The sequence below is a fragment of the Sander vitreus genome, chromosome 12 (assembly GCF_031162955.1).
Source record: "Sander vitreus isolate 19-12246 chromosome 12, sanVit1, whole genome shotgun sequence".
Taxonomy (NCBI): Eukaryota; Metazoa; Chordata; class Actinopteri; order Perciformes; family Percidae; genus Sander; species Sander vitreus.
The window spans coordinates 3,190,099-3,262,187 of NC_135866.1; the positions used below are offsets into that span (position 1 = coordinate 3,190,099).

At 41.0% G+C, this 72,089-nt stretch overlaps 3 protein-coding genes across 3 annotated transcripts; 2 read left to right on the top strand and 1 right to left on the bottom strand.

Moving 5' to 3' along the window:
- The first annotated feature begins 15,661 nt into the window (after positions 1 to 15,661).
- LOC144526640 (phospholipid phosphatase-related protein type 5-like) lies at positions 15,662 to 45,033 on the top strand. Its single transcript, XM_078264240.1, has 4 exons — positions 15,662 to 15,865; positions 32,085 to 32,217; positions 44,498 to 44,748; positions 44,827 to 45,033. The coding sequence occupies exons 1-4, from the start codon at positions 15,662 to 15,664 to the stop codon at positions 45,031 to 45,033; spliced, it is 795 nt and encodes a 264-aa protein (XP_078120366.1).
- Positions 45,034 to 47,904: 2,871 nt separating this feature from the next.
- LOC144526189 (uncharacterized) lies at positions 47,905 to 55,479 on the bottom strand. Its single transcript, XM_078263458.1, has 2 exons — positions 55,068 to 55,479; positions 47,905 to 51,569 (listed from the first exon to the last, which is right to left on the bottom strand). Exons 1-2 carry the CDS (start codon positions 55,159 to 55,161, stop codon positions 50,539 to 50,541), a joined length of 1,125 nt encoding a protein of 374 aa, XP_078119584.1. The 5' UTR covers positions 55,162 to 55,479; the 3' UTR covers positions 47,905 to 50,538.
- Positions 55,480 to 55,876: 397 nt separating this feature from the next.
- On the top strand, positions 55,877 to 61,161 carry LOC144526190 (uncharacterized). Its single transcript, XM_078263459.1, has 2 exons — positions 55,877 to 56,399; positions 60,353 to 61,161. The coding sequence occupies exons 1-2, from the start codon at positions 56,207 to 56,209 to the stop codon at positions 60,562 to 60,564; spliced, it is 405 nt and encodes a 134-aa protein (XP_078119585.1). The 5' UTR covers positions 55,877 to 56,206; the 3' UTR covers positions 60,565 to 61,161.
- The last annotated feature ends 10,928 nt before the right edge of the window (positions 61,162 to 72,089 follow it).

Here is a 72,089-nt window from a genome sequence, read left to right on the forward strand (position 1 = left end):
GAATTTGCTGTAGCCTAGCATGGATGTTGAAATTCGCCCGGGCTAGAGGAATATTCAAGCTTCTGTAGCCTAAATGGTATTTGTGTACACTCCTCAACTCCCTCATTACCTCTCCTTCACCTCGTCACTAGCTGATGTGTGGTGAGTGTGTGTTCATCCAGGTGGGAGCTACACATTGGTTGTGATGTGCCACCCCCCTCGTCTTGAGCACCTCAAACTTCTTATTGATGGGAGACTATATAAATGTCATATTATTTGTTATTCCACATCCATTTTTTCAATCATGTTTAATTATACCAGGTGGAAATGGGCGGAGAAAAATGTCCGCAATCCTCTTGGCGGCTGAGGGCTACACTGGTGCTATGCTCCGGAAAGTTTCAGGTGGTGGGAAATGTACTCTTTACATAGTGCCTCTTCAGGATGAGTTGGACCTCTCGCCACTCCCAGCAAACACTCCAGTTTGCCCAAGGCCAGCTGCAAGCACTGTTTTGCAGAGATGCCTCTCCAAATGTTGGCTCTACATGACCGTAAATGTGCTAGCCACACCAGCCCAGACTTGGAGGTGAAATTTAAAATTAATTTTTCTAGAATTTGGGATATTACATTTCTAAAATTAACTGTGTATGAATGTCTTAAACTTGAAATGTGCTTTAATCTTATAGATGATCTCTGATGATGACGACGACGATGTCCAATTTCCTCAAGTTTTGCAAACTCCAGTGCCAGTGCAGATGACTGAAGAGGACCACTGCCCTCAGCAGGTGGAGTAACTGTTACATATCTAACCATTTTTGAGAAGTTGTCTCCTACGTAGGAGATGTTAACGCCTTGTATTTATTCCTTTTGTTTGTACTGAACTGTCCTGTGATTGTCAGAGTTGCAAGACAGAATTTCTTCACAGCGATAAATACAGTGTCTCTCTGGCCATCCAGGAAGAGGATGTCCGGTGTCCTATATGTGGCATATTCTTCCCCGTCCTGCTTATCGAGGAACATGCTAGCCATTGTGGCCAAAGGTAATGGTTACCTATTTCTTCAAGCTCTGTCTTCTTCTGCGGGGAGAGGGGTGGGGGGTGGGGTGTCTTGCTGTGTGTACTCAGGATGTTGTATGTATTGCTTTAATTATTTTTGTTGAATGATATGGGGAGAGCTGATATGGACTGGATTTGTACATTAATGCCTTTATTCTTATAGAACTGAGGACACAACCTCACCTGAGAGGGAACTCCATACTGAGACGGATGATATCTCACGGTAAGTCCGAGTTTTTATTCATGTAGCTTTTAAGGGACTGTTCACACCAAAATGAAAATGCACCCATTATCTAGACACCCTTGTGCGAATGGAGCTGCTACTGTTGCGGTTGGGTTATTCAGATGTGGTATTTTTCACAGTGAGGAAGATGTGATCATGTGGCTCAAATCAAAAGTGGATACCAGCAAGACCTTTGAGCTCTGTGTGTCTCGAGATAATATGCTCGAAAGAGGTCTGAAGTTATGGAAGCGCAACAAAAAGGCTACACTGTATTAACTCCCACGTTCTCTTTTATAGGATTGCGGATGAAATCTTTGCTACAAGCATTGCCCAAAGTGGACCTGCACCACGTTTCCTCCAGCGGTGGTGCTACGACTTTCTAGTATCTGGCAAGCTCTCATTGGATCACGTCAATGGCGATTCTGGGGGGATGCCTGGGGTGGCCGGGGCCACCCCTGAAAGCTCATTGGCCACCCCTGTGGCCACCCCAGATCTGATAGGTAGTTTGTTAAGTTCGTCAACACAGGAAACAAGAGAAATGCTGTCAATCAATGATGACAGCTGATCAACTGATTTAGGGACAGTTTTACATTTTTAACTAACAGTAATGGTCGTACTGAGGCTGTGAGAGCTGATTTCTGCTCAGCGGACGTTTGGCCATGCAGGTCAGGTGACCCATGAGATGAGCACGCTGCACCTGCTGCTGCTGCTGCTGCTGCTGCTGGTCCGTGAAACAGGAGGACGGTCACAGTTACAACAGCAACAATACAACAACGAGGTATAGTAATTTAATGTTTAGTTATATCGTAGTTCCTTCTGAATGTGTAGGAAAACTTTATCTAGCACTAAGTAGCAGCTAAAAGTCGAACTACACTGAACTAGCTAGCTTAGCAGCCTGCAAACCAAGTTAAGCATTGAACGTTAGCATTTAGTTTTTTTAATTGTTATTTGGATACCGCCATGAAATATGAAACACTATTTTCTGGACTTAAGACTGAGGGTGTTTTTTGCAGATGTGTGTGTTCAATAGAGCTAATGTTATATTTTTGGCCAACCAGTGTGTGAAATATAGTGTGACAGTCTAGATTTAAGTAGCTACAAACACAAGAACAAGCTGTGACTTATTTATTTGCTCTGTGATTTAAGGGCTGTTAAAGACTTTTTTCTCTTGGAGATAAAGGACTTTTTGTTTTATCAATTAGCTCATCTTCACAGTTCACATATTTTTAGATGTTTAAATAGGCAGAGGCAGAGCAAATTGTATTCAAATGCCACAAATGCTTGAGATGCAATATGTGTTAATTGTGTTATTAAAAGTGAGTGGTAAGAGTGGTAGTTATGTAAAAATAAACCGCTACTGGCGGTGAAGAAATGAGTGGAACCCAGGGGCATGGGCACGAAAGCGACAGTGAAAGTGAACTTGCATCATCATCCAAAGCTGAGGAAATTGTTGACAAAAAAGGTAACAGTCAATATAAACGTCAATTATATGGAAGTGGTCTGGATATCTCAAAAGTGACGTAGCGCAGATTAACATGGTCTGCAAAATATGCCGTCGGTCGGTGTCGACCAAGACGGGAAACACAGCCAATCTTTTCTGTCAGTTGAAAAGGTACCATCCCAGCGAACACAGCGAGAGTTTGAAAATGCGGGCCCATGTTAACGTTAGTCTGCCCACAAATTTTGTCCAACATCCTAGTGGTTCTTCTGCTGTTAGCAGCACTAGCGGGGCTGAAAAACAACAATCAATCGTGTCGTCTTTTGCGACCATTGCCCCATATGAAAAGTGAATGTGATAGTAGTCACAGCTTTTAGTTTTATTTACATTATTTGCATTTACATTACTAACTTGTACTGTTTTTTAAGGCAGATAAAGCATGTTTGCAAAGTTAAATGTTTACATTTAGATGTTATTCAATATATTCTTTTATCACACAATATATTCTAAACCAAGCCATGTTTGCACAGTTCAATGTTACATTATGTTATTCTATTTTTTATGTTAATAAACTATATTCTAAAGTTTAACTAATGAACCCTCTGGTTTCTTCAGGCATCAGTCATTATCAGGATACTCTTCAACCTGGCAGCATTATCAAATTATATATCATGATAAATATCGATATTGATCAATATGGAAAAAATTATCGTGATCATATTTTTTGCCATATCGCCCAGCCCTACTACCAATCACCAAAACAGGAGAATTCATCTGAGGCCTGTGCTACGAAGCAAGATTTGGCGTTAACGAGCTAACTTCAGGTTCAACCCAGGGTTTTCTGTATCACGAAGGTGGATCACTTGTTACCGGGTTCAATCGCCGTAGTAACTTATGCTGAACGCCTAACCTGGTCGGGAGCAGGTTAAGTTGGAGATTAGAGATCAACCAGTGTAAAAGCGCCGCCCACTGACTCATTCATTCTTGATCATAATGGCGTCGTTCTTAGAAGATCCTGTGGAGCTTGGTGTGCGGATAGTGAGAGGTGCGCTCAGAAGAGCCAGAACATTTAGAGACCGACAAAACCCTTTGTCATTTCTTGATTTTGTATATTCTGTATATTTCTGTTCACTGTGGTGTAGACTTATCCTGTTTTGTGTATTCTGGTTTGTGTATACTTCTGTTCCTTGTTGTTTGTATTATGTTCTGTTTCCTGTTTTATTTTGATAGTCTAGTTTTCTGTCTTGTCATGTCTAGTTTTGCTTCCTGTGTTTTCCCGCCTGTGTGATTGTCTAATGTGCTCCACCTGTTCCCGCAGCCCTGGTGTCACCTGTCCTGTGTTAGTAGTTTATTTAGCCCCTGTGTGTCCTTTGTCTCTTGTCAGATCGTTTTTTGTCCGTTTGTGTTTCCTCCCTGTCTGTTGTCAGCGTGTCTAAGCCTGGTGCCTTTGCTTTGATTCTTCCCTGCGTTGTTTTTGTAAGTTTTTTTTTCTGTGAGTTTTTTCCCTGAGTTTTTCCAGTCTCTGTGCTGCCGCTTTTTGTTCATCAATAAATCCTAAAGCTCAACCCTTTTCGTGCCTGCCTGCCTGCCTCTCCCTGCATTTGGGTCCTTTAATCCCTGGAAACCATCACAAATATCAATTTTCATCTTCAGGGCTCTTCAGTGGATTGCTGGTAGGGGACCGAAGGTACGCCTGCCAGCCCTTTCTCATGACCCCCTATCCTGACCCGAACACAAGGGCCACAGAATGCTTTTAATGTGGCACTCAGCAGAACAAGGGTCAGGATCGAAATGACCTTTGGCATAATCGAAGCATGCGTCAACTGCCTGTGTGGCCTTCGAGTGGCCCCAGACCGGGAATGTCAAATTGTGACAGCCTGTGTCGTGCTCCACAATGTGGCCACAATAAGAAAGGAGCGAGCCCCACCTGTCAGCCAGCAACCGCCAGATGTGGTAGACCCCCTCACCCTTGACTACCTTACTGGCAGGGCCGTGAGAGAGGCTATTACACAGCAGTTTTTTGTTTAAGTCCATGTTTGCGATTGGACATACGGCGTGATCACCGCCCCTTTTATGTGAACGCGCGCGTCTCTAGATTGGAAAACCCTGGGTTGACTGAACTAGTTGATAACACCGTCGTGACACAGGTTATGCAGGACCGCGGTTGTTAGGTTTGGTGAAGCCGGGTAACTGAAAGAAATCCAGGGCATGTTGAACTTGAGTCGTAGTACAGGCCTCTGATGTAAGATTTTGTCTAATGGGCTTGTTTTTTTGTAATTAAGGTTTGTTTGGTTTATGTTACAACTGTTTATGTACAATTTTCACAAGTTACATTATGAAGAAGCACCTTAACCCTTAAGTTATATTTGATCTTTAGGTCTTGTCTTGTGACCACATTATGGCCTATGTGAAAGCATTTTGTAGCAGAATGAGCAAAAGCAATAACTAGCTACCTTTATTGCACTTTGTTACTATTATTAGAATCCTCTATTGTTCATGAGAGTTTGAAGGTTTACATAACATTACTTTATAGTATATACTCTGGAGATTTGTTTGGTTTATGTTTCAACTGTTTATGTATATTATAAGTTAATTTATGAAGAAGCATCTTAACCATTTATGATTCTAGAAGTCTAACTTAGTTTGATTTAAATAAACTTCTTAATGTATGCTGAATCAAAGCCAATGTTTCAATTCATACCTTCATCAGGAATACTGTCTGGGTTGAAAACCACTTTTTGCACATTTTCATTCATCACAAGGCATCCTATAGACTGACATTATTCAGTCATCAGGCCATCATCTGTGTTACCTGTATTGTTACTATGTTTGCTTTTATATCTAAGCGAAATAATAACAAACTAAGCATGTAAAGAACAAATATTTGTTTTTTTCCTTACAAGCTTAGTTTATCTTTTGCTTACAGATACACTTTTTAATAAGGTCCTATCTTTGAGCATTTTGGTTTGTTCTGTTGCCTGGATTGCTGTGTTTTTATGTAACCATAAGATGTCGCCTCAATTAGTAAAGCAAAGATAGGTAACAATACAGGTGACACAGATGATGAGCTGATGACTGATAAATGTTATTCTATAGGATGAGTTAAGAGCAGTTGAAAAACGAGACAAGGACTTTAATCGACTACAAGGAAATTGTTAGGGGCTTGTTCTGACGCAGAACGCAGAGATTTCACACACAGACAACGAAAGCAGTTTGTAAAGGTTTTAATGAACAAAGTAGTACTCAGAGAAACAGTGTGGGTTTTGTCTGAGCGGGGAATCTCCTGGCTGGTCCGAGTTAGTGATGGCCAAATGAAGCTTGGTGCAGCATTTTCTTTATTTTCTGAGCCCACTAGATGGCGCACTCGGTTCAACAAAGGGTTGAGAATACACTGAACTGCAATGCCTTAGGCCTTTCTCTTAAAACCAAGAGATACTTGAGGACTGTGATAGGTGGAAAAGGAATAAAAAAATGACTTTTTGAGTCATTGAGCTTTGTGTCCCATCTTGGCCACCCCAGTAACAACGTCCTGGATACGCCACTGGCTGCTCCTCACGGCAATGCCGATCCCTCTCTTGCTTTATGTCCGATAGTAACCACCTGTTTTTCTTCTCAAACGCCTTTCTGAGACGAAATTCCTTTGACAACACATCCACTACATCAGATATGGCTGAAGTCATTTTGGCGTAGAGCTCTTCGCGAGAGACCCTCTCATCCTTGACAACATACTGCAGAAAAAAGCAAAATAATTACATTAAACTACATGAAAAAGATTTTTAGACAGTTGACATTAAAACAAGGAACAATATCAGTAAATACAATTATAATTCCTGATCTTAAAATACATGTCCTTTAATTTCATTCCTTTTACTGTAATCATAAGTCTGGATATTTAAATATTTTATTGTCAGGATTATTTTTTATATTTACCAACCCCCACACAGACAAGGACACACACACACACACACAGACAGACAGACACACACATGAAGCTCAGAGCAAATTCTTTCAGGAAGACTTCTAATTACTGCAATCACCACTATCTCTCCCTAAATCTATTCAGCTGTTCACTCTTCAGTAAACCAATCGTAATTGGCCACGAAATTCATGATCCAATCACAGCATGACATCCTGCTTTAAATGTCTCTCTCCTTGCTATCAGCTGTCTTCCCAGGCAAACGTGCAACCCTCCTCCTCCCCTTCCACCTCCGGGCGTCGTCAACCAACGCAACCTGAGTCCCTTTCCGGCAGAGAGGTCCTTCGTTCGGCCTCCGGGTTCCCTCTCCGCCATCACCAGTGTCTAGGCTCCATCGGGGGGGTGATATATGTCTGTTTCTCTACCCCTTTAAATATTTTTAATGATGGAGTCTAATCCCCGAAGACTCTGTACATTTCATGTACATTTCATATTATGCTTATCTACAATAAATATTTGCATATCTGCAACGAAGTCTCTCCAGGGGCCTGTTGCACAAAAGTAGAATGAAGAAATCCAGGATAACTGAAAAAGCGCAGCTTGACTTAGTGTGGTCCGCTCATCGCGGCTTAATCGGTTGCACGTTTGCCGAGCCAGGATGAGAAGGTGAAGCTGTGTCAGCCAGGTGTAGATAGCTGGGATAAGTGCACGTTCACGGCTTTCTTAAATAGACCACGGTATCCATCACAGATTTACTGATGCAGAAATGGAGAAGACGCGTGCGGCATATGTTTAACCCGCTGAGCAGCAGCTGTTAATGGGAAAATGACGAGGAGGTGAAACATATAATATGCAAAAAGGGAAATACGGCTGTCGTTATCAGACAGAGAGAAAAAGTCCAACAGACAAAACAATGCGTAAGGATTTAAAAAGATCTACTTAGGGCCTACTAGTCACTCCACATTTTTACAAAGTTTTAATTGCTTTTAATATGCTTGTTTTGTGTTGTTTTATTGCTGTATCTGTTTTTATGTGCTAAATGTGCTGGTTTTACTGTAAAGTGTCTGAGTAGCCTGTAAAGCACTATATAAATAAAAACTTTTATTATTTAGCCTACTTTGCCTTAAAAGTGAGCAGAGGGAATTAATGTTCCTTGGGCAATTTACCCTAAAGACTAGGCTTAACTTCAAACCCTTATTCATAATGAGAGAATATGTTTTACAACCATATCCACAAATCTCTATAAGCTATAATTCTAAATATCTTTCTACAATTAATGTTCATACAGAACAAACATGACTGGACAAAAACTAGAAAAAGAAGTAAGTGACTTCAATACACACTGTAAGCATATCTGTAAAACAATATAGCCTATTATTCAGGGTTTTTCTCCCAGATGCGTGACGGCACCAAAATAAAAAGATTAAGAAGCTTTGTGGCATTCAAACACATTCTCACTCCCATCTCGAAAAATACAGACGTTTGGTCAGGTGCCATTGTCGTCGTTATTGACGCTAAAAGTCTCCTTTAGAGTCCGCTGCACGGTGTGGGAGGATCCCCCCGCCTCCCCCCGCCTCTCCATGTTGCACGGGGCATATTCACGGGGAGAGCAGCGGAGGAAAAGCCCCTTTCCTCCGCACTGTCCCACTTTATCTCCGGTGCATGTGCAACCATTTCTTACCATCCAAACAACTGCAATAGTAGGATTTAAATCAAACTTGTGACCGCAATAGTGATGAGTAATGCATGTTAATAAAAATAAAGCAGAACACATTCAGAAGACAACGGAATAACTGTTAAACACGTTTATTTCGGATCAGAGCGGCAGCTGATTTAACACATTAGACTCAGGATTAATCTTAGCCCGGCGGCTGTTAGCCCGGCGGCTGTTAGCCCGGCGGCTGTTAGCCCGGCCCGCTCTGGGGCAGGCTAGCTGCAAAGAATAAATCTCCATGGTTACTTGGCTGGGTTTAATTCAACCTGCTTTTGTGCAACCAAGTCAAAGCTAAATTCATCCAGGATAACTTGAATATCCCGGCTTAATCCCTTATCCTGGTTTTGTGCAACAGGCCCCTGATTGAAATACAAACACACACAAAAAAAACATACACAGACTGCCAGAATTATTTTCTGTTAATGAAATTCAACATTAAAAGGACTGCAGAAACAAATCCATTTGCAACACATTACTGTCATGAAATATTACACTGCATTGAAGCAAACTAATGCCTCAACAAAATGTTTGTGTAGAACAACTGACAAAACATATCAGGAACACACGTTTACACTTACTACACATAAATTCAGTACATATCAGCACTGAAAAATAACTGTTAGAAACTAGTAAACAAAAGTATATGTTACCTTTAATTGAATATTTTAATTTCCTTTGTGTGATATGACCCAATATTTAATTTCACTTATCAAGAAACAAATTAAACAACACAAACACATTACTTACTGCACACAGCTGAAGTGCTTGCCGTACAGCTTCCACCCTTCCGTCATCTACTTGAGCTATTTTCATAGGAGAAGCCATCTAAGGAAAACAATAAATTACATTATATACAACATTCACACTAATACTTAGCCATACTTAGTTATACACCAATATTTTTAACAAAAAATGGGCTTCTAGAATCATATAAATAAATTAACATTAAAAACCACATGTTCTTTAACATCTGCAATTTATTATTTTATTACATTATTAAAAATGAAAAAACACTAAGCCATAGACAATATTTTTTAACACCACATAACAAAACAAAAAAAATGCACAATTAAAAACAATACCTACTATTTAAGGTAAAATCACTGTATACTAAACACTTCAATACAAAAGGCACATTAAGAGGTAGGATTACAATTAAAAGACCCATTATACCCAAGATATATTAAGACCCAAGATAACAATGTGTGGGGAAAAAGTTTGAGTCCAAAACATAAACACCTATTTGCAAACAACATTATATATACTTGGTACAATGTTATTAACTAATTATACTTATAATCAGTTAACTTTATCTGGCCGCATCATTTTATAGCGTTCCCTTCTTAAATTGTCCTCATTGCACTCTTACTTTGTGCATTATATTACCTGTTTAATACAGCTTAATTTACTCCAATGAAAACTTAAATCAACCATGGAGACCACGTGTAGCCCACAACAGGTAAAGCTTCAAACATGGCGCGCATTCAACAAACTCAAAACATAGCGATATTTACTTGACACTGCCTATACAAATAGAAAAAAAATCTCTAAGAAGGAAAAACACTGCTTAAATATAATTTATTACAAAGTAAAACACTTTGTAAGCACAAACACAGGAATAAAGACAAAAAATGGTACCGTGTTAATGGTGTGATGTAGCTGTCTTTACAACGGTGAAGAAAGGAATGGCCACCACATAACGTCAAATGACGTAACAATCATGAGATAACTGCTACAAATTATCAAAAGCACAAATACTTTAAGTCAATTACACGCACTGATCTAACTATTGCAAACATCTAACAATATGTGCCAAATCTCACAACATGACTTTTTACCAGAAAACAGCATTTTAAAATACACCAACACACACACACACACATACACACAGCAAAGATGTGGTGCAACATGCTTCGGAGGTAAATACCTGACTGGGAAAGATACCAATATATGCTCGAATTACTGTAAGTATGCTACTATAAAACTTCTAAATAAATATGTAGATAATCAATAACCACTCAAATCTAAGGGGCATATTAAACGATATAATTCTACCTAATCCCTCTGGTCAGTTCACTCTCGTCCACCGCGCTGTTTACCAAAACACAACTCTACTCTAAATAAAGATTTTTAACAAAAAACAAAACAAACTGTCGGTTTATATCACAACTATTTATCTTAGTTTAACACAAATCATGAAATATACACAAATTCTTGCAACGTAACTGCTGTAAACTAACAATCCTCTCCGAGGCTTCATCCACCAATGTTTTACGTGTAGCCCGAATATATTTTGAACAGTTAACTGACAAATATGAAAAGAACAATAACCTATGAAGCCTATAACGTGCCTGATTGCCTGGCCATTCATACCGGACGCTTAGCCTATTTCTCTGCGCCGGCCACAAAACGATCCCTCTCTCTCTCTCTCTCTCTCTCTCTCTCTCTCTCTCTCTCTCTCTCGTCTCTCTCTCTCTCTCTGTCTCTCTCTCTCTCTCTCTCTGTCTCTCTCTCTCTCTCTCTGTCTCTCTCTCTTCTCTCTCTCTCTCTCTGTGTGCAGTCCAGATAGATAGATAGAGAATGTATTTAAAGCATTTAACAAGCTTGTAATAACATAAACATAACAAAAATTAAAAACATACATTAGATTATAAAGATATTTTATTTAAAACAAACAAATAAATTAAATCCTATAATAAAGCCTCTACCTAACAAAACATATGTATATAAAATACAGGAAGAAACAATTATTTTTTGGCTTTAAATCATTCAGTACAAATAATTAGTTGCACTATTACAAACATATCACCAGATATGGACTATAACAGCTTTAGTTACAATATTTACATTGAGTACTTTTAATTAAAATACTTATACTAATTTTTCAAATAATACTTACATACTTTAAATGAAGAAACAATTTCAATAAGAGACTTGTACAGTAACAGAATATTATTGCAGTGTAGTATTAGTACTACAATAAAAAATGACTTACTATATTTTGATAATACTTTTGTACTATTACTTAATGAAGGTGGTGAATGCATGTTTTTTCTACTTTTACTGCAATACATGATCTGAGTAAGTTTTCCACCTCTGTAATTCACCAACAACAGTCGTGCATGAATACCTGCAGCAGTGTTTCAGCGTTTTGCAGCTCTGCTACAGTAACAGATAACCTTTAACATAACCTGCCGGTCACATGGTCTCTAAACAGTCCGCTCACAGTGAAGTCCTGCACGGATCAACAGATGTTAGAGTCCAGCGGCTGCTCGTTTGTTATGAGACGCACACCGAGCAGATTAATGCGCTCACAGATCCAATCTTTGCAGATAATAAGCCATTAGCCTGTTAGCTTCAGCTTTGTCTGCGGCCAGCCAGGCTCGACACACACCGACACATTCCGAACATCCTCTGTTCAGTTTAACCCCTAACCCCCCGGTACCGGTCAGAGAGGCGTGTTTACTTTGTGTCTTGGTCCTCCGGTGCGTCCAGGAACGGGCTCCGGTCAGTTTTTAATTAGCCTACATTAGTAAGAGTTAATTTTGTTACAGTATGAACTTAATCTTAGGAAAGGCTAAAAAAAATACAAGACCTTTATAACGAAATCCAAAACTGAGACACCTACTGCACGTCAACCGTCAACGAGTGAACTCAAAGCAGTCACCTGATTACGCATAGTTTAAAGTGACAAATCGTATCACCGTATTTTGATGTCAAAATGCGTATCTAATACGAAAAATACGTACAGGTGGGCAGGTCTGCAAATGTTACAAACTAAAGGTACATAATAATGTTAATGGGATATTTGCAATGGGAATGTACCACGGACCTTGCAGCTCACACTTCTCAATATTTACTGATGTTTGCCTCCTACTGTTACGTTTTGGTTTTTGCATTCGCGTTCTCCCCTGGTTTTCTACAATAAACAAACTTCGTAACCCACCTGACAAAGTTTCTACAACCTTCAGAGTGGACAAATGCAACTCTTTTCTTTCACTTTTTCCAATTCAAAATCAACACCATTCATAGGCGCTGGTACCGTGGGTGCTCCGGAGCTCGAGCACCCATGGAAAATACTGAGCACCCACGTGTGCCAGACTGCCAGTAGGCTACATTCATTTACAATTAAACATTGCAGTTGGTGCTAAGTGGAGAGTCTGTCATAGTGTGATTGGTTATGTCGGTGGCATTGATTCTTAACTTCCCACGAAGCTGATCGCGGTTACGTGTCAGTTGTACTTTTCATCTCCAATCATATCTGTATCTGTGAGAAGTGGCGCTATCCTGAGTTGAAAGCCTACTTTACGGCTTTATTATCGAGTTAATAGTCGTGTGTGTTCGTGTCGGCCGCTGTTCATTTCCTAAGGTTCTGAAATGCAAACAATTTTCGACTACTTTTTTTATTTTTTTAAAGGGCGTGCGCCTGTGGGCACCCACGGAGGAAAACATAAATCAACGCCTATGACACCATTTACAACCTGACCACCTCCCCTGCTCCTTCAACCACCACACCTGCCTCCCCCCCTCCACCCTCTCAGTCACTCTCTCATTTCTCTCTGCTGTCCCCTGTGGTCAGGGAGGTTAAGAAGTTTGTTTATTGTAGAGAATTGTTAAAGGTAGTCTGTATATGCATGGAGATGAACTGTTAACCGCTACATTTGCAACGGCAATGTACCGCAGACGTAGCGGCTCACACCTCTCGATATTTACTGACGTTTGCCTCCCCACCGCCAGGTTTTGGGTTCCACTTACGCGCGCTCCCCGGGGCATCGGGGGCGACTGGCATGGCTTGGGCCCCGTCATAACTGCTTGCAGTTCTAGTTATTATTATTATGTGTTTGAACAGCAATATGAGGTGCTTGGGCTGCTCAAAAACGCACTAAAATTAGTACATGTCAGAACGGGGGAAAATTGTGATCTGATATGGCCTTGGGTATGACAAATTGGCTCGATAGCGCCCCCTAACAGTTAGAGCCCCATCCTTTAACTTTCACATAGAGGCATGAACGTTGGTATCCAGACATACAAAAAAGCCTCTTGGAGCCATGCCCTAAACCCAACAGGAAGTCAGCCATTTTAAATTGAAAATTAAATTTTTTGGACGGTTTTGGCCATTTTCAGGGGTCAAACTACTCCTACAGATTTAACCTAGTGATGGCCTGAAATGAAGCTTCGTGAACCATTTTCTCTTTTTTCTGAGCCCACTAGATGGGGCTCTCTCTTCAACAAAGGGTTGAAAACACACTGAATTGCCATTTCTTTAACCTTTTTCTTTGAACAAAGAGCCCCATCTAGTGAGCTCAGAAAATAAACAAAATGGTTCACGAAGCTTAATTTGACCATCACTAATTTAACCCAACTGAATTCAAAATTGGGTAAATACAATCTAAAGACCTTCGCAAAGCTAAATTGTGAAGCTTTTTATTTTTTATCATATGGTGTAGGTGTGGCAAGGCAGCAAATGTTGATGTTCCCTCGCCAAACAGGAACTGATTTGTAACTAGCCTGTACATTATCCAATCTGCCCCAAACTGCTCAGGCTTTTATAAAGGCCCTGGCCTGAAGACATGTACATATCAATATTGAGTTATAATCATAGTGCCCCCTACTGGCAACAGGAAGTTACAGTAGTTACACTTTGATGTCCTCTATCTAATGGGTTTATCAGATCCACCTCAAAGGTGTTCAGAAATGAATTTGAATTTCCCCTTGGGGATCAATAAAGTATCTATCTATCTATCTAGAAAAGCCTTAAGACCTTGATGATGTTTCAATTTGAACATTGTGATTTTTTTTTTTGAATGATGTTCATCATGAAAGTTGTTGTAACTCCAATGTACATTGTTTGTTCTGCCCCAAATCATTTATGCAGGATGGCAGTCTTAGGCTTAGGTGTGGGAATTGGCTCAATATCGTCCCCCTACAAAATATCAAAGAAGTAGCCCCTGTAGTTCGTCTCACCTAGATGTATGAAATTTGGTAGGCATATTAATTTTGGCATTTTCCAAAATGCTATACACCCTGTATCAAAACTTGTTCAGAACTAGTTTTTTTTAATATGACAGCTGGGTCCATGGATTCACAAAATCACTCAGTAGTGGCAGGTGCGTCAGACATAAACACCTTTTTATACTGTAACATTACACACACTCACATTACATTACATGTGAAAATAATCATATATTCTCTGTACCTAATTTCTTAATTTACATCATATGGCTGTTGTCACTGTCAGAGTCTATATGTCAAATGCTACCTCTTATTCAATACATATGTATTCATTATATTCATCATGTCCAGACTTACAAAAAAGCCTCTTGAAACCATACGCTAAACCCAACAGGACATCAGCTATATTAAAATGAATGTGCAAATTATGGATGATTTTGACCATATGCAGGCTACTTTAAAATACTGCTCCTACAGATGTAACCTGATCGACTTTAAAATTGGTCAGTACAATCTGTGATGCATTGCACTTCTGGGACGCTTTGTTTACATTAATTTTTAACCAACAGCACACAGCGACAAACAGGGAATCCTGTAATGAATCTGTAACAAGTTATAGCTAACATTAGCCAACACATCTATAAAATATAAACATTAAAATAGTACTTTTAGTATTCAATTAGTATTATGACTTATATTTGACTCCTAGACTTCGTTTTAACAGCCCTGGTGGACACAGGCATGACTCCAAATGAATGATAATGTTGCTTTATATCTTTTTTAACTATTTGCTGACATGTACCCCCAAGTGGCCAATAAAATATCCATTGATGCAGCTATAATAATGTACACTAGGTCAAAATGGACCATTTTTTCAACCTGTAAAGTCAGTCTACAAACTCATTCTGTCTACCCTCCACTTTCTCTAATTCACGGCTTCTGCTAAGTACTGATGTGAGTGTGTTCAGTAGACTGCAAGCTGCTCTTTAGAGATTGTTCAGTGAAATAGAATGGATTCACTGGTTCACTGCAGTCAGATCATTCAGGGAATTCACAGCAGCAGAAGGACAAGGTTTCCCCACTCACTCGCAAAAAGCGTAAAGAAGAGTAACTTTCTCAGTCTCTGAGGGGCTATCATCATCATCTTCAGTATGCAGTGGAGTATTCTTTGTTGAATTGTTCAGATGGATTACACATCACAGTTGTTACAACACTGGATTATAATGTATTATGGTGGGGGACAGTAACAAGGAATGAGTAAAACTGGATTATTCACCATGGTGACACAAACCAGAAATTGGCAAAATTGGATTTGAAACTAGCAGTAATCCCAGAGGTAACAGTGCCCAGGAGCTTGTTGAATCTGACTGTTGGAGCCTGAACTCACCATGCTGTACTTCCAGGTGGTGATTTTGTCAGCTACAGTGATGCTGCTTTACTACTGTGAGTTTACTGACACTTTCAGTCCGGCACAGCAGGGCTTCATCTGTGGAGACCCAGCTTTAACTAAACCAGATCCTGGACCTGAACAGGACAGCCGGGTACAGCCAGTGATCCTTTACTCTGTGCTGGCTGGACTGCCTGTTGTACTGGTAAGTCTAATGTCATTTAAACACAATGGACAGAAGCAAGAGAGCTAGAGAGAGGAACACAGAGTCTTACCTTACCATCCATGCTCGTTCTCTTTCATTAAAGATGAATTGAAATACACTGCTAATCAGTGGCGTATCCAGGACATTTTTATTCCAAGCCAAGATGGGACACAGAGCTAGTGTGGGGTGGCGATCCAGGAGAATCTTTATGAATGACACGTGATCAAAATGTCTTAATATCACATTGCTTTGCTTCAACATCTACACATACAGTATGTATAATAATTTATTTCTAAAACTAATATTAGCAATGAGAATGGCTCCTTAAAATGTGTAACTGACTTTTCCTAAACAATTACTGATTGAAAAACTGATGTTATATTAAAATAACTAGAGGTCCAGAAACTGTAATAGGTTCAAATATAACAGGAATAGAAAACTGTCAAATGTCTAAACAGCAATCTGATATTGAATACAAACAATTCAGTGAATGCAGAGAATACATCTGCAAATAACATCAGGTATACTGTATAATCCTAAAAAAAGATTCAAACGTAATAGTCAATTGAATAATTGACTATTTTTTTAAAAATAAATAATTACAATAGAAAATTAAATTACATTTGTTTAAGGGTAAGGACAGCAAAGACTTTCACATTTATTCAACTTTAAACACTAACCTGCTAAATGAAAGCTAACATTTCAACTTATGCCTTCATCATATGGAAGCCTATAGGGGACTTCATTCAAATGATAACTTAAATATGAAGGGTGTTTTGGCGATGTTTGCATACTTTGTTAAATTTTACTTTTGAAGGTACTTCAAGTATCCTGAGCCCATGTATCATATATCAAAATGTTCAGAACAAACGCAGCTTGTGAGTTAGTGAGGCCCACATTTGTCCTAGAGGAATGTGTAAATGGATAATTTGTTCTATTTTTAAGTTTTTTATTACAGTAAATATATTACATATTGGAGTTTTAAGGTCCAATATGTAATATATTTACTGTAATAAATCTAAAAATGACCCTAATACATAGAATAAAGCTTCATGACATTTTTTTTATAAAGGTGTTCTCTACTAGCAAAAAGGACAATAGCCTTATCATGGAAAAACTTTGGTAAACCTGCTATCGCTGTGTGGTTTAGGGAACTAACTTCTTGTTTACCTCTGGAAAAAAATTCTTACACTCTTAAGGGCAGACAGGAGGTATTTCAAAATGTATGGGGTCGTTTCATCAATTATATGACGGACAATGATTTGTCGCGCCTGATAGACGGGCCTGGAACACTATAGGTGCACCCTCTGCACGACCCAGTTTTTTCCTCTTTTCCTGTTCTCTGGACTATATGCTAATGTATCTTCTGTGGACCCATGATTATGTGCCTTCATTGGGGAGGCCCCCTGACCGCCATGTTGTTGTTATTTTTTCTTTTTTAGTTTCATCTTATTGGTATGGTTATATGGAGCAATGTGTATAGTGTGAAAAATATGTTGACGGAGTATGTTTGTACACTTCTGTACCATTTTACACACTTCTCTGCTGTTATTTGTTCTTGTATGTTTTTTTTATAAAATGAAAATCTAATAAAGATATTGTTTAAAAAAATGACCCTAATGCGTCATCAGATATTAAGGAAACATGCTAAGTTGAAATACTATCTTTTCTGTTAACAATGCTAATGCCAGTTAGTACGGTGGCCCTGAAGTGCAAATCACAACAGCAAATAGAAAAACGCAACAGCAAATCATAAAACACAACGGCAAATAGGAAAACACAACGGCAAATAGGAAAACACAACGGCAAATAGGAAAACACTTCAACAAATCATAAAACACAACGGCAAATAGGAAAAAACAACAGCAAATATGAAAACACGACAGCAAATATGAAAACACGACAGCATTAACTTCTACCGGAAAAGGTAGGGCCTATCTAGCAGAGGACGGACCCTCCTGATTGGACAGACGGACTGTCTGTCTTTTAACAGGAAGGAGAGGTGAAAAACACGGAAAAGCGCCTACTTTTAACAGAGAGACAGTCCGTCTGTCCAATCAGGAGGCTCCATCCTCTGCTAGATAGGCCCTACCTTTTCCGGTAGAAGTTAATGCCGTTTTGTTTTCCTATTTGCTGTCGTGTTTTCATATTTGCTGTCGTGTTTTCCTGTTTGCTGCCGTGTTTTCATATTTGCTGTCGTGTTTTCATATTTGCTGTCGTGTTTTCCTGTTTGCTGCCGTGTTTTCATATTTGCTGTCGTGTTTTCATATTTGCTGTCGTGTTTTCATGTTTGCTGTCGTGTTTTCATATTTGCTGTCGTGTTTTCTTATTTGCTGTCATGTTTTCATATTTGCTGTCGTGTTTTCCTATTTGCTGTTGTGTTTTCATGTTTGCTGTCATGTTTTCATATTTGCCATTGTGTTTTATGATTTGTTGAAGTGTTTTCCTATTTGCTGTTGTGTTTTCATATTTGCCGTTCTGTTTTCCTATTTGCTGTTGTGTTTTATGATTTGTTGAAGTGTTTTCCTATTTGCTGTCGTGTTTTCATATTTGCTGTTGCGTTTTTCTATTTGCTGTTGTGATTTGCACTTCAGGGCCACTGTAAGTTAGCCTGGTCCTAACAGACTCTCGTACATTTCATTTGTACAGAGAGTCTGGCCTCTCTCCATTGACAAGTGTTAAAGGAGAACTCCGGGCAATTTTTACATAGGAGTCTCTGCAGTGGCAAACTGTGTATTAGTTGCGTTAGCCGGGCTAGCAGGCCCGACCGGCATTCTTCTACTTCCTCCCCGCCTTCCCTGCCTGCCGTGGCTGACAACAATCCACGGGTGCCTGCTGGTCTGGTGGATGTCCTCCAGAGGACAGTTCATGCTTTTGAGGCAAATTTTTTAAGTTTATTCCCCCCTCAAAAATAGGTAATATGTAACTATGTAACTACATGGAAACGGGCCAAATTATGTCTGTTCCTTGTAAAGTAACAGCGTTACAGAAGGCTAGCTCTAGCTCCATAGTTAGCTATGTTACTCCAAGCTTCTTCCCTTGTGAATACCTGCGCTCTTCACTCTTCATACACTATGCTCCGATCTGCACACTACTGTTGACCTTTTCCTGCTACAACTGAATTCCCACGGGACTTCAGCGCAAGACTACAGCTAGTCTTCTGTAACTGGCATTAGGCATTAGCTGCAGCAGCTCCATGTTGCTACCACTGATTTGGCTCATTTTTTTTGCTATCGACAGTACTCACATACGTATAGCGATCAAGATTCACGTAAAAATTGCCCGGAGTTCTCCTTTAACTTCCTTGAAGGCAGGTACTCTGTTGAAGTTTAAAACTATTGGATCTGCCTAGAGCCACTCTGGATCTGCCATAACCAATCGCTAACGTTTGGTCGTGACGTATGTCATGCTCATGTGCAACAAGAGGGGAGACCGACAACAACTATTGGCTTATATTTAGCATTAGCATCGCTAGCGTTAGCCTTAGCCAACTCCTTCACCACTAACGGAGTGAGCTGGAAAATCAAACTTTTCCCGAATCCCGAGGGGAGGAGGGCAATAACATCATGGCCAGCAACACAACTCAGCAAAGATTGTTCTTGCTCAGGCTTTAACTTCTGGATATTCTGCAGCGTTGCTGCCACAACGGACCGAATGGCTTCGCTCGCATCTTTCTAGTGCACGTCCTCAACGTCACCGTTCTCAGCCACTCCCTCTGTTCACTGATTGGACTGCCAAATATTTGACCGGAGAAAACCCAAGAATATACCGCAAACCCAGACGGAGTAGTAGGAAAATGAAAATTGAGCAGAAGTACGTAGGAGGGCGGAGCCAGGCTAAATGCCAGTATGTTCTCCTTTTAAAATTTCCATTCCGTGACGTAATTTATGTTTTGGCCTGTGTGTTAGTATCAACTTCCCAGTTTGACAGCCAGACTGGGTTGCCAGATACCTGTAAAAACATTAACCTGGCGCGCCACAGCTATAACGTTAGTACAGCCATGAAAGCAGCAAACAAACGAACCGGATCAACGGAGATAGATTCTACCTGACCTAAAAAATAACGGCATGTTTCTAACAGTTGCGTGACCAGAGACGTAACAAACCCCGGGTAAATATTGGAGATGTATTTGAAAGATGGAGACAGTTTAGAGCCCAAAAGGACGCCGAGTTGGCTAATTTCCTCCTGAACAGGTAGGCTAAGCCTTAGCTTCAGGCTAATTTATCACAGCTACAAGGGACGGGCATTTTATGTAATTTCAACATTCATGTCAATTTGAATTATATAGCTAGAGTACCCGACAGAGGTGTCAAAAGTATTTACATTCAAAGGAGGGTTCGGTCGATAGTCGAATCTCAGGTTGAAGAGGAACAATGCGGATTCCGTCCTGGTCGTGGAACAACGGACCAGATCTTTACTCTCGCAAGGATCCTGGAGGGAGCCTGGGAGTATGCCCAACCAGTCTACATGTGTTTTGTGGATCTGGAGAAGGCGTATGACCGGGTGCCCCGGGAGATACTGTGGGAGGTGCTGCGGGAGTACGGGGTGAGGGGGTCCCTTCTCAGGGCCATCCAATCTCTGTACGACCAAAGCGAGAGCTGTGTCCGGGTTCTCGGCAGTAAGTCGGACTCGTTTCAGGTGAGAGTTGGCCTCCGCCAGGGCTGCGCTTTGTCACCAATCCTGTTTGTAGTATTTATGGACAGGATATTGAGGCGTAGTCGGGGTAGAGAGGGGTTGCAGTTCAGTGGGCTGGGGATCTCATCGCTGCTTTTGCAGATGATGTGGTCCTGATGGCATCATCGGCCTGTGACCTTCAGCACTCACTGGATCGGTTCGCAGCCGAGTGTGAAGCGGCTGGGATGAGGATCAGCACCTCTAAATCGGAGGCCATGGTTCTCAGCAGGAAACCGATGGAGTGCCTTCTCCAGGTAGGGAATGAGTCCTTACCCCAAGTGAAGGAGTTCAAGTACCTTGGGAGTCTTGTTCGCGAGTGAGGGGACAATGGAGCGGGAGATTGGTCGGAGAATCGGCACAGCAGGTGCGGTATTACATTCAATTTATCGCACCGTTAGACGAAAAGAGAGCTGAGCCAGAAGGCAAAGCTCTCAATCTACCGGTCAGTTTTTGTTCCTACCCTCACCTATGGTCATGAAGGCTGGGTCATGACCGAAAGAACAAGATCCAGGGTACAAGCGGCCGAAATGGGTTTCCTCAGGAGGGTAGCTGGCGTCTCCCTTAGAGATAGGGTGAGAAGCTCAGTTATCCGTGAGGAGCTCGGAGTAGAGCCGCTGCTCCTTTGCGTCGAAAGGAGCCAGTTGAGGTGGTTCGGGCATCTGGTAAGGATGCCCCCTGGGCGCCTCCCTAGGGAGGTGTTCCAGGCACGTCCAGCTGGGAGGAGGCCTCGGGGGAGACCCAGGACTAGGTGGAGGGATTATATCTCTAACCTGGCCTGGGAACGCCTCGGGATCCCCCAGTCGGAGCTGGTTAATGTGGCCCGGGAAAGGGAAGTTTGGGGTCCCCTGCTGGAGCTGCTACCCCCGCGACCCGACCCCGGATAAGCGGATGAAGATGGATGGATGCTGATCCTCATCCCAGCCGCTTCACACTCGGCTGCGAACCGATCCAGTGAGTGCTGAAGGTCACAGGCCGATGATGCCATCAGGACCACATCATCTGCAAAAAGCAGCGATGAGATCCCCAGCCCACCGAACTGCAACCCCTCTCCACCCCGACTACGCCTCGATATCCTGTCCATAAATACTACAAACAGGATTGGTGACAAAGCGCAGCCCTGGCGGAGGCCAACTCTCACCTGAAACGAGTCCGACTTACTGCCGAGAACCCGGACACAGCTCTCGCTTTGGTCGTACAGAGATTGGATGGCCCTGAGAAGGGACCCCCTCACCCCGTACTCCCGCAGCAACTCCCACAGTATCTCCTGGGGCACCCAGTCATACGCCTTCTCCAGATCCACAAAACACATGTAGACTGGTTGGGCATACTCCCAGGCTCCCTCCAGGATCCTTGCAAGAGTAAAGATCTGGTCCGTTGTTCCACGACCAGGACGGAATCCGCATTGTTCCTCTTCAACCTGAGATTCGACTATCGACCAAACCGTCCTTTCCAGCACCTTGGAGTAGACTTTACTGGGGAGGCTGAGAAGTGTGATACCCCTGTAATTGGCACACACCCTCTGGTCCCCCTTTTTAAAAAGGGGAACCACCACCCTGGTCTGCCACTCCTTAGGCACCGTCCCAGACTTCCACGCAATGTTGAAGAGGCGTGTCAACCAAGACAACCCCTCCACACCCAGAGCTTTAAGCATTTCTGGAAGGATCTCATCAATTCCTGGGGCTTTGCCACTGTGGAGTTGTTTAACTACCTCAGTAACCTCCACCAGGGAAATTGATGCCAATCCCCCCTCATCCTCCAGCTCTGCCTCTACCATAGAGGGCGTATTAGTCGGATTTAGGAGTTCCTCAAAGTGCTCCTTCCACCGCCCTATTACCTCCTCAGTTGAGGTCAACAGCGTCCCATCCTTACTGTACACAGCTTGGATGGTTCCTCGCTTCCCCCTCCTGAGGTGGCGAACAGTTTTCCAGAAGTACCTTGGTGCCGACCGAAAGTTCTTCTCCATGTCTTCTCCGAACTTCTCCCACACACGCTGCTTTGCCTCTTTCACGGCAGAGGCTGCAGCCCTTCGGGCCCTTCGGTACCTTGCAACTGCCTCCGGAGTCGTCTGGGATAACATATCCCGGAAAGACTCCTTCTTCAGTCGGACGGCTTCCCTGACCACCGATGTCCACCATGGTGTTCGTGGGTTACCGCCCCTTGAGGCACCTAAGACCCTAAGACCACAGCTCCTCACCGCAGCTTCAGCAATGGAAACTCTGAACATTGTCCACTCGGGTTCAATGCCCCCAGCCTCCACAGGGATGCACGAAAAGCTCCGCCGGAGGTGTGAGTTGAAAGTCTGTCGGACAGGGCCTCCTCCAGACGTTCCCAATTTACCCGCACTACCCGTTTGGGCTTACCAGGTCTGTCCAGAGTCTTCCCCCACCCCCTGACCCAATGTAAGGAGAGAAAGTACAGATAATTGCGTGAAAATGGAAGGAGTAGAAGTAAAAAGTCCTGCTAACCCTGCTAACCATGCTAATGTTACCGGAGGACAATAATTCTCTAGGGATTAGTTTTCAATTTCTTTGCATATATTGTCCCTGTTCTTCCTGGAACTTTGCTTTCCTACATGTTGCCTGAAACAAAATAAAAAAATCAACACATAACTTAGGGGGTCAGTCATGTACATCCTATGTAAAACAATAGAACTCAACAGTGTGGTTCCAGAAGTAAAAATCCCATTGATTTTCTCCATAAGGATTTTGATTATCAGCCATAATGTTTGAATCATCCAAGGTAGACTGACCACAAGCTGTGTTGTTGTGTAACGAAAGTTTCTGCTCCTGTAGAAGCTAGAAGTCTGTATGAAATCAACCTTGTTTTAAGAAAAACATGTTTAATCTTAAGGAGAAAAACTACACTACCCACGATCCTAAGCATAACAGTGACGTCTCTGATTGGTCCAATTCGCTGTTACTATAGAAACGTTTACCATACCCGCAAAACCGCAAACAACTAGAGAGAGCTTCTACCATTGAAATCTATGATAGTTTCTCTACACAGTCTTGTACTTTTGCCTTTTTTGCAGTTTTCAAAATGTTTTTTTTTGCACTGAATCAAATGTTTTATGCTCACTATAAATCTCGTGGCTGGTTGGCTTGGTGCCAGGCTTAAAACTCTTAATATCAGCAATTTTTGAAACGTCAATGAAACAACTGAACGGGGAAACACTTCTGGAACCAGAGCCATTAGAAAAGTGGATGGTCACTGTTGAGCTCTATTACTCATCAATAATGGGACTGCTTCTTATTCTCTACATGTGTCCATTTATTTTCAATCCTAACTGCACACTGCCCTGACCTTGAAGATCTTGACTGCTGCCGTGACTGTTGGACGGGATCTGGACTTTGAGGAGAGGTGTCCAGACTGTAGCTATGTTTCCATCCACTCGTTTTTATCTGAATTAAGTGATATCGAATGAAAAATGCCTTATGGAAACAGTCAAATTTGATTGAATTTCATGAATATCGACTCAAAGTAAATACGTTCGGTCTCATCGGATTTTATCTTGATCGATATACGGCTTATGCAGTAAACGCTGATGGAAACGTTATTTGCCGAATAAATAATGAATTGCGATTAAGTTTTAGGTCATTTTATGGTTGCAACCCGCCACAAAATGAAGTTTTAGTTCATTTCCGTCCAGTATTTCCGCTCTGTTTGCACACATGGCGGGTGTCAACAAAGACAGATGAAAGTGGACGAACAAGGAGACAAGAGACTTTTTGAATTTAATTTACGAGCAAAATATAACGCTGTCGTTCCCACACCACAGGCCACCTCCGTTGTCGTCGGGCATTTAGGATTTACGTACATCAGCATCTGCATCATCATAGCAATGTGTTGATAGCGTCGTTGTTTTCTTATTATAGCTTGATATGGCGCTATCAGCTGGCCCATAAGCACTATAACAACTTGTGCAGTATTGATCATTTGTTGGTAGATGGCGCGATCCATTTTGTCTAGCAAAACTTTGTTCGCAAATGTTTGCTTGAATGTTGTGCGATTCAGTGCGAAAATGAATGGAAACACCTTAAAATGTCTCAAATCAATTCGATATGCCAATTTGACCACAAAACAGCATGTGACGTCATTACGCACAGGTTTTTATTTGCTTTAAAGCCGTTGGATGGAAACACACTTTCACCAGCTTTATTCGCATGAGTTTTTTTACTGAACTTCTGATAATTCGATTGACAAGTGGATAGAAACCCTTGTGATTCCTTGTTCTGCTTCCTTCACTTTTTACGCATCTGTTGCTTCCCTCGCTCACTTGGATCACTAATCTTTTTTTTTTTTCCCTCTTGCTCTACATCCCGTTTCCATCTCTGGTGCTCGCTAGATATTTTTGCCTCTGCTCAGGATTCCCTTTGGTCCTACAGCCCACTAGTCCAACTAGAAAAAATAAAAAATAATATAAACCCTCTGCTCCGACAACCCATTGTTCCGACAATATAGGCTTTTGTGGCTCACCACCCATAATCTAAAATCTGAATCAAAAATAAGTGATATTACTTTTCTTATATTTTTGCTTATTAATACATTTAAATGTTTAACCTATCTTTGAAACAATAAAATAACAATGTAGGCTAAGTCCAAAGTCCAACAGGGTAAAGTTAGTTTTGGGTTGGATATGTATTTATATTTCCATAAGCCTGCTAATGATAGTGATGGCCAAATGAAGCTTGGTGAAGCATTTTCTTTATTTTCTGAGCCCACTAGATGGCGCACTCGGTTCAACAAAGGGTTGAGAATACACTGAATTGCAATGCCTTAGGCCTTTCTCTTTAAACCAAGAGCGCCATCTAGTGGGCTCAGAAAATAAAGAAAATGCTTCACCATGCTTCATTTGGCCATCCCTAGCTAATGAATAGGAATGGGGCATATCCCTGCAATAACCAATGTGAAACTAACTTGATCAGTGAGAAGAAGCCTCATCTTGGCTGTTTCAAACAGGAAACTTCGGGATTCCCGACATGTTAAACAAGGCAAAAATCCTGCATGGTCGGAACAATGGGATGTCGGGGCAGAGGGTTTATTTTTTCGAAACAAAGGGACGTCAGACTAGTGGGCTGTAGTACCAAAGGGAATTTTTTTCGGGTTATTGGGAGGTCGGAACAATGGAGCGTCGGAGAAATGGGCAGTCCCCGACGTGCACGGCATTGTCGTTTTCTTTCAGTAGCACGTGATGGAGACAGATCTATCTGCAGATGTTATGAAATGTAACTGTAATATTCTTTAAACACATATAGTGAGTGAATGAACCAAACACATTTTTTCAACCTGGAATTCCTGGAAATGTTTTTGTGTGTGACTGACTGATAGGAACAACAATCTTTGAAATTGGTCCAGTACTAAGCGAGAACGCTGTAACCAGCAGCAGCAAAGTGGGCTGCAATGCAATCCTGTAGGGCAAATGTGCATCATCAATTTCTTTCACTAAAAGTGCTGTTTTTAACCACTGACATGCTCAGATTGTTTGTATGAGTGTCTGACAACATTATGGAAAGGACCCCTACAAAGATAGACCTTTTTAAAAGAGTAGAATCCTCTTTCTTTAACCAGAAACAGCTCTGAGGTTGCTAGCGCTAAACCCACCAGACTCCATGTATAGAACCAACATATTTTCACATGTAAATCAGTTAACTATGTGTTTATTTCAATCAAAACTAGAATTGTGATTGTTGGGAAAATCACGACCCAAACCGTCTTTTCATAGTTTTATTTTGTTTCTGTCGACTTTGAATGAAGTGTATTTTACAGTGCTAAAATGACTGTTTACGTACATGGAGCCTGGTGGGTTTAGTGAACGCAATTTCGAGGATGTTTTTGTGTGTAAAAAAGGATCTTACCCTTTAACATATAGGTCAACCTCCTTAGAAAATCCTTTCCATAATGTTGTCAGACACTTAAAGACAGACAGACAAACAATCTGAGCCTGTCAGTGGTAAAACGAGCACTTTTGTGAAGGTAAATACAAGCTGCACAATTGCCCTATTAACTTACATTGTAGCTTGTTTCGCCGATGCCGACTGCAGCGTTATTGCTTAATACTGGACCAATGTCAAGGATTGTTGTTCCCATCAGTCACTTAGAAACAAAAACATAGAAAATAGGGTCCAGGTTGACAAAAACCAAAGTTACCATTTAAGTTAACAGAAAGTGATTAACCTACATGAATGAATATATAAATAATTGTATTATTGTGTCATGCATACAACAAAATATGCCCAGCCCACACAGGCTTACAAGACACCTTTACTTAGGACAAAGTAACAACATACCCTAAACATATAAACCTTGTCTTTTTTGCCAAGCTTTAGAAACAAATGTTGCCAACTTATATAAATTTAGCACAAAAAGTAAGGACATTTGTGTTTGGTAGATTATTTCTCTGTGGTAACAATGCTTTTTGGCAATAAATCTTATATCGTTGGAAAGCCTGTTTAGTTCCCTTTCAAATGATGCCCCATTTGTAAGGAACATGCATTTGTGGGATGAGCAGCAGCGCTGAGTATGTGGGTTGTGCTCATGAAAAATTTGCCAAATCTTCTCTGCCATTGCCAACCAGGTTATTTTGCTGTTGCTATGGGCGTTATAATGTACATATTTGTTTCTGTACTTACTGTTTATTTCATATCAATGTTAACTATGTTTATGTATGGACCAACCACCAAGGCAAATAAATTATTAGTGTGACTTGGCAATAAATAATTTTCTGATTCTGATTCTGCACTAATGAGCTGCTTTTGAGACCATTTTCATGTAGTTGTTGCTCAACTGCAGTCTTCCCTCTACAAATTCATCCACAACTTTTGGCAGCATGTGTTTAAAGTAGAAGCTACGTAGCTTTTGCATATACTGTATGTGATGGCAAAGTCATTGTCATAAGGCACATCAAGCTCCAGGTGTTATAGTGGGGTCCAAATAACAAGACTGGCTGTTTGTAGCCTGAGACAGTGCATCCCTAACTGTACCTGACTATAGTCAACCCGGTCTCACGGCAGTTCGTGAAATGGTCACGTTATTTTGATCTATTGATTCGTGTACAGGGAAACGGTTTTCTACTTTATTTCGTGGTGGTTACGAAATTCGAACATTAGCATTTCACGAACTGCCATGCGACTGGGCTGCTATAGTAGCCTTTGGGGCCTTTTGGCCTTTTGGATCAAATCATAACAAGAGTTATCTCAGGACACGTTACAGATAGAGTAGGTCTAGACCACTCTATAATTTACAAAGACCCAACAATTCCAGTAATTCCCCAAAAGAGCAAGCATTTAGTACGACAGTGGCGAGAATTATCATTACATCTGTAGCATTGGACTTTTATTATCATAGCTACATTCATTTTGCTAACAAAATATCACTTCACTGTACCACATTTCACACTTTTGAGATTTGAAAATAGATAGTGTGTCATATCGTTAAAACGCTCACCTTCTTAGTCACCTGTGACCAAACACTTGGTTTTGAGGTGACAGATGGACCACTCTGGAGTCCATCCTGGACACACTGCTCCACAGTAACCAAAATCGTGCTCACATGACTATACACCTCTCCATAGCTGCGTAAATCCAGATAGACATTCCATTATCAAACGGATAAGTGGCAGTAAGGAAAAAGCTGATCCAAATGCTATTGTCAAATGTACCATTAACTAACGTTATGTATGGCCATACTTGCCCTGCCATGCAGTCGCCGGACTTTGTCGCAACGATCCAAGCGGAGTAGCATTTGGAAAGTGTCTGACCTGCCTCGATTTCCCCGTAAACGACACAGGTATTTCCATTTTTGTAGGTCAGGATGCTTTTAACTTTAAAGGAATGAAAGTAGTTGTAGCTGCGATATGCCTCGAACGCCTCCCTTGTATATACACATTCACTCTTAACTAGATATTCAAATATGTGTATCTGACCAACCTCTGGTAAATCAGACGGGTCTGGTAGTGTAACTTTATCGCATTTGAGTTTGGCCACGTAACACTTCATTTCTTCAACTAGCAACCCCAAATAATACTGGCTAGACATAGTTTTAACTACAGTAACAAGCTAACGCAATTCACTTGTTGTTGTTGGCGGTCTGCCGGAAGTCAAGTTTGGGCCATGTTACGCACATGCTTGTTTATGCTGTTACCGTTGAAAGCGTCTATAGGCAAAACAAGTTATTGTGACGGGGTGTAAAGTCAAACTGAGGGAAGTACACAAATCATAAAATATTTACAAAAAATTTGTAAAAGTTTTTATTTTGAATAAATATATCTTATGTAAACAGGGACACATGTATAATCCTGAAAATAATAAATGTTTGAAAAAAATGTTCAACTTCTTTGGTCATATTTTAGATGCAAATGTCATGTTGGTCAATAAGAAATTTGCCATGAACAAATGAAAAATGATTAAAAAGTAGTATTTTACAGTTTAAGTAGAGTATTTTATCATATATCATGTTAACAAGAGCAATTGAATTAATAGCATTAAGCTTTGGAAACACACTTTCGGACTTTTTTGTGCCTTGCTAATGGTGGTCATCTGTGGAAATCTCTGAGCGTATATCACAGGAAAGTGGAAGCGCAAGAGGATTTTCTGCAAGAAATGTGAGGAGATTTTCGTGCTGGCTCAAGCTTGATGAGACTCCCTGACACGACGCTGAAGCTTATTCGATTATATTTTCGACTTAAACATTATTTTTAGTAGGGACGGCAATGCCACAATAACAGCCACTAGATGGCACAAGGGTATTTTACAACAACAGTTAATGGTTCTCAGAGTTCACAATAAAATATTGATATGAAAAGATAATATAGCTTATTTAAAATCTTGAGTGGTGTCCAAAAACTACAAGAAACTCACACAGCTTTGTGTCACGATACAGCTGCTTGTTATAAACCAAACTTGATCTGATCTGTCCTTGTATGAGGAATAAGACCGGAAAAGTGTAATTTATAAAGAATTTATGATTCACAATAATTAAGCCCAGTTCAGACCAAAGATTCACGACAAGACGAGTTGAAACGTTCAACTACTTGCAACGCACAGGTCTGCAACGTTCTAAAACCTGCCAGTTCACACCTATGACACAAGGTGTATCATCTCCATAGCAATGACTCTTTGTACTTCTGTTCTAACTTGAGACTTCCAGGCTTTTTTTAGCTGGATATATAATTCGTTGCGTCTCAGTATGAACGTGAGTAACATTAGTGATAGTGAGATGCTGCTAAAGTTCATTTCTAGTGATGAATCGGCGAAAACTCGTTTTATTTCTGTCCTAGGCACTCCCTTTCTTCAGTCACTCTGTAGCTCGCTCCACCGTACGTGCTTGTGGTCGCACATTACCTCCGTTTCTTCAATTTCAAATTCAATTTCAATTTTATTTGTAGTATCAAATCATAACAAGTTATCTCGAGACACTTTACAGATAGAGTAGGTCTAGACCACACTCTATAATTTACAAAGACCCAACAATTCTAGTAATTCCCCCAGAGCAAGAATTTAGTGCGACAGTGGCGAGGAAAAACTCCCTTTTAGGAAGAAACCTCGGCAGACCCAGGCTCTTGGTAGGCGGTGTCTGACGGTGCCGGTTGGGGGTGTGATGAACAATGGAAATAATAAAGATAATGGAACAGTGACTACAAATGGTAGTCGTAGTAGTTCATGTCATGAACTACTACTACAGGATGTAGTAGTAGGCATAGCAGGACGTAGCAGGACGCAGCCGGACACTGCAGGGCACAGCAGAGCGTAGCAGGGTGTAGCAGGGAGTGCAGCAGGACCACGGCGACAGCTGCAACCAAGATCTTGGTGCCATCCTAATCCAAGGAAATATGCTGGGTGAAAAAAATACACATAAGGACTCCGGGGAGTAAACTCCCCAGAGCTAGGTTAGTAACAAGCATTTCTGGGACAAGGACGCACATAAATGGAAACAAATGGAAAGAGAGAGGAGAGAGCAGCTCGGTGTGTCAAAGGAAGTAAGGAAGTCCCCCGGCAGTCTAGAACTATAACAGCATAACTAAGAGAGACAGGTTAAGGAGAGGAGCCTGGTTGGGCTAGAACTCTCCCCAACCGGATCAGGCTGTACTGGGCTGCCTCCCTCTACTTTTATTATATTATTGATTATATGGTAGATGAATCTGACGACTATGAAGAGAAGCAGGTGGGCCGGGCTAGGCGGACGCTGCAACTCCTCACACCCAGACTGGGAGCTGGTTCCACAGGAGAGGAGCCTGATAGCTGAAGGCTCTGGCTCCCATCCTACTTTTAGAGACTCTAGGAACCTCTCTAGGAAATAGCTCTGAATTCTGGGAGCGTAGTGCTCTAGTAGGACAATAAGGTACTAAGAGCTCTTCTAGATATGATGGTGCTTGACCATTTAGAGCTTTGTAGGTCAGGAGAAGGATTTTAAACTCAATCCTGGATTTTACAGGAAGCCAATGCAGAGAAGCTAATACAGGAGAAATATGATCATTTTTCTTAGTTCTTGTCAGAACACACGCTGCAGCATTCTGGATCAGCTGGAGAGTCTTAAGGGACTTATTTGAGCAACCTGATAGTAAGGAATTACAGTAATCCAGCCTGGAAGTAACGAATGCATGGACTACTTTTTCAGCATCATTTTGAGACAGGATGTTCCTAATTTTGGCAATGTTACAAAGATGAAAAAAGGCTGTTCTTGAGGTTTGTTTTAGATGGGCCTAAAAGGATTTATCCTGAACAAAAATAACTCCTAGATTTCTGACAGTAGTGCTGGAGGCCAGGGCAATGCCATCCAGGGTAGCTATATCTTTAGATATTTTAGATATCTTTAGAAGTTCTGAGGTGTTTGGGGCCCAGCACAATAACTTCAGTTTTGTTATCAGAAAATTGTAGGTCATCCAGGATTTTTATATCTTTAATGCATGCTTGAAGTTTAGCTAACTGACTGGTTTCGTCTGGCTTATTAACAGTTTGTAACAGAAATAAAATGGATTATGGATAATTTTGTTGTAGCTGACTTTACCAGCTGACTTCTCTATTGGCTGTTGAAACAGGTGACGTCACTTACATTATAAAACCAGCCTCTGCAACGCCATCAGCTGGTTTTTGTCGAGATGAGACAGGCCGGTTCAGACCGCTGCAACTTTTCTCTGCGACGTTCTAAAATGGTTTTGTCTCGTCGCGAATCTTTGGTCTGAACTGGGCTTTAGACTTTCAGTTAAAAATACATTTCTGCTGGCAAAGAGATTTGTTACCATCGAGTCCAGTCTACACAGAGAAAAGACAGTATTGATGAGTTGAGTTATTGGACAGTTTTTATCATCGAAATGTGGTGAATATTTTGAAGAATTCCTTATATGCGCTACATACTTACTATAGTTTCTGTCAAACTGTAAAAACTGGTAGGTGGTCACTGATATCATTTATTTATAGTCCGCTTTATTGTATTGAGGGTTTTCATTTCCCATTATGATATGGATCTTGTACATCCAGCTAACTTTATTCCAACAATTCAACAATCTAAGTATTTTGTTCCAAAAGTGATATTTTTTCATTCTGTTTCTCAGATTTCAGGTGTCGAGCTTGTCATCTTCCTCCTGCACTACAACTCCAACATCCTATACGACCAGGAGAAGGTTGTCGTCATGGGTGACTGTTGCTACGTGAACCCTATGGTGCGCAGGACCTTCCGTTTCCTTGGTAATCTAATTACAAATATTGAGATGAAATGACTTAAACCTGTACTGACAGTTATTTTCACAAATATTCACAATTTCATATTTTTGTGGTTAAATCAAGCGTGCTTTATACTTAATATCATTATTAATTATCAACCAGTGTCATTCAGTGGTGATATGATCTGGCTGCAGGCCTCCTCTGGTTTGGATGTAGGCAGTTCTGTTTTATTATTTATATTTATCATTATTCAGTCACATCAAATCCACCGTTTCCCAGCATCAGGAGCTAATTACAAGGCTTCATATGAGAAGGTGATTGATGTATGATAAAACACTTTCTCACAAGATATGTTCCTTTTTATATAAGAACATTTAATGAGATGCTTTGTCATTATAACCATATACATGTATATATGGCTATGATTATAACTACATAATGAGAACAGCTTCTTGTGTTCCAGTATGGTGTTGGTGAAATGACTTTCAACATTATTAACGAGAACATAATATTCTCGTTAGAACAAAATACTAAGTGTCCTAGTAAACCAGGCCAATAAACAAATTTGGCTTTGCCTGCTGACATGTCAAAATGCCTCCTGTAAAAATACACCAAACCTTCCACTTTGATTCTTATCTATATTCTTACACAGGGCTTTGTTCACATATCGTTCAAAGTGATTTATACAACATTTAAACCTAACAATGTGGTGTCAATGGATTTTTGATGTGATGATGGCACCTGATGGCACCTCTGGGCTGCCGTACTAAACATAACCGGTAGCATCTATTTCGTCCGAAATCTCATACTCTGCACTACATACTCAAAATGTATACTCTCGTTAACATACTTTTGTGTAAATAAACAGTAGTGTGGATCTTTTCAGATGCACTGAGCTGTTATATTCAGCGTCACTTCCTGAGAGCCTCCTTGCCGGTCGGCAAGTAACCCCTGCCGACCTCCGCTCTAGCGGCATCGCCAGATAACTCTTAAAGGTGCAATATGTAATACTTACTGCTAGTGTTTAAAATAGTTACTGCAATACAAATTCAAAATACTGGAGAGAGTCGTCTCCCCCGCCCCCTCCTCCCCAGACTCGAAGTTCACGTTGGTTGCGAGGCTGACTGCAACAATGTTGCTAGACACTTGTCTCACATAGCCAAACATTACTCCGCAGCACAGCGGAGTAGCTAACACACTTTTTCGGCTTAGAATTACGGTAGGAAAAATAACACTACCTTGCCGTCCTCTCCACCTGACTGAACACACTTTATTGGCTTAGAATTACAGCAACAATCGCTAAACACACTGCAAACTCAAGGTCCTCTCTTTCCGATTTACAGCCCCCCTCTCTTGGCTTAAAATAACTCACTGTTGTCGGTCACTGAACAGGCTACACGTTATAAACAGCCTGGCCTGCTTGCCTGGTCCTCTGGTAACGTTAGCAGTTAGCAGGGTTAGCATGGCGGCGTTAGCCAGGACCAGTCGGGATCACTTTACTGGCTGTGTCTCAATTGTTTTTGCGAGTAACCAACTAGGGTACTCTATATAATTCAATATGAGTACACGAATGTTGAAATGAAATAAAATACCCATCCCTTGTAGCTGTGATAAATTAGCCTGAAGCTAATGCTTAGCTACCTGTTCAGGAGGAAATTAGCCAACTCTGCGTCCTTTTGGGCTCTAAGCTGTCTCCATCTTTCAAATACATCTCCAACATTTACCCAGGGTTTGTAAGCTACGTCTCTGGTCACGCAACTGTGTAGAATCTATCTCTGTTGATCCTGTTTTTGTTTGCTGCTTTCATGGCTGTACTAACGTTATAGCTGTAGCGTGCTGGGTTTACGTTTTTACAGGTATATCTGGCAACCCGGCCTGGCTGTCAAACTGGGCAGTTGATACCAACACACAAACAGAAATTCTGTAACGGAATGGAAATTTCAAAAGAAGAAAATACTGGCATTAGCATTGTTGTCAGAAAAGATAGTATTTCAACTTAGCACATTTCCTTAATATCTGATGACGCATTGGGGTCATTTCTGGATTCATTACAGTAAATATATTACATATTGGACCTTTAAATTACTGAAATTAACTAATTAAACCAATGTCGTTTAAATATGTAGAAATGTATATTAGAGCGTTGTTGACGCTACAGAGCTCCTTGGTTTCTATCTGTTTATCTGTTATGATCATTGTCGTTACTACCGCATTGCATTGTGGGATATTTATGCCAGCGTAGTGTCCAGTATTGCATACTGTAATATTTTACCGGAAATAGTATGCAATGCATTGGTTTCATACTAAAGTTTCAGACATACTAAAAAAATCTTACACACGGTTTTAGCCTACTAAATAGCATGTTAGTATGGAATTACGGACGCAGCCTCTGTTTCGTGTCAGTGATGTTGTTAGTGCAAATATTTCAGTTAGCAAGTTCATTCACACGCAGTTTACATTTGTGCGCGATAGTTGTTGTCATGCTAACACTGTAGCATACACTATATTAAGTGATAGAGAGCACCATGCTAACTAAGTTCACTTACTTAAGTATTGCGTACAAATTTGAAGTACTTGTACTCTACGTGAGTATTTCCATGTAATGCTATTTTCTACTTTACTACAATTCAGAGGTAAATATTGTAATAAATATTTCTACTGCATTACATTATTTTTGCCGATTATAGTTACTTAACAAAGTGAGATTTGACGTGTAAAACATATGATGATCTTATTCACCTTATTCTGCTCTAAACAATGCGCGCCGCAATGACGACGACTCCGGTTGCCTACTTCTGGTTAGTAGCGGTAGACCTACTACCTCTACTAGCATTGAGAGAATGATTTCAGGCTCCACATATGCTGTTGTTGGTTGTTTTAACAATTCAAAGAAGATAAAAAACTTTTTAGAAATCTTCGATCATAAAATAAGGAGAGAATGCCCATGTCCGGTTCCGTATCGGCTACATTCAATACCAGAGAGTAGACGTTTAGAGTGGTTAGCTCCGCTAAAACTGAAGCATCCACCGAAAAAGGTGTATGTCTGTTCGCACCATTTTGTTGACAAACGCCCCACAGATGACCATCCCAACCCGGAATTATACCTTGGATATGACAGACCAGTGGTGAAGAAGAGACGTACAATTGTTCGTGTCAAAGCGACAGGTAAGCCACTTTCAATGTTGAATTGTGTAGCTGGTTAGCGATAGCACCATTTTACAGCTAACCTAGTTAGCTAGCTACCTCCAGTTGTTTACATCATTTACGAGCTCCACCGGCCTGCTACAAAAATATTCGTGTTATCTGTGGGCAGTCTAACCTACACTTTTATGAACAATATGCCCATTATGTCGCTGGATAGAGTAAATGTGTTAAAAACATGGCCATTAATGGTTTATGCCTTTGTCCACTGAATGTTACTGTAGGTTTAGTGCTATGAACTCCACTGAGGGCTATCGTAGAGCTAGCTGCTTTCGTTATGTGGGCCAGGTAGTTGTTAGCCTGAGCGAGGAAGAGCTTCCATCACCATTTATCATAAGCTTCTACTGTAATGTTGTCAGTGTGAGAAACATGGACAGAAACTGTAGAGTTTGACATGTAGCCTATGTGCTCTGTTTTTACAGTGACAGACCATGAGGGCATACCTGAGGTGCCACAACCTTCACACAGCACTGTTTCCACCCAGTGGGAAGATCCATCGCTTTGGGACCACAACTATGGTGAACAGCAGGGTGTTGAGGAAACAGCCAAAGATGCCACAACACAAACTGAAGATTTCAGCTACTCCATGCTTCAGAGTGATGCCAATTCGTTCCTCTACACTGGAGTCTCACTGGAAACCTTCAACTCTCTTGTTTCCACCTTAGATGGATTTGCTGAAAGGGCTTTTGTTTTGAGTCCTACAGCCATTACTACTCGCACAACACAATCAAATACCTTGTTGCTGTTGCCCCATGTGGCTTAATCATGTTTATCTCAACTGGATATGGAGGACGTGCCAGTGACAAATATATCACTACGAACTCTGGTATCTTGGACTATTTAAAGCCTGGAGACGAAGTCATGGGAGATCGTGGGTACTTGATTTGTGATTTACTGTTTGAAAGAAGGGTTAAATTGGTTTTGCCTGCTTTCACTAGAGGGGGTGCTCAGCTAACTGAGGAACAAGTCACAGCAACTTGTAGGATTGCAAATGTACGGATTCATGTTGAGAGGGCAATCAGGCGACTTAAAGTATACAAGATCTTGTCTCAAGTGATACCAAAAAATCCTCAGAATCTGTGTGGCCCTCACCAACTTAAGGGGTGATATCATCCTTGAGTGATACAGTGGGGCAAAAAAATATTTAGTCAGCCACCAATTGTGCAAGTTCTCCCACTTAAAAAGATGAGAGAGGCCTGTAATTGATGAACTATTGAACTATGAGAGACAAAATGAGAAAAAAAATTCAGAAAATCACATTGTAGGATTTTTAATTTATTTATTTGCAAATTATGGTGGAAAATAAGTATTTGGTCAATAACAAAAGTTAATCTCAATACTTTGTTATATACCCTTTGTTGGCAATGACAGAGGTCAAACGTTTTCTGTAAGTCTTCACAAGGTTTTCACACGCTGTTGCTGGTATTTTGGCCCATTCCTCCATGCAGATCTCCTCTAGAGCAGTGATGTTTTGGGGCTGTCGCTGGGCAAAACGGGACTTTCAACTCCTCCAAAGATTTTCTATGGAGTTGAGATCTGGAGACTGGCTGAGGCCACTCTAGGACCCTGAAATGCTTCTTACGAAGCCACTCCCTAGCGTTCCGGGCGGTGTGTTTGGGATCATTGTCATGTTGAAAGACCCAGCCACGTTTCATCTTCAATGCCCTTGCTGATGGAAGGAGGTTTTCACTCAAAATCTCACGATACATGGCCCCATTCATTCTTTCCTTTACACAGATCAGTCGTCCTGGTCCCTTTGCAGAAAAACAGCCCCAAAGCATGATGTTTCCACCCCCATGCTTCACAGTAGGTATGGTGTTCTTTCCCCTCAAAACACGACTGATGGTAGCCTTTGTTACTTTGGTCCCAGCTCTCTGCAGGTCATTCACTAGGTCCCCCCATGTGGTTCTGGGATTTTTGCTCACCGTTCTTGTGATCATTTTGACCCCACGGGGTGAGATCTTGCGTGGAGCCCCGGATCGAGGGAGATTATTAGTGGTCTTGTATGTCTTCCATTTTCTTATAATTGTTCCCACAGTTGATTTCTTCAAACCAAGATGCTTACCTATTGCAGATTCAGTCTTCCCAGCCTGGTGGAGGTCTACAATTTTGTTTCTGGTGTCCTTTGACAGCTCTTTGGTCTTGGCCATAGTGGAGTTTGGCGTGTGACTGTTTGAGGTTGTGGACAGGTGTCTTTTATACTGATAACAAGTTCAAACAGGTGCCATTAATACAGGTACGAGTGGAGGACAGAGGAGCCTCTTAAAGAAGAAGTTACAGGTCTGTGAGAGCCAGAAATCTTGCTTGTTTGTAGGTGACCAAATACTTATTTTCCCAATGAAATTGGCAAATAAATTCATTAAAAATCCTACAATGTGATTTTCTGGATTTTATATTTTCATTTTGTCTCTCATAGTTGAAGTGTACCTATGATGAAAATTACAGGCCTCTCTCATCTTTTTAAGTGGGAGAACTTGCACAATTGGTGGCTGACTAAATACTTTTTTGCCCCACTGTAAGTGACAACGGTGATGTTCTGATGTTGTAGTTGCATCTGCGCGCACACACAGACACACACACACACACACACACACACACACACATCTACATAAATTGCTCCTGTATATTTCATATTGACACTCGCTGCCTTTTGTAATTTTTTACTGTTTAAATTTACTCTTTGTATGACATTTGTTGTTATTCTTTGTGTACAATAGATTTTAACAGATTTGCATACAATTTTACATGAACAACATTCTGTATTTGTAAATATTCACTTATGTACAACAATACTTATTTTCAGCATTTTTAAATCTACGAAATTGATTGTGTAAAACAATTTGTTTTCATACTGTTAACAGCAGCAGCACTTAACAGTTGTTCTGTGATTTGAATAAAATGTTTGAGGGATATTTTCTACGAATTCATTATGCTCATGAATCTGCTCTGCAGTTTCAGTCGCTGACCAACAAATTCATCCACAAGCTGGGATAAAATCTCTTCAGATGTCCTACCCTCTCCAGAACATAGGGCTCATCAAATGGTACAGTGAACATAACTGTGTCATTTGGGCTCCAGATAAACAATTTGGCCATCTTCAGAACAGCACAAAATATGCCTAATTGTACCTGCATGTTATATCCTCGTTATATCCTTTCTGAAGTTGTTGTACTCCATCTACTAGCTTGACATCACTGCAGTTATGGTCAAGTTGATCCAAAAGGGTAGAATGGAATTGACTTGGGACGGACCATGGCTCTGTGACACTAATCACGATGCCCCTATGTGTAATTCTCATGCCTTGCTCTCGAAGTGCATTACCAGCAACAACCTCATTCTCCTTACCATAATTTGTGGCATAGTTGCCACGAAAGGAGGGGTAGAGGTGCTCTGCCATGAACTTATCAGGATTGGTGGATGCTCTAGAAGGAACCTTTTTAGCTGAACTTATTTTGTTATTCTCAATTTTCTTGCATTGTGCCACAAATCAGAAGAACTCTGCTCCCTTGTTTCAGAGTCTAACATAGAAGCCTGTGCACTGCTCACTTGAACATACAACTCATAGAAACTTTTACATGTCTCACATGTGAGATCAGAACTGGCATGGGTTTGATGGGGTCTTAAAAATCTTGCATCTACTGCAGTATTTGCAAGGCTACAGGGGTACACTACTGGTTTTACACTGTAACACTTGCCAAATAGACTGTTTTGTGGCTTTGTTGGGTCTTTATCTACATATATATTGTGGGGTGTTTGGTAGTGGCTGAGCACCAGACACCCTAATGCTAAATACATCCCCTGCCCTGTGGTGGCTGAAGTTTATGTCCCTCAGTCGTTTTGGCTCAAGGTTCCTGACTGTCCCTGCATTCCACCTGCGTTGCTCATCTGTACATGCAAGCACTGTCTTCCCAGTAGTAACTGCATTCTCAACCTGTAATGAGCACATTCACCTAATACGTTACCAGAGTCTGATCTATATCCATTTGCCATGTGTTTCAGATTTTGTCATCACCACATCGCTAAACTAAATCGAAAAAACATTCATCAAAAGTGATCTGATCACGTTATTTTTATTAAATCACAGATAAAAACAAAAGGAACCTTTTTTTTTCATACCTTCCAAAGGATAGCTGCTGCATGACTGCACGATCTCCCTAATCCAGCAATACAACATCCGACAGTCTCTATCACCCCCGACTGCTGCAGCATAACCCAAGCAAGCTTAGGCTGGTTAGCACTTTGACTCCTGTCTACCTCTGCTTTCAAAAATACATAGTCTCCGTGCTTCAGTAAAAAAATGCGCCCGACTTTATTACTATAGAAGTAATTGAAGGCCTTGGTGCTTTTGTAATTGCGCATCTCCTCACGATCTACACCCTCCGAAAAGATACAATAATTAAAGATATCAATATGGCTAACTCCTGGCCATAGCTTTATGTCATCCACCCAATCTGTCAATTTTGAAGGATGTGGCACTCTGATACGGTCGTCTTCACGATCTTTGAGATTTCATCAGCGGTGTGTAGCCACCGACTACTTCCCATCTTGACCGAACAATTATCTACTACTTTAATAACTTTAAAAACTATCACCGTAGCCTTTACACTAGCTAGCGCTAGCGTATGTAAACAAACACTTCAACCGGAAGTAGAAAACCGTTTAGTCAGTTGAACCCGCTATGAATCATGGGAAATAGAACGGGCGAAGAATAAGGTGAATAGAATAAGATGTATTGGTAACTAGGTAACAGTATTTGAAGCAGTTCAAATAAGCACAACATCAACTGACTAAACAGTCAAATCTTTGAGCTCTGAATACTTTTACTGTTGATACTTTAACCCTTAAAGAGTTTCTGTATCTTGGGGGATACAGTAGTGATGGTCAAATGAAGCTTTGCGAACCACTGTTTTTATTTTCTGAGCCCACTAGATGGTGCTCTCTGTTCAACAAAGGGTTGAAAACACACTGAATTGCCATTCCTTTAAACTTTTTCTTTGATCTAGTGAGCTCAGAAAATAAAGAAAATGGTTCGCGAAGCTTCATTTGACCATCATTAGGACATTTAACAGGCTGTAGGGGGAGGAGCTATGGGGGGAGGGGCATTATGTGGTTGCAGTTGATGAGAAACACTGATGGGGTGATGGGTCATGTAATCAGGTCATGTGACTTTATGCCAACATCAAGCCCCCAGGAAGAGCGCCAAGTCTAAAAGCCACCATGGGCTTAGCGAGTAACGGTAGTACTGCACCCCATGGCCCAGAAAGACTTTTCACTTAGACTTTGCATGGCGAAAGAAACATATATTTTGGGGTGTATCAACTTACCAGCCCGAACACTGAAAGGGTCCTTGTTTAAAACGTCACGTTTTTAACATTTTTAACATTCACTAGAAGCGAATCCAGAATTATTAAATTTGGCATGATGAACGCGCATAATGGACGCGAGCAGACCCACGGGACTGCGCCCGCCCGCTCACATGACTGTTCTCCCGAGCTCATGTAGCTAGCTGTAATAATGGATATAGTTAATGGTTGTAATTCACCATGTGTTATATTAATATGTCCATGGTATTATCTTATGAAGTTATGATACATCCGAGGGATGTATGTATGCTGTAAAGCCTGTTACGTGGATGTAACGTCATTAGCGTCTCCCAAACTGGCGGGGCTATCGGCTAGCTAGCTAGTTGCTAACATCAGGGGTAGCTAGCATGGCTGTATTAAGATCTATACATAGCTAGCTATATGCCTACATAACGTTACTACAGACATAGTGATTACATTGCCTTGGTTCTCTCTTATGATACATCCGAGGGCTGTATGCTGTAAAGCTTGTAACGTGAATGAAGGATGAAGCCATGGATGAGCTTTCCTAGCGCTAATTAGTAGCTAGCTAGCTAGCTAGTAGCACTACATAATTATTAATTCTCCTTGGTTGTCTAGCTAAATACATCTATCGTTTATTTAGCTAAGCATGTAAACGATCGGGAACAACGAAAACACAGTGTTTAACGTTAGTGAATATTTTAGACAATGAAAACGGCGAGTTCATGAGTTCGCCACTTGTAAGAGACATGAGAGAGAAGCTCATGAACGAGCATGTTGCTACCGGTTGCTAAGACAACACAAACAAATTGTTGCTAGTGCGCATGCCCATCGTGAGCCAACCAGTGTTATGGGCCAACAATGCGGAAGATCCGAGCTCCATGTTTGCTTTATGCGCTTTTGAGCACTCTCATTGGAACATACGGGGCTTCCCGCCGAACACTGTATCCAGTTCTCTTAATACATCCATGGCCAACATTCCAAACATTTGAATCAAAATCCAAAATGGCAGCATATGTGGACAAAGACACTGGCCATGAGGTAAGTGTTCTTATATTTTTCACAATTATGATATTTTAGAGTGATTTTGTTTTAGAAAATAGTTTTTTAAGGATAGTTTTACATGTTCTTGAGGATATTTTTAAAATGATCTTCTCACAACTTTGATATCAGGCATTGAATGCCTGTATCCTGGGGGATACATTGCCCATATAAGGGTATTTAACAGGGCTGATCACTCACAGATATACTTATGTTTTGAGGCCTGTTCTCTACAGATATTGAATAGGATAAAGGTGTGCAACATTGACCACTTTTTATTTTACTCTCAAATGTGTATTATTGATTAATTCACCAGTGTACATACGTTTTCAGGGATTTTCTGTCAGCAGTTTCTACAGTACAATAAAGCGAGAGGTGAAGTCTGTAGTTTTGCCACCTGATGGTTCATCAGATTCAGAGGAGGGAACCAGTGAGGAAGTCGAGGAAGATGAGCTGTATAGACCTACAGAGGGACAGTGTGAGGATGACAACAGCAGCAGTGACAATTTGAATGGCAGCTCTAGTGATGAGGCCGAGGAAGGAGCAAAGCAGAATAAACAAGCAAACCAGAATTAACAAGGGAAGATGTTTAGGTAATGATAGAGGAGTATTTCAAATTGTTATGTGAAAGATCTAGTGGTTTTGCTATACATATTGTATCTGTGTGTGTCCACATGATGTGTGTTATGGTGATGTGTGTTAGTAAATGAGTGGAGGGAAGGAACCCCCCTTTCTAATACTCTCTCTAATTTACACACACACACACACACACACACACACACACACACACAAACATGTACTCACACACAAACACAACAACACACAGGAGTTTGTGTAAAATTGCATATAGTTAGGTGGTTTATGTTGAAGATTGGGGAATATTGAGTGTATATGTTTTTTACATTGTAATTTTTCCTTTTCAATAGTTGGAGAAAAACTGAGTTTGAGCACCTGTCCACTGCTACACCAAGCTGCTTCACTGCACCAGACGAGCCCTCTACTCCACTAATGTACTTCTCCAAATTCTTTGACAAGGACATCTTTGAAGTCATTACTCAGCAGACAAACTTGTATTCCCGTCAGCTCATTGGATGCAGCATCAACACTAATGTGTCTGAAATCAAGGCATTCATTGGAATGAAGCTCATCATGGGTAGTGAAAATGCCTGCAATGGAAAACTACTGGGCAAAAGATACAATATATGAGAAAGTAGCAGATGTCATGCCACTCAAGAGGTATAAATGTTTATCCAGGATGCTCCACTTTCAAGACAACATGAGCTCTGAGTCCAGTGAAGATCGTCTTGTGAAAATAAGGCCTGTACTGGACCACATGAGGAGCAAGTGCATGGAAATGGAGAGTGAGAACCAGTTCTCAATTGATGAAATGATGGTTCCTTACAAAGGAAAAAAAGCTGGAAGTCTGTGGCAGTATCTACCCAGTAAACCCAAAAAATGGGGGATCAAGATCTTATCCGCGCTGGTGTGTCTGGCTTTGTGTATGACTTCATGGTCTATACAGGGAAGTCTACATTTGATGGTTCTACTTAAACTCAAGGCAAAGAGTTTGGGTTAGGTGCAAATGTTGTTCTGCAGCTTTGATTTTCGTGTTGACAACGATGCAAAGCTCGCTGTGGTCAAATGGGCCGACAACAAAACAGTCACTTTGGTGAGCTCCTGTGCGTCTGTCAACCCTGTTGCCCAAGTGAGACGCTACTCTAAAGAGGAGAAGAGAAAGATAAGTGTGCCATGACCCAAGATTGTGTCTGAATACAATACTCATATGGGAGGGGTGGATTTGGCAGATATGATGATTGCCCTGTATCGCAGTCCCATCGGTGGTACCATATTTTGGCAGATAGTTGACATTGCTGTCAATAACGCATGGCTCCTCCACCGGCGTGATGCAGCAGCTCTTGGTCAGACACACCAGTGTCTGAAGGACTTTAGGCTGGATGCTGCCAGGGGACTCATCTACCTTAAAAGGCAGAAAAGTGGACGGCCATCCAAAGGAAATGAAGACAATATGCCAGAAAATGTGATTAAACAGCCAAAAGTCCCCAGGCCAGTGGATGATAAGGTATGACAGGATTGACCACTTCCCTATCCAGTCAGTGAAAGGCCGATGCAGGATGTGCCAGGATGGGCAGACATCCATCATGTGTCAGAAGTGCAAAGTGAGGCTTTGCCTGGTCACTGGTCAACATTTTGCAACTGTTTTCTCAGCTTCCATTGCCCATAGAATATATCTGGTGAGGGGCACCACAGGGAAGATGGTAGAATTTAAAAAACAGGAAGAAGGTCTTATAAAAATCGGCACATGAACTGTTTAAAAAGTAAATTTATATCCTACATGGGCAATGCATCTTGGGAGATAAAGTTCAGTTTTTTCCAATTTTTCCTAATGTAGCTAATTAATTGTTCATGAAATGTTTTAAAAGTTGGCATATGAACTATAATAAAAAGAATAAAATGCAAAATGTTACCCTAAATGGGCAATGTATCTCGGGAGATACAGAGTGTAACTTAGAAAATAAAGATCATATTTTTGATAAAAAACCTGAACTTGTGTTGTTTTAGTCTAGATACATAAAAAAATTGGAAATGAATAATTTTTCCATCAAATTTACTGTAAGACTTTATGGAAATGCTGCTTTTAAATGTTTGTGTATAAAAATGTAAATCAGCTAATGTGTGTGTGTGTGTGTGTGTGTGTGTGTGTGTGTGTTTCTCTGTAGGCGTGTATGTCTTCGGTCTGCTTGCAACAGACATCTTTGTTAACGCAGGTCAGCTGGTCACTGGATGTCTGGCTCCTCACTTCCTGTCTGTTTGCCAGCCCAATTACACTGCCCTCGGCTGCCTGGACTCGCCGCACTTTGTCAGCCAATCAGATGCTTGTACTGGTGACCCTGATGACATCATGAGGGCTAGAAAGACGTTCCCGTCCAAAGAGGCTGCTCTGAGTGTGTACACAGCAGTGTACCTGGCAGTGAGTGGCTCTGTTCCATCTAACAGTATACGACTGCTTCTGAAGAGTGTCGCGGAACAAAAACAATGTCTTTTCCAGGTGTACGTCATGTCCTGTGTCGGTTCCAGAGGAGGATGTCTGACTGCCCCCCTCTTCAGCCTCTCATTGGTCAGTCTGGCTGTGCTAACAGGCATCAACAGAGTGGCCGAGTACCGAAACCACTGGAGTGATGTCATTGCAGGACAAGCCATCGGGGGAGCGATTGCTGTCTTCCTGGTAAGTTCCTGTTCATCCTTTAAGCTGTAGTAGCACATCCATCTAATGACACATACATTTACACCGCTATGTTTTGGTTTTTAAGTGAGCCAAAAGTGATCTCCATCCATCAACTGTTTTTATCTCCAGTAGAAGAACAAATCTCTGTTTAAACTAACACACCCAAACCTCATATCTCATCAACATTCTGGTATACTGGGCATAAACAGGAGGCAGCGTGGAGACTCCACCCACTGCTGGTAGTTGCCATGGTAACGTTAGTAGCTAAGACCCAATCAGGAGGAGAAACGTTGGCGTCAGTGTCAGTGTTGCCAAAGGTCTCCGTTTGTGGTCGTTGAGACTGCAACACAACCCTGCAGATTCCAAAACAAAACGGGTCAGAAGTGTTTCCAAATGTCTCTCGTTTAAGGGCTCGGAAACGCCAGAGCAAGGGGGAATGAGAGGGGGAAACGTTGCAGAAGATATTCCTTTTTAAACCAAAACGCCAGAGCAGGGGGAATGAGAGGGGGAAACGCCCGGAGAGCCATCAAATAATGTTGGTGTCAGGCCATCGATGCGAGAGCAGTACGCGAGCTTACTGGGCTCCGTCAGTCCGGGAGAGACGTGACTGGAACAACGTACTGTCTACATCAAGTGCCCATCACGGCCAGTCCCCAGCTATCGTGCATCCTTATTCAAAGGCCCCTACATCGGACTTGCCGACTATGTCAAATTGCACTATGGAAACGTTGAATTTAATTTTAAATAAAAAAGCTAGCATGTAGGCAAATGCCCCTCTGTTCGACCTGATTTATTTATTTCCCATATCTATGCCTACCTGTGGATTTTAATTATAGGTTATAAAACAAAAAGTGTATGACGCCCATTTCTAGCCTAGCCTACATGAAAAAAATTACGATAACCTACATAGCTTACATTCAGTCATGGTACTATTTGATAAATGGTATGAGCAATAACTGTTTAGGTTAGGCTTAATGTTGCTGGCATTGGCATCAGCTTTATGGCAAATCTAACACAATAAGTAAGGGTTTACTTACTTTGTATCAGCGATCATGTCTCCTCTAGTTTGCAGTTTAGTTTGCTACTTAGCTAAGGCTTCGACCAACAAGTGCTAGCATAGCGTTAGCTTTCTGGCTCGTAGCTAAACTGAAGAGTTCTACGAGCTGAGCGGACTATAAATATCTCCGGTTACTAAGGGTGGCAAGGGAAATGGAAAGGAACCCACCCCCGAGGCTTGACCTTGCCCTACTAAACATTTTTATTATACACACATACTGTACACATTTGTCTTCTTTTCTTTTTTTTTTTAGCCATGGGGCGAAGCCAGCATGTCTGCCGCCTGTTGTTTGACTCTAGATCAGGCGCTGCAGCGGATTGTCGCCAGTCCCAGAAGAAGAAGACCGCAACGAGGACGAAGAATGCGAATCTGGCAGGTGTGCGTCAGAAGAAGACGAAGACGAACACCACGACGGAGAAAAAGACTGCTGCAACAATGAAGGAGAAGAAGACGACAACGATAAAGGCCAAGACGACAAAGTCCAAGACGACGAAGTCAAACAAGGAGAAGAAGAAAAGGTAGAAGAAGAGGTTGGACAAGAAAAGGGTGGAGAAGAAGAGGGTGGTGAAGGAGAGGGTAAAGAAGAGGACGAGGAGGAGAAGGAGGACGAGGAGAAGGAAATGTTCGTGTCAAAAAAAACGGCAAAATCGAATGGTCCTCGGAAACGTATCATCCCTGTCTCACTGCCGGCTGCTCGGCTGAACCGGAAGTTGTTCTGTCCCTCCTCGGTGAAGGCCGTCTCAGGGCTCTTATTTTGTCCCTGAGGAGAGAGCATCGAGGAGGGATCACCGAGGCGCTATAGCCGAGGATACACGAGAGCAGCCTTCCCGGAAGCCGTGCAGCTGAAGGAGTTGTTAACTCCACCCATACAGGTGAGGTATTCATGTCACACTTCAGAGGAAAGGACGTCTCATCCCTCTAAAACACATTTGCTCGTTGCCTCTCTCCTCCGATGATTTCCTCGTGTCTCTCCCGGGCTTCCTCGGTGGGAGGGACTAAGAAGAGGGGAGGGAGGAAGGGGGAGGAGTCGGGGATGCAATTTAAGGGCTTTGGGACGTAGCCTATGGCTCAATCCCAAAGTGAGCCCTGAGGACTAAGGACTAAAGACTCAGACTTATTTGATCTCAGGTGCTGAGTGAGTGAGTGTGTGAGGCCACATGGGCTCAGATAGGTATAAATGGGATTGGGACAGCACTTCACGAGATCACATTACCATGGCGACGTTTAATAACAAAGATGTTGCTGACACTTGCTGGTTTGGGAATTTTCATTTTAAGTTTGTTGCTTTCCACACAGCCAAGGCACAGGAGACGGCTGCCTGATTCCAAATTTTTTCAAACTCTTGTTTTACAAGCTGGACAACAGGTTGGTCTGTGTTCTGTGGTCGTGTGTTGTGCTGTTGTTTACCTTTGTAATTTCCGGATTTCCCTATGGTCTCCGCGGTAAACGTCACAACGCTTTGAACTGTGGGTAATTCCCTTTAGTGAAGTCTGCATCGATGCAGACTCACGGAAAGGGCTCGGTAAGTGTGTACTCAAACCCTCACGCCCTTTGAAATCTTTCATCACCATCCGGTACGCTGCTGCCACCCCAAGGACAAGGGCAGAGTGCAGCGTACCATCCGCTCTGCTGAGAAGGTGATTGGCTGCTGCGACCATCTCCTCATCCTTCAGTTCACATAAAGTGATTCAGATAAACTGTTGGTTTGTTTCTTTTTAAGTGACGTCACCTTGTTCAAAGAGCTCAGATATTAACTTGGAGAATACAAAGTTATAACTGAGATGACAGACAAATGTAACTCATTACTAACCACCACTTTCTTTAGGGAAACAGATGTAAAGAAATTCAAGTTTAACACTGATTTATTCAAATAAATATATACAAAAAAGTATTATAATTCCTAAGAAACACAGTGCGTAGTTACCAAAACTGTGGAAAATATTGAAGTACAACCTTTAACTGCAGTTGGCTGAGCTTTACAACTGTTTGTAATCCTTGTTATCAAACAGAAATTGAACAGATTAGAAGCCTTCTGTGATCACGCATCACCCCCACCCCTCCTCCAATGGTAACAAGGTTGAATACTTTGCTTGAGTTTCCTTACTGCTGATGCCATAGAGCTGTATGCTAGAAAACAAAACAAAGACATATAAAAACTGAATTACAACGATTGTGTATTCATTTCAGCTCCCACATACTTTGACACTCTGGGATGTGCCTGGCATCATTGGAAAGGTAACACTCAAGTTTTTGATACAAGTGTACAGGGTGATTCTAGGCCTTACTGACACAGAGTTACAGAGGCTAGAATGGAGGTTTTTCATTTCCGTCCAAGTCATACATCTGTAAAATTATTAAAATACATCTGGTGAGATACAGACAACACAAGGCCATAGTCACGTCTCAGCTTACTACAGAAAAAAATCCAAAATCCAGAAGCCAAAAGACTCAAAAATGGATTTTGTATGACTTTTATTCTACAGATATGTCTGTCCGTTTTTCTTATTTCAATTTGAAAAGTGCAAAGAAAAAAGCCAATAAAGTACAAAATAAAACACTTCTCAAATACACAAACACACCCACATCAATCACACATAAACTTGAAATAACGATTTACATAAATATATAGAAATAAGTAATTATAAATTGCACAGGGTGTGATATGCTTATAGGAGGCCCTGTTTTTGCTTTGACACAGCTACAGTCATCAAAGGGTTAAAATGTCAGTGTCAAGTTTGGTGTCTATTGAATTGTAAGCTCATTGGCTAAAAATGTAGGCGGGTCTTGTAGCATTTAAATCTAACTGGTCCGAGCAAATGTCGATTGAACACACGTGGACCTGACATCGCGTCAGAGGGATCCTCAGCTTCCCATAGGGCTATCAAAGGCAAAACTGAACGTATTGGCTCAAACAAGGTATCTATGGAAACCTTACACCCTAGAGAATACAGTGACGCCCACGTCAAGCCGGTAGAAGCCTCGGTTGAGGAGCGAGCCGCGATACAAGTGCGGAAATGAAAAACTGTTTTGCGTTTTTCCGTTGTGATTCGGCCAGAAACTTCAACATTGTGAGGCGAACAGCTCGTTTTGGATATAATGGCTTGGATATTCCATTTCCTTGGACTGGATTTATGAAAAAAAAGTTTTGGGCAAAATATCCCCGCAGTGGCTAAAGACAGAAGGAAAAAGGTATGGATGCACTCTCGACTCTAGACACCAGCTGCGCAGTTTACGGCTGTATTTCTTTATTTTCTTTAACTTTATAACTAGTGCTGTGAAACGATTAAAATATTTAATCGCATTAATGTCATCGTTAACTCGCAATTAATCGCACATTTTTATCTATTCTAAATGTCCCTTGATTTCTTTTTGTCCCATTATTTTTTCTCATTTTAATACTCTTACCAACATGATACGATACTTTTAAAAACGGTGCCTGAACCGAAAGATATATATATATATATATATATATATATATGTATTTGTCTGTTCCGTATGTTCAAAAATATAAAACAACAAAAAGTTGATCTAAAAAAAAAAAAAAAAGGAGCACAAAATGGCGAAAACAACCACTGAATGGGAAAAGGGTATTTTACAATAACTTTGAAATCACCATGAGGCGAGTGTTTTTCAGATAACGGCAGCTACAGTCTGGTGTTAGAATCCTCTACAGTGAAATACAGACACACTTGTACACCATTTAGCTGTCAGTATTTTAACCGTGTTTACTCCAGCTGCTAGCTAACAGTAGGTTAACGTTAGCTGCTGCTAAGTGTAGTGTTGACTAGCGTCCCGTGTGACGATGTTTCAGTTCCGTCTAATGTCCGTTTTTGGAGCATCAGAGAGAAGCGCAGGCATTTCAGTAGCACTGAAATCCGCATTGCTATTCGGTCTGGTAGATAACGGTTGTTAAGGCACCGGTGCCGTATCAGCACCAGGTCTCGGACCCCATTCAAAACGGCGATCAGCGACTAGTTTGCAGGTATGTACTACTCTTTGGCCGGCTCGCAAGCCCAAACAAGTGTGTGCAGCGTGCCTGTTGTTTTGTTTCCGATCTAGCTAGATCCAGTGTGTTATTAGTTGTTGCAACAGCATGTGAAAAAAAACTAGAAAGTTTGCTAGGCCAAAAAGACCGTTAATCTCGCAATAAAAAAATTGACACCGTTAAAATGGGTTTGTGTTAACGCCATTAATAACGCATTTAACTGACAGCACTATTTATAACAGTTGTATAACTGCTATATTTCATCTAATGCTTTGTGTGTGGGCTTAATTGAATCATGAGAGGCTAAGCTTTCAATTGTTGTGTCGCATGGCTGTATATTTTGAAGATTTAATGCTTTAAAGTTATAAAAACGTTTATGAGTGGAGGTTACAGCGACGCCACAGCCACAAAGTGTGCCGTCCACGGTACAGTGAACCTAGAGAGGATAAGTCTGACAGTTTATAGCTGATTAGTGTTGAACAAAGACTTGAACTCAGTACTTGACGAATTGTCTCAGCGAGCATCTCTCACCAACACACTTGTGACTTTTGACATGATTGAGCCGAGAGAATCTTCTGTCACAAACTGAACAACTAAATGGTTTCTCCCCCATGTGGACAGTTAAGTGTTGCTTCAGATTTCCCTTTAGTGCAAAACTTTTACTACAAACTGAACAACTAAATGGTTTCTCCCCCACGTGGACAGTTAAGTGTTGTTTCAGATTTCCCTGTTGTGTGAATCTTTTACTACAAAATGAGCAACTAAATGGTTTTTCCCCTGTGTGGATTCTCATGTGTTTAACCAAATCGCTAGGCGTACAGAAACTTGCTTTACAAACTGAGCAGGTGTAGCATTTTTCTTCTGAATGAAGTCTCATGTGAGTCGTTAAGGACTTCTTCAGAAGGTATCTTTTACCACAAATTGAGCAACTAAATGGTTTCCCTCCTGTTTGGACTCCAGAGTGTTTCTGTCGATGTTTCTTGTGGCCAAAGCTTCCAGCACATCCAGAGGAGCTAACTGATGTGTTTCCAGTATTACATTCCACATCACTTACAGCTACTTCATTGTTTTGCAGAGGGATTAAAACTGACTGAGGTTCCCTAGTCTCCTCCCAGTCTGCACTGTCATCAGTCTCAGATACAGAGGAGTCTGAAGTCTTGTCATGAGTATCTGGTTGTAAAGGACTATCTGGATCTGGGTTCCTGGCTGGTTCTGGTCCTCCACAGTCCTCTCCATCAGCTTCTGTTCTCTCTGCCTCTCTGTTCTCAGTTTGGCTTCCATGAAGCTGTGAGGACTGAGTTTTCTCTTCATCATCTTCTTCACTCTTCACAGGGACAGAAGTGAACGGGAACTTGATATCGGCCTCCTCCAGCCCTTGAAGCTGCTTTCCCTCCTGACTGGTCCAGAGTTCCTCCTGTTCCTCTTTAATGTGTGGGGGCTCTGGGTCCTCCTGGTCCAGACCGGAGCTCCACTCCTGCTGCTCAGGGGGAACCTCTGCTTTCACCACTGACAGCTGCTGGACGTCTGAGGAGAAAAATCAAATACATGCACACGGAGAAAACGGTTACAAAAGTAATTTCACATTGACAAGATCTTTTTACATAATCTGTAGTATGTTTTATATATTAATTATGTTTTGTGTTCATTTCTGGGTTATGCATTTACCTAAGGGAAATGAAGTTTAAAGGGGTGGTTCAGAATTTTGGACATAGGACCTCATTTCCAAATTAGTTATCAGTGGAGACAGTTTAACACTTTTCATCCAGTCCTTCCAGTTGCAGAGTTTGCTGGTGCTAGGCTAGCGCAAGTCAACAGTATCTGCTAGCCTGCCATTAAAAGCAGTCTTACATACTCCATAGTACACCCGAGGCAAATAAATTATAACGCCAGACTATCGAAGTAAATGTCTGTTGATAAAATAATGTTAGAAATAAAACTACCCTTGAATCTCAATGATCGCATTACATTTTGAGGGACTAGTTTCTCAGCAGCGGCGGAATTTTACTTTGCTCTGGTTAGTAGTACTGCGCCATAAAGTAAACAGAGAAGCGCACTCCAGTCGGGAAACCTAGTAGCTGCTGGCTTGGACATCAAGATACCAGCGGAGACTCTACTCAAGTGGAAAATGTGTAGTGATCATTTTAGACCAGACGACTTTGACAAACCCCGCAATCTAAAGGACCACAAGTCACTGACAACGAATGCTGTTCTATCCGTCTTTCTAGATGCACCAACAGCTACAGATGAACAGGTAATAACTTTCGGTAGGCTGCTCTAGCTAATAAAGCTAGCCCCTTTCATAACGTTAGCCTAGCTGCTACTGACCAATCAGAGAAGGCTGTAACCGGTTGGATCCAGTATTCCAGCCTCTATCGCCGTAGCAGTCATTGTATCAGTGATAGTTCACCATATTACAAGTAGGTTGCCTCGCTGGCAGGATATATATCTATTTGTCCATTCTTGATTTCTTGTTTCAAGGCATTTGTGAACTGAAATCCTGTGTCAATGAGACTTTAAGTAAATCATTCTGTTAATAATATTACTGTTATTTCCTGCCTGTTAAATCCATAGCTTTTAGGGGTGCACGATTCAGAAAATGTCACGATTCGATTCAATATCAATTTTTAGGCTCAAGATTCGATTCAAAATCGATTTTCAATTCATAAACGATTTTCGATTAAAAAAAAAACGATTCACAGTATGTAAATGTTACTTTTCCCATGTGATTGCAGTAGACATACAATTTAAAAAAATAATAATAATTTTATTTCCATATTGAATAATAATATTGAACTTAAAAAACAGTGAAAAAAGTTAAATAAATCAACAGTAAAAAAAAAAAAAAACATACAACTGTGAAATTTGCCTTAATATTTTTCCTATTTAAACTTTATTTTTTCATTCAGAACACAAGAGAAAATAAGAGTTTACTTGCAAAACGTAATGAACTAAATAATTGTTTTTTTTGATTATTCTGTTTTTGTGATCATTGGGAGCCAAAATCATGATCACGATTAAATTTCGATTAATTGCACAGCCCTACTCTGTATCAAAGTTTTTTTTCCAAAGCTCCGTAAACCACTCTCGATTTTAGCCAATCAGAGTTGTTCCCTGCACCGCGCAGCTTAGTTTAGATGTAGACAGTCACAGAGGACAGAGAGTAACGTGAGGAAAATTCCACAACAGATAGCAGTCGGTCATAAGTCGTCACAAGGTTTACCAGTTTACCAGTAAACGCAACATTTTGTCCCGTCTGTGTTGTTTTTTTTAGACAACAGCAGTGACCAGTGCTAGTTTGAGTCTTTTAGCTCATAGCTTTAGCGGGAGACTGTTGTACGTCCCGCTGTTGGAATCCTCTACAGTGAAATACAGTCAACCTGCACCATTTAGCTGTCAGCATTTTAGCCGTGTTTAATCCAGTTACTACTGTAGCTAACGGTAGGCTAACGTTGGCTGCTGTGTAACGTGTTATTAGTGTTTACTAGCGTGACGTGCAGCGATGTTTCTGTTGCCTCTAACGTCTGTTTTGGAGCATCAGAGCGCGACGCAGACATTTAAGTGGCACCGTAATCCGCGTTGCTATTTCGTCTGGTAGATACCGATAGATAGTACAGGGATTTTACCATGCGCCGTTAACGTGAACAGACGTGCAAACGGAAAGCACGCCTGTGTGGAAAGCGGTCGTACAACAGCTGAAATGGCATACTCCTTCATAGTATCCTTCAACAAAGGAGGAATGTAGCACAATATGGATGTATTGGCAGGAATGTAGCACAATATGGATGTGAAAACAGTTATAATTAGCCTATATGACAATCCAATTTGTTTTGGTTAAAATCAACAACTAATCGTGATCTTAATATTGATCAAAATAATCGTGATTATCATTTTGGCCATAATCGTGCAGCCCTACAAAAGATGCATTGTGAGGTCTAAGATAGCGTTAGTACAACATTACGGAGCTAACGTTAGTACAACATTACGGAGCTAACGTTACGTTCCGAGTACCGTTAGTACACAGGGGAGTGACAGGTTGCGGCTGGAAATCATAAGAAGGACGGGAAATAGTTTTAAAGTTTTAAAATCGACATCCACCGAGCCAAAGTGCTTATGTTAACATTAGTCAGCTCGTTCTTGTTTTCTAACTGTGTCGCGAGGTATAGTAACATTAGCGTAGCTGGGAGCTTCATGAAGACAGCTAAAGGTAAGGTTAGCTGCCCTACAGCTGTCAGAGTTAGCTTCTACTTCATATATTACCTTTTGGCTTAGTTATTAATGCCGTTAGCATCGTTTGTTACTCACCTAGCTAGTTTATGACAAAACGTTTTGGCTTTCTAACGTGATGTCATTGTGCTAACCGAGCACTGTTAGCCTTTACAACAGAGCCACTTCACTACACTTGTTAGATAATGTTTCATTACAGAGTTCTCTGTTGATTTGTGTTTGTCGCTGTGTGCGTGGTGGAAAATGAATGTAAACAAAGTTGCGTGCCGGTCCCCTCAAGGCCAGGCTAATGTTGGAAGCCCCTCTAGTGGACGGAACGTGTAACAACAACCACATACCATCGACAATGCATAAGCCTGAGTAGTGTAGTACATATTATTTTACAGGCTGCAATTGAACATTAAATATTCGAATATTAAAAAAATATATCAAATGGATTTCGAATGGTATTATAAAGGAAGATTGACAGCTCTAATTAAAGTGCAGTAACAGACATAAAGTTTACTCAAATACGTGCAACACGGCCCCTAATTTCACACCCTCCGTATCTAAGTTTAGGAGATTCACTGATAGAGGGGATGAGCTGAAACCAGAGAATGTTTGTCACACATATTTATACCTTTAATAACTTAACTACATTTCCTGAATATACATAGGCCTACATACCTTTACTGAAGTAACATTTTAAACTGAACCTTTACTTAACAGTAACAGTTTCATTTGTACATTTACTTCAGTATCTGTTGTGAATACTGGTTTCCCAGCAGATTAAATGTATAACAATGAAGCTGTACCAACCTGCTCTGTGTAACCGGACTTCAGGGTTTAAAACAGCGTCCAGTAGTTTCTGTTGTCGGTGATTCTCTTTTGAACTGAACTCAAGTTTAGACATTATTACTCGCTAAATCACAGCAACGTTTCCTCCAGACAGACTCCGTTAAAATCCGTTTGCTCACTTTGAAGTGCGCTGTGTATTTACGTTCGGGTCCGTGTACTTCCAGCTAGCAAGCTAACTTCATTAGCTTCGTAGGACACCAGGAGATAATTCCGAGGTTTTCAAATAAAGGGAACAGCATAGAGTCCATTTAGACAGGTTTATCTGGACATTGTGGGTCTCCATCCAATAGTCTCTCCTACTAGCGCTGTGTGGCCGAGTTCAGTCTCTGTCCAGCTAGCATGCTACGTTAACTTCCGTTGACTCCGCACTGCTCAAGTTAGCCACGGTAAGTAAAAGTACTTCCAGTACCACTTCTTCAAAATAAAAGTTGCGCCACTTTTATCCAGTTTATGATGCTTCTGCAGCAGAATGTCGCCTCTGAATGTTATTTCATATAGTTTAGTATATTATTGGATTATTATTACTGATACCTTAACTTAATATGTAGGCATTATTTTCATGTTAGTTTAATCCTTGAATCCTGTACTGCTACACAAATCTATATTTAAAAATAGCTTTTATGTAATGTATAGGTTCTTTTTTAGTCTGATTTTACCATCAATTATATTTTAACCGTTGCCTGTTGCTAGAATTAGGTCACGTTGTTTGTAGGTCAAGCTAAAGAACTTTTATTTTGAAGGTTAACCACAAAGTTGCAGCACAACCGGATGTTATTCTTTGAGCAATATGGCGCCTAACGTGAGTGGAAACAGCGTAGGCGGTTTGTTGTGGTGAGAAAGTGTGTGTGTGAGCTCCAGGCTCCGACAGTACTGATCCACCAGAGCCTCTGTGTGTCCGGATAAACTGTCTGAATGGACTTTGTGCTGCTCAATGCTCACCTTCTTTCTGAATGTTTTACTTCTAACTCATCCCCCGGTAGCTACAAAGCTATTGGCGCTAGCTTAAGCATGCTAGCTGGTTAGCAACACAGTTTGAAGGAGAGCAAACAGTGTTTTTAACAGAGTTTGTTCGGAGGAAAAGTTTCTGTCATTGTGTGAAAATGTCTAAAGTCCAAATGCTGAGAGCGTTGGTGGAGCAGCGACTAACTGCGGCTGCTGAAGAGATATGTGGGCTGTTTGAAAGAACGATAGCAGAGTACGAGGAGGAACTTTGTCGTTCAAAAGAGGAGAACGAGCGACAACAGGGACGACTGGACGCTGTTTTCAACCCTCAGCTTCGGTTACACAGAGCAGGTTTGTTACCTTAACCTCTTCTCTTTATTCACACTCTGGTTATACTGACATCAGACCGATATGGGTCAACTTTAAGGGTCCCTGTCTCCTGAACTGTTGGTCATTCTGGTTGATTAAACCATGTTCTAACACTCTTTTATAGAGTTATAGATTTCTGACGAAATGCTCCAGTGGAGTGCAGTATTTTCACAGTGTGGTATAAAATATATTAGCACTTTTACTTCAGTTAAGGATCTTAATACTTCTTCCACCACTGGTTACAAGTTAAAGTCCTGCATCATAAATGTTACTAAAGTAAACCTTTGTAACTAATCAGAAAAATATACCTGAAGTATTAAAATATCTGTGACTGTTATACTGTTATATACAGTGCTGCTCGTGAGTATTGGAACCCCTGCTAAAGTTGACTAAAAAGAGGAATTAAAAAAAAATCATCTTTTGGAAATTGATCTTAATGCCGTAATTGAAAAAAATAGGAAAAATCCAGCCTTTGAGAACACCAATTTTCTTTGTGAATGAATAATGTATCTTAAATAAATAAATGTTCTTCCTTAAAATACAGGAGGCATAAGTATAGACACCCCTATGTTAAATTCCCATAGAGGCAGGCAGACTTTTATTTTGAAAGGCCAGTTATTTCATGGATCCAGGATACTATGCATCCTGATAATGTTCCCTTGGCCTTTGGAATTAAAATAGCCCCAAACAACTATAAAGGCAAAAGAAAAAAACTAAACGGAGATTGAATCTCACAGAAGTGTATTCAAATCACACAATAATAAAGAGGACTTTTGGATTTTGAAAAGTGTTATTCCAAGTCTTGACATTCAGGGGAAACCCAAATAAACTCTGTAACGTATACAACACATATACAACTTTTTTTTAAATCATTTTTCCCAGAAAAGTCCATATGCTTTTATTTAAAAGTTAGTTGTGTCCAATGAATTTTCTGTCTGCTATGAGACATCAGTAGGCCAAATCACATTCATTTCCACATCCAGGGCTTCATCTATCCTGCCTGTGTCTGTCTACTTGCACACACACACGCACACACACACACACACACACACACGCTAGGGGTGGAATGGTACACAGAAGTCACGGTTCGGTTCATACCTCGGTTCAGATGTAGCCAACCCTATTCAGGAAGAAGATTTTTTTACAAGTAAATGTTCCAATCAATGATCCAGGCAGCACATTCTCATCTCCCTCCTTCATTCTACAGTCAAATGGTGGCTAGAACTGCTCTGGGTCAAATGTCAATATGGAATGGATTAATCTGCGTTATTTTTTTTAACACGTTATTTTTTTCTCAGATTAATTAATCGAAATTAACGCGTTATTTTGACAGCCCTAAAATAAATTTAAATAAATACTAATCGGCCTTTATATAGGTTTATAATGGCTTATTCTACTGTCAGGAGTACATAGAATATCACAAAAACATTTTAATATCATGTTTATTAAAAGCTTTGATTACAAAAGGGTTTGCTTGGCTCCACAACATTATACAATAACGTTATATGAAGAAGAATGCATGAAACAGTTACAGAATCTAAACTATTTTTATTGTGCAAAGTAGTAAAATAAACTTAAATCGAATGAATTCACATAAAAACAACTTTAACATAGTTTCTTTTGAATAACGTAAGTAGGTTGGCGGACGTATTTCAGCAAGGCAAGACATCTTAAATCCAGTGTTTTAATCATTGCTCTGAACCCGTCTTTCTCAACGGTCTGTAGCGGGACCGCAGGTGGATTGCGTTCATAATGTTGCTCCGTTGCGTGCTTGAAGTGACATGTCTTTAACGTTAGCACGGCCGAATAACGTTAGCGCAACCGAGTAGCTAATGTTAGAGCGACGGGCAACAACAGTGGCTAAATTATGTCCCATTTTTTTGAAAAAAAAAACGTCGGAACAACAGACGGCTCTCTTGAGCATACGTTGTTGTGGTGTATCTCATCTAACTTTCTTCTCTGTTCTTGAATGTGCAGTAGCGACCGGAGCCTCTCCCAGCTTAACAGACTGTTATGCTACCTGGCTACCTGGCTAGCTAGCAGCTATAATGTTACCCCACATGCCGTTCGGCGGTGTACATTTGTAAATGTAAAATTATTAGTGTTAGAAATTGTTTAAGTCACAAATTGTTGTGTGCTATGGTGTTTTATCCTGCTAAAGAGAATTAGTTGTGGGTTATTAATTGTTGTGTTATAAAGTTACTACCATGAGTGAGAAGGGTACGCAGTTAACAGGGGTCCCAGTGCTGCGACGGAGAGAAAAAAAAAACGTGGATCTGTTAATTTTTCTGATCCCCGATCCAGCTTTTTTGTCAATATCGGGGCTGATATCCGATCTTAATATCGGATCGGTGCACCCCTAATTTCCGCTACTGTGTTGTCATTTAGGGTAACGTTACTAATTAAACAAAGCACCATAGTAGATTAAACACCACAGACGGACTAACTACATTACTTAAACACATGTAAATGTGCTTCGTGGATTTTTAACATTTGAAAGCCGACTGGACTTGGGCGAGGCGTCCTCTGGTAGGAATCCATAGTATCATAGGCTAGCTAAAGTTGCTGTTAGGTGATGCTGCGCCGGTATTGCAAACGTGTTTGATGGATCCAAACAGTAGTGTGACCAGTCTCGTTAAAAAAAAATCCTCTGATGCTTTAATTGTGAGCAAGAGTTTACCAGTTTACCAGTAAACGCAACATTTTGTCCCGTCTGTGTTGTTTTTCAGACAACCGCAGTGACCAGTGCTAGTTTGAGTCTTTTAGCTCATAGCTTTAGCGGCAGACTGTTGTACGTCCCGCTGTTGGAATCCTCTTCAGTGAAATACAGTCACACTGCACCGTTTAGCTGTCAGGATTTTAGCTGTGTTTAATCCAGTTACTACTGTAGCTAATGGTAGGCTAACGTTAGCTGCTGTGTTAGTATTAGTGTTTGCTAGCGTGACATGCAGCGATTATTCTGGTGCCTCTAACGTCTGTGGCACCGTAAGGAGGCACCGAAATGCATGTTGCTATCTCGTCCGGTAGATACTGGGCACCACATGCACTGTTAACGTGAACAGAAAATTGCGTTGCCTGTATCTTTTCACGGCAAACGTGCACGTGTGGAAAGCGGTCGCACAACAGCTGAAATGGCATACTCCTTCATAGTATCCTTCAACAAAGGAGGAATGTAACACAATATGGATGTGAAAGCAGTTATAATTAGCCTATGTGACAATAAAATTTGTTTTGGTTAAAATCAACAAATAATTGTGATAATTAATCGTGATCTCAATATTGATCAAAATAATCGTGATTATCATTTTGGTCATAACCGTGCAGCCCTAGGCCATCGGGCAATGCTTAATGTTGAACTAGTGTTGTATCGGACCATAGTTGATCCGTGGTTCATGGTTTGGAATGCATATGAACCGTGTATTAATTGCAGAGTTCATGATAATAGTGTGAAATACATTTTTACTGTCACTGTCTAAAAGTAGGCTGATAAATCTCTATGGAGGGTTGCTGTGAAAAGATACAGGCAACGCAATGTAGTAACGTTAGCTGGATTAAACACGGTTAAAATGCTGACAGCTTAATGGTGTAAAAGTGTGACTGTATTTCACTGTAGAGGATTCCAACACCGGGACATCAAACAGTCTGCAGTTAAAGACACAAACAAGCAATTGGCCACTGGTGTTGTTGGAAAAACAGATGGGACTAAATTGTGCGTTTACTTGAAACTAGTAAACCTCATGGTGCATTCAAAGTGATCGTAAAATACTCTTTTCTCATCTGTTTTTGTCATTTAACAGCAATTTACTGGTGAAATAACTTCCAGATAGTCTACAATCGGAACTAGTTTTGGTGTCGGTTAATGAATAAGTGTCAACATGACATTACAGTTTTCTAACAGTTTTCTCCGTGTGCATGTATTTCCTTATTCTCCTCAGACGTCCAGCAGCTGTCAGTGGTGAAAGCAGAGGTTCCCCCTGAGCAGCAGGAGTGGAGCTCCGGTCTGGACCAGGAGGACCCAGAGCCCCCACACATTAAAGAGGAACAGGAGGAACTCTGGACCAGTCAGGAGGGAGAGCAGCTTCAAGGGCTGGAGGAGACCGATATCAAGTTCCCGTTCACTTCTGTCCCTGTGAAGAGTGAAGAGTGAAGAAGATGATGAAGAGAAAACTCAGTCCTCACAGCTTCATGGAAGCCAAACTGAGAACAGAGAGGCAGAGAGAACAGAAGCTGATGGAGAGGACTGTGGAGGACCAGAACCAGCCAAGAACCCAGATCCAGATAGTCCTTTACAACCAGCTACTCATGACAAGACTTCAGACTCCTCTGTATCTGAGACTGATGACAGTGCAGACTGGGAGGAGACTAGGAAACCTCAGTCAGTTTTAATCCCTCTGCAAAACCATGAAGTAGCTGTAAGTGATGTGGAATGTAATACTGGAAACACATCAGTTAGCTCCTCTGGATGTGCTGGAAGCTTTGGCCACAAGAAACACAGACACAAACACTCTGGAGTCCAAACAGGAGGGAAACCATTTAGTTGCTCAATTTGTGGTAAAAGATACCTTCTGAAGAAGTCCTTAACGACTCACATGAGACTTCATTCAGAAGGAAAATGCTACACCTGCTCAGTTTGTAAAGCAAGTTTCTGTAAGCATGACAATTTGGTTAAACACATGAGAATCCACACAGGGGAAAAACCATTTAGTTGTTCAGTTTGTAGGAAAATATTTGCACAGAAGCAAAGTCTGAAAAGATACTTGATTGTCCACACAGGTGAAAAACCATTTAGTTGCTCAGTTTGTGGTAAAAGATTTACACAGAAGCAAAGTCTGGAAAGACACTTGATTGTCCACACAGGGGAGAAAATATTTAGTTGTTCTTTTTGTAGTAAAAGATTTGGAAGATCTGTAACTCTGAAACAGCACTTGTGCGTCCACACAGGGGAAAAACCATTTAGTTGCTCAGTTTGCAGTAAAAGATTTGCACTAAAGCAAAATCTGAAAAAACACTTGCGCGTCCACACAGGAGAGGAATAATTATTTGTTAACGGTGCAATATGTAATATTGACAGCTAGAATTTAAAATGGTTACTGTGTAATGGAACATTTTATTTAACAGTTTAAGATTCTACAAGATTTTCTTATATTCTTTTCTTTTGTGTAAACTTAGAAACTCCAAGGGGAAGCAGCTGGCATCGTAAACCTTGAGCCTAGTTGAAGCTATTTTTCCTTAAAGGACCTCAGTCCCTCATACTGTTTTACTTTTAGCAGATAAGGTGAAGAAGGCCATAACACTGTTTGAACTGTGTCTCTTTCTGTCTCCTAAGCTACACAGGTGTTTAGGCTAAAGTTGGGAACAGGAGCAGAGGGGAAGGTCGTAAAAGGATTTGACTGTTTATGGTGTTTTTTCAACTGTTGGCCTGCTAAAGGTATCTTGAGAGGGGTGGTCTAACTGAGTCGTGTGGTATAAAGATGTTTAGACTTTTAGCTTGGTCAGAAGACCCTTTCAGATGTGCTTTGATGCTATGTGAAACTGTTTTCTCTGCATTTGCAAATGTAAATACATACTCAAAGACCAAACTTTGGTTTAATTCTCAAATCGTCCTTATTTGTTTCATCTGGTGTTTTTGATACGCACTACTGCTGCTAACAAGAAAAACTTCCACTACAACTGCAGTCCAAATTCAGAAAACTGGAGAGAGCCGGCCCCTCCTCCTCCTCCCCAGACTCAAAGTTTACAGGATTGACAGGTTGAGAACGCTAAACCCAATGTCAATCAGTACGTTTACATGCACATAATATTCCAATTTTTTACCCTAATTAAGAAAAAAAAGATTATCCGACTAAGCTGTTTACAGGGCTAATGAAAGTGAGTATTCCACTAATATTCCTGTTTACTTGTTGGTGAGAGCAGCAGAGATAAATGAAACTTTAGAGATGCTTGCTGAGCCAATTTCTTTTGTTTTTGCTTTACTGTAAACACTGTTTTTTTGTGCCACAACTGAAATGTAACTGTAACTGAAAGAGAAGTGTGGTTAAGTGTGTACATCCTTGTTTCTTCTTCAACATGGCCCACAACTGATCTCACATTATCTCTTTGATATATCAGAGTGATTCTGTTTCTATGTGCACCTCCAGGGAAGGAGAATCTGGTACGTTCACTCATTTCAGCAAAGATTTCAGTTTCATTTCTCTGTTTAATCTATATTTACTAGAACAAATATTGTAACAACTGCTCAAGTAATCTGTTCAATTTCTGTTTAGTGCATAACAACAATTGTTGATTGCTGAACAGAAATCGTGTCATACAAGTAGCCTCCTGTAAGGTTGAGGATGGCCTTATGCAATATTTACACTGCTCTATTCCAGTAGATAAATGTATGTCTTGGCAATGAAATACATTGTTTTTCAATTAATATAGGCTATTTATCAGACAGGTGCCTGTGCACTGTCAGAGTATTCTGGGTTAAAATGGAATTACAGGATGTTGTTGTTGCACTGTCTCAGATTTTGTTCAAACCATGTCTATATCAAGAATGTGTCCTAAAACCAAGGCCTGTAAAATATTTCTGTTTAAATCCTATGTCTTCATACTTTCAGCCCTTGAAATTACTTCAGTTTTACAGCCTGAAAATCACATTATCTGGGAAGCAATATTTGAACATTAATATAATGAAAAGTATTATTCATAGGCAGCCCAAACTTTGTAAGGTGGAAGACAAACATGTCAATATGACTGAACCATTACAAGTTTGTACGGCATCCCCTAGATTTGGGAAAAAAAAGTGCGAAAAGATTGACATTAAGGGTAGCATACACTTTGAGCAAAATCTAAGAGGGTGCAGCAACTGTTTTCTTGGATTTTTGTCTGATTTGACACAGAATGACCCAGCTGCATGTCATTTGGCTCAAATCCTCCCACTCAGTGCTACTCTCTCTTCATAGCTGTCTTACTGTATGTTATGTTATGTTATGAACCATGAAGATATCTGATCCTTCTGCTATTACTAAACACAATGTTGGCTGTTTATAGTAGTATCTCTTTTAATGTGATAAAAACACTAAATAATAATTTTGACTATCTATTGGTATGTAATTTACGGTGGTGTAAGGTGCTGGAAAAAGCTTTAAAATGGACCTTGAAAGTGCTTGAATTTGACCTTGGAAAAGGTGTACGAACCCTGAAACACGCCTTGTGACAGTCCTCTTCGTTGCTGGGGCCGTTTATGATCCACTCAGCAACAGTTTCAGCTGTTGTGTGGTTAAGTTGCATGGAGGACTTCCATGAAGACAATCTCATCTCTGTTCTCCACCATTATTGCTCTCTTGGTGCAATTGGCTTCTGGAACCATCACTGAATAGCGCTTCGAGTGCACCTTGAAACACCCAATAATGCGGGAGTCACAAGGACTCAAAAACAAGGGAAGAGGTGATTCATATACCCAACACAGTAACAATGGACTTCCAGAATCATCTTTGTTGTGTGTTTCTTCGATCACCTCGTAGCATTTGCCATCGACAACAAAGCTGTTGTTTGGTCGTGACACTTTACTTGTCTCTGGCAGCATGATGTTCCTTTGGTGTTGCTTCATCTCTTTGAGCCTATTTGCTACCTGTACAAGTGGCTGTTTTCCTGATCTCACAAGCCGTTTTATTCTTTGCATGTAATTCTCAAACACAAATGCACTGCAAGCGTCCAGACATCCAAATATTCTTGCTTCTGTGGCGACATGCACAAGAGAGTGTACATTGTTCACCATGAAATCCTTCCCATAAATGTCCTTGACTTGATTAACAAAATAAGCCATCACTGATTTCCTCAATGACAACAACCTCTCACTTACCTCATTTACTTGACTAGCTGACATGCGTGTCACCTGCGGTCCCTTTATCCAGACTTGTAGGAGTTTCTTCATGACTCCTAAGCAGACTTGGTGCATGTAATCAATGGGAAACTGCTCAACCATGTATACTGGGAGCCTCATCAGTGGTGTTGGGGGAATGTCCTCGTTGCATTGGCGTTCATCCATTACATTACATTACATCCAGCGATGGAACTTGTCTGTTATTAGGCTGAGATCATACACTTCTGGGAATGTCATCCTTCCTTCCCATGCACCTCTCTAAACACATGTCACACACATTATACCCTGTGTATTGACTTCAATGTGTCTTGGAGTTTGCATCAGAGTATGAGCAGTTGTAGGCAATTTGGGGTGGCCATGTATTTTTAAACCCTTCAGAAGGTCATCCAAGGCAGTGTGGGAGATCTGGGGTTTTGAGGCCCGCCCCTTAAGAAAATCCTTAATTGAATGAGGATCGTCATCCACTTCAGACTCTTCTGAGTTGGTACTTTCCTCCTCTTCTTTAGCGTCAAAGTCAGAGGCCAGAGAAGCAACTGCACCCACCTGTTCCTCACTGTCCTCTTCCATCTCTTCTGAGTTGCTTCTCTCCCCTTGTTCTGTAACCTCTAAGTCAGAATCAACATTGTCTTGTTCCTGCTCCATTGCTGCTCCATTGTCTTGTTCCTCCTCTTCCATCTCTTCACTTTGTTGTTGGTTGTCAGTCAGCAGTGTCCTTTGAGCAAGCCTCCATTGACGAGTGTACTGCTGTCTTTGCAACCTGTCCATTCTTGAATGGTCCAATCAAGTAAGGACAAAAAAAAAGAGAGAGAGAAACAAAACCATATGGACAAAAAGTATTGGGACTGTACCGACTGTACAACAGCAATGCTACACGTTGCACTAAACAAATCTCTGTTGACATTGAGCTTACAAAATCCAAGTGTGCTCACCGCTGTTTCTACGTGTCACTGTTGGTACACCGTCCATACATGATGAAGCAATGTAACACGAGTGAGAGTGGGGTTAATGTATATACCCGCGGATGTTGTTCGGCTATCGGCCAATACGAAATAAATAAATAATTTGATAGAACCCAATTGTTATATAAGTATCTATACATTTTGATCTGAGTGGTTAAATACAGGAAAATATAGCCTTAAAGGAATATATTAACAACAGTTCTGTGTGTGTGAGCACAACTTTTTTTCCATGGTAAGGATGACATTTACATGGAATTGCCCATATGCCTCCCTTAAAAGTTTGTGTCTGTTTCTCATGGAATGAAGTCGTAGTCTACAAAAGGAACCTAGTTTAAGAGCTTGACATTCCCCCACGAAACAAGTCTAATTGGTGTGCATCCGGATGTTGATGTTCATGGTTTCCTGTTTATATTGTGTTACATTGTGTGGCGTGGTATAATCTACTCCGTGAGACATGTAGAAAACGGTACTGATTGTGATCACTGGAGCTCTGAAAAAAACTATTTCATTAATGTTATGGGGAAATTGGTGGGCTTACATGATTCGGTCATTGAGTAAGTGTTGCTAGTAGATTGTATACTATATATAATATACTACTTAATATAAAAAGGAAATGGATCGTAAATAACGTTAGCTGCCGAGCTAACTGTTGACACATTAGCTAGCTAGCATAGCTCCCATAGGATTTGATGTAGCAGCTAACTTTAGCAGCAAATCGTTAGGATGTAATTAGCTTGTAGTTAGCTCCCCTCGCAAATGTAACATAACTTACCGATGGTGACGACAGTGGTCTCTAGTGGCGATGTTATATAACAATCTAATTATATATAATTATATAATAACAGCAGTCGACAGCAGAATTCAAGTTACTTCAGTAAGTGGCAGTTAGTTAGAAAAGAAAAAATAAAGTGGCAAGTGGTGTTTGGCCCATATCTGTGAAACAAATTGAGTGGAAGTGAGTGTGTGTGGGGTGGGGTAACCAGTTTATGAGATGGAAATCTTTGTTCAATAACTGTGCATGGAAAAAGGACATGGGCATGGAGAATGGACTGCCTGGCTACACTTTGTGACACAGTTCTGAAGCGCAGAGAGCTGATTCTCCGGCAAATATAGTCAGCAACACCCCGAAACTATCAGTTAGAGTCTGGGGAGAAGGTTTGAAGGTTTAAAGTGTTTGTGTCTAGTTTGTGAAGTAGGTTAGCCTAGGCTACTAGTTTGCATCGCTAGCTAAAGGCTACCGCTAGCTATTACTGGATTTTAAATTAGGCTACCAAGATTATCTTTTTTTTATGCACCCGTGTGTCATTCTTACCTTGATCTTGGCGTTTACGTTTCAAAGCCATCTCCACCATCATTTTCTCCCGAGAGTATGCCATTCTTCAAACCTACAGTGGTGTGAAAAAGTGTTTGCCCCCTTCCTCATTTCCTGTTCCTTTGCATGTTTGTCACACTTAAGTGTTTCGGAACATCAAACCAATTTAAACAAAAGTCAAGGACAACACAAGTAAACACAAAATGCAATTTGTAAATGAAGGTGTTTATTATTAAAGGAGAAAAAAAATCCAAACCATCATGGCCCTGTGTGAAAAAAGTGATTGCCCCCCTTGTTAAAAACATACTATAACTGTGGTTGTCCACACCTGAGTTCAATTTCTCTAGCCACACCCAGGCCTGATTATTGCCACACCTGTTCACAATCAAGGCATCACTTAAATAGGAGCTGCTTGACACAGTAAGGTCCACCAGAAGATCCTTAAAAAGCTACACATCATGCCGAGACCCAAAGAAATTCAGGAACAATTGAGAAAGAAAGTAATTGAGATCTATCAGTCTGGAAAGGGTTATAAAGCCATTTCCAAAGCTTTGGGAATCCAGCGAACCACAGTGAGAGCCATTATCCACAAATGGCGAAGACATGGAACAGTGGTGAACCTTCCCAGGAGTGGCCGGCCGCCCAAAATTACCCCAAGAGCGCAGCGACGACTCATCCAAGAGGTCACAAAAGACCCCACAACAACGTCCCAAAGAACTGCAGGCCTCACTTGCCTCAGTTAAGGTCAGCGTTCATGCCTCCACCATCAGGAAAAGACTGGGCAAAAATGGCCTGCATGGCAGAGTTCCAAGGAGAAAACCACTGCTGAGCAAAAAGAACATCAAAGCTTGTCTCAATTTCTCCAGAACACATCTTGATGATCCCCAAGACTTTTGGGACAACATTCTGTGGACCGATGAGACAAAAGTGGAACTCTTTGGAAGGTGTGTGTCCAAGTATATCTGGCGTAGAAGGAACACTGCATTTCATAAAAAAGAACATTATACCAATTGTAAAATATGGTGGTGGTAGTGTGATGGTCTGGGGGCTGTTTTGCTGCTTCAGGACCTGGAAGACTTGCCGTGATAAAAGGAACTATGAATTCTGCTGTCTACCAAGAGATCCTGAAGGAGAATGTCCGACCATCTGTTCGTGTACTCAAGCTGAAACGAACTTGGGTTCTGCAGCAGGACAATGATCCTAAACACACCAGCAAGTCCACCACCGAATGGCTGAAGAAAAACTAAATGAAGACTTTGGAGTGGCCTAGCCAAAGTCCTGACCTGAATCCTATTGAGATGTTGTGGTATGACCTTAAAAAGGCCGTTCATGCTCGAAAACCCTCTAATGTAACTGAATTAGGACAATTCTGCAAAGATGAGTGGGCCAAAATTCCTCCAGGACGCTGTAAAAGCCTCATTGCACGTTATCGCAAACGCTTGGTTGCAGTTGTTGCTGCTAAGGGTGGCCCAACCAGTTATTAGGTTTAGGGGGCAATCACTTTTTCACACAGGGCCATGATGGTTTGGATTTTTTTTCACCTTTAATAATTAACACCTTCATTTACAAATTGCATTTTGTGTTTACTTGTGTTGTCCTTGACTTTTGTTTAAATTGGTTTGATGTTCCGAAACACTTAAGTGTGACAAACATGCAAAGGAACAGGAAATGAGGAAGGGGGCAAACACTTTTTCACACCACTGTAGATGTCAATAATCTAATAAAAGCAATCACTGTGAAAACATGTATGTGTGTGTCTGAGGTGATTTAATTGCTACATCATAACACCATAACTCCAGCGCGGCAATACAGTTCACTTTGATGGTCGGTCAGAACAAGGCAGAGTGCCGTAACTTCAGGGCAGCGCACCCGTAACTTCATTCGAGTGTTCAGGAGCAACGTGAAATGAAGGCATAAAGCAGTGTGATGAAGATGTTACGGGCTTCTACCACAGTTTCCTCTTGGCTTTTTGAAGTTACGGCAAAAACATCATCTTATTCCCACCCAAAAACAGTCAAACTGAAACTTGGGAGAGGGAGAGAAGTAGAAGGAAGGTTCTACGCAAGTGCGCAGACTTGGTGGTGTTGTGTGGCAGTGCGTCACACTACCACCTAACCACCTGGTGTGCATACTATATTGAATTTCACACACTTTTGCGTCACCATACACACGCAGATTTCCCCCCCAAAACACTTGTCCAAACGCGGAATAAAAACTAAGAATGCAACGCCACTTTTGCGTTTTCTCTTCGGATCGTCTCCGTCTAAACATAGCCTAAAATAAAAAGGGGTATGATGGAAGTTTTACGACTATTTAGCTTTCATCATGGGTCAAAGTGTAACACAACCAGTGATAGCCCAGAGGATCTGTAATATAGCCTACCAAACCGTTGCCTAAATAATGACCTTTTCTAAAATACTGCTGGTTCTGTGGTGTTGGCACTTCAAATCAGTGCTCCATATAGGAGCATACATTTAGGCGCGTCAATTATGGCTTAAAACAAAATTCAGGTGGCAGGTGTCAATTTGAAATATAAAATAGGCCATATTGAAATATAGCTAATGCAGTAATGAACTCAGGTATTCTGTATTGTTATCAGGTATTCTACTGTAGATATACTTTTTTTTCCCGTTTAGCCTAATGTTATCCCTGCAGAGTTAATGCACAAAGAGGCTGCGTGATGATATCTCTTCCAGCCTCCTTTGTCTCTTTGGTATCCTCAATGATACTTACATTTATATTAATTGATAATTAATAGCTTAATGCGTTTCAGCAAGTTTTCTGCTCATGATCAAACCTTTAAAACATAATTCATCATATCAATGTTATCTGAAATGAGTTTTCTGAGTGTGTTAACTGGTGGCTATGATATAATGGCCAGCCCTTTTCCTTATTTGGTCTAGTCTTGCGTAAAACCTTTTCATGGAACTATTACAGAAGCAACAGTAAATGCAACTATGTTTATGTCAAAAGTGTGTAAACACGTATATATTATAATATATATATATATTATATATAAGTAATATATTTGAGTAAATATAGAATATTTACTCAAGAAACAATGAACAATTAACCAAACAACCAATATTGCAAAAATGTCAAATTTAATGAAACATGTCAACTGAAAATATATATGTACAACGACAATATAACAACATTATAAACATACAACAACACTGTCTAAAAACAAACAAAACCATGTAGAACTAGCGAACAAATTAATAAACATATTTACACCTCTTCTCAGAGCCCAGACCATTTAATGCAAATACAGAGATCACTCAAAGAGGTTTTTTTTTTTTTTTTACAGTAACACTTTATTTTCAGTCAAAGTACATCTTAATTGTGTGAGACTTTCAAGATGCATGTATCTTACAATAGTATAGTGTATAGTTCAACATACACACACTCTCTCTCTCTCAACACACACACACACACACACACATTCAACATATTCAACATACAACATTCACCTCTTGCTGTCTATCTGGTGTCCTCATTACTTGTTATATTTCGCTCTCTCTCATCATTTGCTGTTGTCTCTCATCACTTGCTGTTGGCTCTCTCTCATCACTTGCTGTTGTTCTCATCACTCACGGTTTTCTTTCTGTCTGTTCTTCAGTCTCTTTCTCTTAATCAGTCTGTCCTTCTGTCTTCTCACGTTCTATCTTATAGTCTCTGTGTGTCTACCTGTCATTCTGTCTCTTCATCAGTTGCAAGAGGGTGGAATCATTAAAGGGTATTTTCTTGGTTTAAGCATTGCAAAATCGGTCCATGACACTGTTATGGTCTGTGACACACAATTCCCCTCTCTGTGGACATCACTGCCAGGTAATTGAGCCTCTGCTGACCCATGGTTCTTCTCAACCATGTGTGTAGGCGACGCAGAGCACTGAATGATCTTTCGCAACTGCAGCTACTGACAGGAATCGTTAGTGCTGCTTGAAAGACTGATCTCAGGCTTGGGAACATGTCAGGGTCAAGGAGCTTGTATACACTTATACACATATCTGAAACGACACCTTCATCTCTTCTTTTGATCAGGAACTGTCTAGCCACTGCAACCTCTTCTTTACTGACCTTCATGTTATAGTGTTTAGCAATCAGCTCTAGTGATTCTTCACACAGGAAGTAATTTGCTGCTGGATGGCAAGCTTTGATGCCTTTCATCAGCTCTGCACCAACACCACAAAATCTCCCCTCCAGCTCACTCACCATTCTGTCAAGGCATGGGTAAAATATGTGATTTCTTATCTCATCCCCAGCACTCACATAAGCCCTTGTGCCACTGGTGGACTCTACCACATAGTCATCTAATCGCCTATGCTTGCGTCTGTGAGAACCTCCTGAAGCTGGGGTCTCTGACAAATGGTTGGCCTCAAGAATTTCTTTGGCCTGATTATGTAATTTCTCTGCCATTTCCTCTGTCCGCATGGACTTAAGTGTTTCAAGGACCGCGTCTTTATACCATGTAGCTGGCGCTAAGTCCACATCCTCTTTTTGAAGGTACTTGTGAAGTCCCTGTGTGGTGGTCAGCAAAGCTTTGAACATTACAAGCATATAGACATTGAAAAAGTCTTGAAAGTTTGGAAAGCAGTCCAATTGCTGTGGTAGTAGTAGTCATTTCTGTGAGGCACTTCAACAATGCTGGCAGATTTGCAATCACAGCAGTGACTGACATGAGCTGGCATGCCCAAGCGAGAGCTGAACAAGTTCACTCTCCACTAAGCCCAAGGCTTTTTGCATATCAGAGAAAGACTGATGATTAACCAAAGACACACTGAAGAAACAGTACATACTCTCCAGTGTGTCAAAGAAATCTATGGCTTCTGGCACAGCCCTACAAGTGTGACAAAGCACCAAATTCAGTTCATGTGCATAGCAGTACACATACACTGCTTCTGGATGCTTCACACAGAATTGTGCTTGAACACCCCGAACAGCACCGCTCATGACGGATGCCCCATCGTAAGCCTGAGCAACACATCGCAGGTCTTGTAGGCCTTTGGAAACCTCTTCAATGGCCTCTGTGATCTGTGATATGAACGCGCATCGAAAGACTTCAGACTTGTAAGTTCCAGAAAATGTTCTTTGACAGTGTTGTCATATCCCACATAACGAACACACACAGCAAGCTGTTCCACATGACCATCTCGAGCCTCATCACCCATCACTGCATACATTTTTGAATGCTTCATCTCTTCAATAATGGATGCAGTAACTTCCTCCGCACACTATTGTATCATTTCATTCTGTGAGCCTGAAGAGAGATAAGTGGAATGGGCGGGAGGTTTGTAGCTTTGGTGAAAGGGTTCGAATTCCTCCAGAAGTTTCATTATCCCCAAGAAATTTCCCTGATTGTCAGAGGACTCTTTCTCATCATGGCCACGGAATGTGAGGCCTTGCTTTCCCAAAAAGCTAATGACAGCAATGATACGACGGAGGTATTCTCTTCTTTCAGTTATCTGATCAACATTGGCCACATGTATGTCTCTTAACAACACTGCCTTGTGTTAAACTGGCTTTGTAGTTCTTCC

Excerpts from the sequence above, each read along its gene's own strand:
- LOC144526640 (XM_078264240.1), top strand. The coding sequence starts at position 15,662 with ATGCTGTACTTCCAGGTGGTGATTTTGTCAGCTACAGTGATGCTGCTT. Across the intron at positions 32,218-44,497 it reads CAGGACCTTCCGTTTCCTTG|GCGTGTATGTCTTCGGTCTG; the intron begins GTAATCTAATTA and ends GTTTCTCTGTAG. Across the intron at positions 44,749-44,826 it reads ACACAGCAGTGTACCTGGCA|GTGTACGTCATGTCCTGTGT; the intron begins GTGAGTGGCTCT and ends TGTCTTTTCCAG.
- LOC144526189 (XM_078263458.1), bottom strand. The coding sequence starts at position 55,161 with ATGTCTAAACTTGAGTTCAGTTCAAAAGAGAATCACCGACAACAGAAA. Across the intron at positions 51,570-55,067 it reads AGTCCGGTTACACAGAGCAG|ACGTCCAGCAGCTGTCAGTG; the intron begins GTTGGTACAGCT and ends TTTTCTCCTCAG.
- LOC144526190 (XM_078263459.1), top strand. The coding sequence starts at position 56,207 with ATGTCTAAAGTCCAAATGCTGAGAGCGTTGGTGGAGCAGCGACTAACT. Across the intron at positions 56,400-60,352 it reads GCTTCGGTTACACAGAGCAG|ACGTCCAGCAGCTGTCAGTG; the intron begins GTTTGTTACCTT and ends TATTCTCCTCAG.